Source organism: Canis lupus, chromosome 1, assembly GCF_003254725.2.
Source record: "Canis lupus dingo isolate Sandy chromosome 1, ASM325472v2, whole genome shotgun sequence".
In the NCBI taxonomy this organism is placed as follows: Eukaryota; Metazoa; Chordata; class Mammalia; order Carnivora; family Canidae; genus Canis; species Canis lupus.
In genome coordinates, this window is record NC_064243.1 from 10,174,888 (window position 1) to 10,246,976 (window position 72,089).

Below are 72,089 nucleotides of genomic sequence, written 5' to 3' on the forward strand. Positions count from 1 at the left end.
AGTGATGGAAGATGACCAAGTGAGGGTGGGAAGCAATCACAGATTTGGACTTAGCTTTGTGAATTTTGATTTGCTTTCAAGACAATCAGTTGGTACTATTAAGAAATCATTTGGTTACCTTGACCTGGCTATGTAAATGTGGGAAATTAATAATCTATGGATTGTCCTTAAAGACATAAACAAGGACAGCCCGGGTGCCTCAGTGGTTTAGCGTCGCCTTTGGCCCAGGGTGTGATCCTGGAGACCTGGGATTGAGTCCCATGTCAGGCTCCCTGCATGGAGCCTGCTTCTCCCTCTGCCTGTGTCTCTCTGCCTCTCTCTCTCTTTCTGTTTCTCAGGATAAATAAATAAAATCTTTAAAAAAAAGACATAATCATGTACAAGATTGGATAGATAGAGAGGATAGAGTAAAAGAATAGATGGTTCAGGATCTTGGAGGATTTCAGCATGTAATGGCTGCTAAAGAGGTAGAGGGGATAGGTGGAAAGTTGCCTGTGTTAGTGACTGTTCCAAGAAGAGCGAGTGCACAACAACATCAAATGCCACTGAGAGGTCAGGTAAAATGTGACCTGGAGATCTATTGGGTTTAACGACATAGTGTGATTGATGTCCTCAGAGGGAGCCTTTCAGGAAATGGCAAGAGAAGAAACCAGAAAGGATCAGAATAACAAGTGAGTGAGAGATGAGAAAAGCTGACATTAACAGCTACGCCAGGAGAGAGGATGATTCGCAGGACCACAATCGGAAGTGGAGACCTCTCACACTCTAATCTGAGAAGATGGGCTTTGTGCAGCTGCAGGTGGATTGCAAATCTTATCACTAACCAATGAAGGAGTTCCAGTGTATTGGCTTTCATTTTCAAGGAAGAGGGAATAACTTTTGCTGAGGGTAAGGAGGAAGATGTCTATAAGGGGGAGTGGGGTCCCAGTCTAGGAAAGAATGAAAAGGGCTTATTATTAGTTATAGGAGGGGATCCCTGGGTAGCTCAGTGGTTTGGCACCTGCCTTCAGCTCAGAGCGTGATCCTGGGGTCCCCGGATCAAGTCCCATGTCGAGCTCCTTGCATGGGGCCTGCCCTCTGCCTGTGTCTCTGCCTCTCTCTCTCTCTCTCTCTCTCTCTCTCTTTCTCTCTCTCTGTGTCTCATGAATAAATGAATAAAATCTTAAAAAGAAATTTATTAGTTATAGGAAAAGAAAAGGACAGTTGACCAGATATTCAAGAATGGACTGCAAGGCAGAGGTGACAGCCTGTCTTCTATCCATCTTCACTACCACTGGTCTAGCTCAAGCTACCATATGTACTCAGAACTACAGCAACGGACTCACTCTCTCCCTGCAAACTCTACGACCCCGTGCTAATTTGTTCTACTCGGTATGGTCAGAGAAATATGTGCAAAACACAAATCTGATATTCATGTTACTCTATGTTTGAAAGTCTCAATGACTTCCTAACATTATTAAGATAAAGACAAAAATCTTTAACACAGATAGTGTGATCACAAAATGTTTCATCTGGGGCACCTGGGTGGCTCAGGTGGTTAAGTGTCAGCTCAGGGCATGATCCTGGGGTCCTAGGATCGAGTCCTGCATCGGGCTCTGTGTTCAATGGGGAGTTTGCTTGTCTCTCTGTCCCTCTCCCCAGTTGTGCTCTCTCTCTCTCTCAAATAAATAATTTAAATCTTTAAAAAAATAAAATAAAATAAATTGTTCCATGAGGAGCCTTTCGAGGTTGATAAACAATTTTGTGCATATTTATACAGAAGAAGTTAGTGTAAACCAGGACAGCCCTGGGTATAATGGGACTGATTTTTATTACCCTACACATTAGACCTTACTTGTTTTTTTCTGCTTTATACATCTCCATGCTTCCTTCCACAATCACATTGTCCTAAGCTTTTCTCCTACACAGATAAACAATTCTTTCTGTTTTTCTTATATGCATGCTTCCTTCTACTGCAGGCATTAGCACTTGTTATTTCATCCACAAAAAATACATCCTTTTTCCCATTCACTGCTATGAAACAGATTCAGTGTTTTCAAAAAAAGCCCTTATCACGTACAGTAGTGCAGTGCAAGGAAGGAACAGGTGAGTTCACCTGTACAGGGACTGGGCTGCCAGTCCTAAGTACACTAGCCTATAGAAGTGACAGATTTTCATGAACATGTAAGTACCAAGATTCCTCATGTCTTCCTTGTGGCCAACGGGGAAGGACACACTCCATAATATTCAGGAAGCAAAAGTGAGAAATTTTGATAGTATATTGAAAAAAGCCATGGAATTTGTCACCTAAAACCTTTAGATTTATAAAAAACTTATAAATGGGATGAGGGAGGGATGCCTGGGTGGCTCAGTGGTTAGGTGTCTGCCTCTGGCTCAGGGCATGATCCTGGAGTCACAGGATCGAGTCCCACATCAGGCTCTCTGCGTGGAGCCTGCTTCTCCCTCTGCCTGTGTCTCTGCCTCTCTGTGTCTCTCATGAATACATAGATAAAATCTTTAAAAACAAAAATTTAAAAAATAAATGAGATGAGGGAGTAAAATATTGAAGATCTTCTGAAGAATAATATTATTTGTCTGAGATAGTAAACCATAAACCACTGAAGATCTCTTGGTTAGTTGAGATTACTTACTTTTTAAAATATATGATGTCAAGTTCAATCGATTATGGTGGTCTGATTTCCTCACTGCCTTCACAGCCCATTGTTCAGATTCCTGCTCAAAGAGTAATTGCCATTTTCTCTAAAAAGACTTCTGTAACTATTGTTCTGTATTCTTTGTCCACTTCCACAGTACCATGCAAATGTCTCATTATAATTCAGTTTTAAGTTTTATACACATTGTCCTAATATTTTATTGGAACTTTTTCTCCTACACTAGAATTTAACTCAATGACAATTAGGACCACATCTCTCTTCTTCCTATTATGTACCAATGCTTACCACAGGCCTTGGCATATGACAAGAACCCTATTAGTACTTGTTGAATAAATAAATGACTAAACATGAAAATGTACTTGGGAAAATCATTTTACGTATATTTTTGAATGACTGTTTTGATATAATGTCAAGCCATAGTGTTCTTCTAGAGTTTACTTTTGACCACATAACAAAATCATGGGAAGAAATGACCTTTATTTCTGCAACCATGACTTTAATATTACTAAAGAAAAAAAAAACCCCTAAAACAAACACAAAAAATAAATGGAATCGTAATACTGACCAAACACATAATTCCTTTCTCCTCTCACTCTTGACTCACTCCTGACTTGAGCTGCCATGCTGTTAAGTAAATCAAGTCACCTTATGGAGAAGTCAATGTGATGAGGAACTAAGACTTCTTGCCTTCCGCCAGTGAGGGACTGAAACTTCATGCCAATGGCCATGTGGATGAGCCTTCTTGAAAGCATCCCCTTAAACCTTATTCAAGTCTTCAAAAGACTGCCAACACTGACCCACTGTAATATTTAAAAAAATGCTTTCCTGAGTCAGTTTTGAGGTGCTAGCTAGAGGCCAATCAATCCCTTTCTTGAGTGGCTATGTCTACACCCCAACTGCCCCTCTTATTGGGATCTCAACACTGAAACATCATACACCCACCTGAATCACACCAAGGCCAAGTACCAGACAAACAGGGACAGCTCCAATGCCCAGAACCCAAGGAAATGATTTAAACTGGCCAATCTTAAACTTGCTAACCCTGCGTCACTCATTTTTTCTCTCCAAAAGCACAGGGAAGGCCCTTGCCCTCAGTTCTGTCTCTGTCTATCCTGTGACTCACCTGGTGCCTTCCCTGAGTGTCCCTGCATGGCATACTGTGTTCTCCCCCAGGAAGCCAGGACTGACAAAAGTCTACAACACTTTCTAGCTCTTCTCTCTTGATCTCAGTGAGGCCTCACCATACCTCACTCAGTGTAATGTGGTCAAAACACAGACATCTTGACCCCAGCCTCTTGAGAAACCCTGGCTAGAACCATCTTGTTAAACTGTTCCCAGTTGTTAATTCTCAAAAATTGTCTGAGATAAGGAATGTTTGTTTGTTTTCAACTGCCAAGTTTTGGGATAATTTGTTATGCAGCAATGGATAGCAATTTCCAAGCTAACGTTCTTCAAAATTGGCCTGATATTTGGGTTTTAACCCCTCTCTGTTAAACTAGATTCCATTTGTCTCAAGGCTAATTTTCTCCTATCTATCTCTCTCTCTCTCATATATATATTCTCCAGAAAGAGGAATATATCTGGCAAGAGAACTATGTTTCTAATTCAGATAAAATTTTATAAATGATATCTTTGGAAATGATTCATCCATACATGTGCTTCACAGATTTTTATATAATCAAAACATTTTGCCATAATTTGATTTCACCACAGTTCAATTCAATAAGAGTTAACTGAGTGAAAAGTGCCTGCCTAAAATTCTGGCTGGAACAGATGGGAATACAAAAAAAAAAAAAAAAGAGAGAGAGAGAGAGAGAGAGAGAGAGAGAAAAGAAAAAATGCACAATTTCTGATCCCAAAGACATAATAGTTTAATCAGCTAGTTCTCAAATGTTATTGGTAAACCTGATAAAAATGCAAATTCTTATGCCCCACTAAGATTCTGATTCCAAAAGGATCTCTAACAGACACAGAAATTTAGGTTTTTAAAAGGTTTCTGAAAGAATTTGGTACAAATGCAGACCAGATAATTCCTGAAATACCACTTTATCTTAAGAAGCATATAGGGATAGTTTTTAAGAGTTAATTTAATATCAGCAGAAACAAATCTAAAATATGTATCATTGGATTTATTTAAAGATAAATCACACCTTCAACAATGCAATGGCAAGGCTACAGATTTGCATTAAAAAACCTGAGTCTTTGTGAGTCTGTCTTTCTCTCACATTGAACAAATTATTTTATTTCACTGGGCCTCAGATTCTTTACCTGTAAAATGAGGGAAATGGATTAGCTATGTCCTTAAAATACTCTTAATCTTTAAAATTAAATAAATTGGGAAAGCAAGTGGCTAGATATCAGTGTACTATTTTGGTCACATTATCCTAAAGGATGATATTTTATATCCTGAATTTTTCTTCCTCAGTTTTTTAATACAGGCAGACCACAGAGAAATTGAAGGTTTGGGTCCAGACCACCCCAATAAAATGAATCAAGTGAATTTTGTGATTTCCCAGTGGATATAAAAGGTTTTTTTTTTTTTTTACATTATACTGTAGTCTATTAAGTGTGCAATAGCATGATGTCTAAAAAATGCACACGCCTTAATTAAAAATACTTTATTACTAAAAAATTGCTGAACATCATCTGAGCATTCAGCATGTCATAATCTTTTTAGTGATGGACGGTCCTCCTTGATGCTCATGGCTGCTGGCTGATTAGGGTGGTGGCTGCTGAAGTTTGGGATGGCAGTAGCAGTTTCTTAAAATAACACAGCAATGAAGTTTGGCACATCAATTAACTCTTCCTTTCACAAACAATTTCTCGGCAGCATGCAATGCTGCTTGATGGCATTTTATCCACAGGAGGCTTTCAAAATTGGGGTCAATCCTCTCAAACCCTGGCTCTGCTTTATCAACTAAGTTTACAGAACATTCTAAATCCTTTGTTGTCATTTCAACAGTCTTAAGAGCATCTTCATCATGAGTAGATTCTACCTCAAGAAACCATTTTCTTTGCTCATCCATAAGAAGCAACTCCTCATCTGTTCAAATTTTGTCACATCATTGGGCTCGCTCCACTTCTGATTCCAGTTCTCTTGCTATTCCTGCCCTATCCATGGTGATTGCCTCCACTGAAGTCTTGAACCTCCAATTTGTAAAAAAAAAAAAAAAAAAAATTGCGATTTGTGAAGCACAATAAAGCAAAGGGTAATAAAAACAGGAGTGCCTGTATACAAAATTGAGTGAATCATACATCATTCGCATGATTGTTAAAAGAATTAAGTGAGACAAATTATGTAAAGTTGCTTCTTAACCCTAGAGAGCTTTCCTTGAGTAATCCCCTAAGCTCTGCACTGAGGGACTGCCTGCCTCTTCTCACTTACCTGTCACAACTGTCCTTTGACATTAGTGATTTTCCAAACCCATTTTTACAGATGAGGACATCTGTATTCAGAAAAGTCATATAACTAGCCCAATTCCTCACAACAATTTACAATATAGCCTCAGAGCAGGACTCAAACCCAGGACTACCTCACTCAAAAGTCTAGGCTATTACAGGAAGAGAATCATTTTTTATCCTGCCTTTTTGGTGATTAACAATCACTTGATGTGCTGACTAAGAACATCAAATTTCTGATTTCAGACACTTGGGTGGCTCAGTGGTTGAGTGTCTGGCTTGAGCTCAGGTCGTGATCCTGGGTTTCTGGGATCGAGTCCCACATCGGGCTCCCTGCTACAAGTCTGCTTCTCCCTCTGCCTATGTCTCTGCCTCTTTCTCTGTGTCTCTCATGAATAAATAAATAACATCTTTAAAAAAAAAAAATCTGATTTCATCTCAGTTCCTGAATCTGCATTTCCAGCACAGGGAATTACCAAATGCCTTGGTGGCTCTTATCACCAAGGACATAGGAGAACAACACTTTTGTCCATCTTTTTTTTTATTTTTTATGTTTAAAATGATCACTAACAAGAAAGATGATTTTCATCTTGCTTTTGGGTTTGCCTGAATCCTCTGATAAAAAGCTCTGGCCCAGGGTGAGGCATGTGTCAGCGGGATGGCCCTGTTCTTTCCTCCTGAGTCTTCTCGATGGCCTGCGTGGCGGCCAGCTGCTGGGAAATGGCTCAGTCTCATCCCCAGCGGTCCCTAGATAAATAGCTGAACTACCACATTCGTTGTTTTTGAATTCCCTCATTGTCTATAGGAAATCTCTGGCTAGCTGTGCTGGAAAGTCTGGAAACAGGTCAGCAAGAGAGGATCCAGGATTCCTTTCTGCGGTAGTCAGCCAGCTTGCTTGGTGCCTGGCTGGCCTCCAGGTTTTATAACACAAGGGGTGCAGCTCTGAAAAAGTGCAAACATCCTAGAGATTTCTCACAACGTTTCGATTTTTATCCATTTTCCCAGTTCCTGAGTCGTTACTAATCTCTCCATCCTCATCAATTTAAATGTGCTTTTGAAAATAATGGGCAGCAAGTGAGATATAGAGGATCCTTCAAAGACATTTAAACCCTATGAAGTAATGATTAAAATACAGAAAACAACTGAAGTAATAATTCCTAACTATTATGCCTCTTCATTATGACTTTTCTGTGCATAAGATTAGATAAGCTCCATTTGTCTGGTAATTTTTTTTTCCCATAGAGGATCCCCCAAACAGTGCCTGGCACAGTGCACTATCGTGTGCTTAGTGAATATTTACTCAACAAGTGAAGGAAATAAAGTTTAACACATTTCTGCAGATATAAATACTCTTTTAATATATCATCAATCGTTGATAGTTCCAGACTGAGAGGGGTCATAGTAGTAGGTCACTTAAGAGAAAGAACAGCACCTTTCTCTCCCGCATTAAAATGAAAGTTGGTATCCTGGGATAGAATTGGCCTAACAAAGATAAAATCAGGAAATTAATTTTCACTGCATCCAGCTTCTAAACCCAAAGTCAAAACTTTCCCTTGTATGATCTGAATCCATCTCGCATTCATATTTTATTTAGTCTTTTTTCACGATGTTTTCAAAAATAAATAAGCCATTAAAAAAATCAGGTTATTTCACATATAAATCCAGATTTCTGGCTTTCTTTGCAAAAATCAGACTAGCTGCCCACTTGAGGCCTATATTCCACATGATGACCATTATCTTGCTGACTTGGCCCCCCTGCATTATCCGGTAAGACCGTGTGGAGCAATGGTTAGTGTTTGGCTTGTTTGAAGGATCACACAATCTCTGCTCAGTAAGTGTCTCTGTTACCACTGGCCTGAGTGCATCAACATCACCTTCAATATTATGATCACTATGTACTAACTCTGGATAGGACTATGGCTGGGGACTTCTGCTATAAATATTATAACATCTTTCTCCCTCCTCACTCCTTTCTCTGTAGGGCTCTAATCTTTGCTACTCAACATTCTAGCTACTAATCACAAGTGGTATTGAATGTCCGAAATGTGGACAGTGCCCTTAAGGGACCAAATTTTTAACTTCATTTAATTTTAGCGGATTTTAATTTAAGTAACCACACGCAGTGACAGACTGCTGTGGACAACACAGCTCTCGAACTTCACTCACAGGGACCTTTTTTTTCCTCCATCAAACAGCTCTCTGGATCTGAAACAAATTTACGTTCTATTGTAAGTGGCTGGCAATATTTTTAAAAGGTTAGCTCTCTAAGGGTAATTTGCCAGTTTTGCATGATCAAAATGGCATTTAAAAATATGAATCCCTTGCATCCCCTTCCCCACCCATCATTCTGAGGTAGGATTTCATACTGTGTATTTTTAAATAAGCTCTTCTAGGTGATTTTTATAACAAGGCAGATTTAATAAATCCTACCAAAGAAATAATTTTCCAAGGGGGATAAGGAAGAGGAGTCAGCTTGCATTATTCAAGCTGTGGACATTTTTGAACAACATATGCCGACCTCCCACCCTACCTCCTGCCATCCCACCCACCTCAACCTCTATCGCCTCTACTACCCACCTTCAAATCCACTGCTTTCTCTATGCCTCTCAGGGGAAGCATGACCCTCTGATATGTCATTTTACAGTAGATACTTTTTAGATATGAGCCTGCTCTGTTCTCTGATGATGATTGATACCCCAAACCCACAAATGTCGGCCCCTGTAGCAATGTTTGGACTACTTAACCCTGAACTTCTTTCCATCACTGTGTGAGTCATGATGTAACTCTGACCATGCTGTGCAATCATTTTTTCTTTCCTGAGACTTTGATTGGGAGTTCAAAAAGGATAATTTATTCCTGTCTGATGGTAGAATCGAGGCAATATAAGCTTGTGCTGAGGGATAGCCATATTAAGTCCTATCCCCATGACAGATCTGGTAAAGCTGATCCTCCAAAATTGAAGGATGAAGCAAAGGCTCAAAAGCAGAAAGAGAAGTCTCCTGGCCTTGGATGTGTGGAGAGAGGAACCTGACTTCATAGTGGCTTTCCAGTGAGGATGTCTACTGTGGGGAATGGCAGCTGGATCTGACCAGGTGACAGCTAAGAGGGAAGGTTACTGGCTAATATTATACAAGAACAGCTCACCACTAAACTGTTTTCTCAGGAATCTGTAGAGAATTGCAAGTTGGCCACTCACAGATCCAGGACAAACTTCTCTGCTACCTTGCATTTCATCAGTTTGCCCCCAAAACATACAAAACAAGTTCTACCCTTCCCACATTGTCTTAATTTTTCTCTCTTCCCCATCTTATACATTCTATTTACCTCATCGTCTCACGTGTGAATAAACAGTTAGCATGCAAAATAGTCAAGCCAGCCGCAGAAGAAGCTACTTACGTGTCTCTGGGCTATTACACAACACCAACTCTTACTCCAGGTGGGCACTGAGCTCCTGTTAGCCTGGGGATGTGGCAGTCCCATATTCAAATAAACCCTCAGAGACATTCCCCAGGTGTGTGGGCAAGAAAAAGATGAGAATGCATGCCTTAGAACAGTGACTCTCAAAATTCGGTGTCCACCTCAGCAGCAATTGAAAAGTACAGATTACAGGGCCATACACCCAGAGATTCTTAATCCATAGAGCTAGGACAGATTTGAAAAACTGGAATTTTAAACAGCACCCTGGGGGTGCCTGGGTGGCTCAGTGGTTGAGCGTCTGCCTTTGGCTCAGGTCATGATCCAAGGGTCCTGGGATTGAGTCCTGCATCAGGTTCCCCACAGGGAGTCTGCTTCTCCCTCTGCCTATGTCTCTGCTTCTCTCTCTCTCTGTCTCTCACGAATAAATAAATAAAATCCTTAAAAAAAGATAAACAACACCCTGGTCTTTCTGATCTACAGGGGTTTAAGAATTTTAATTTGAAAGCATTGTCCTAGAGGAAACATTTCAGATAATAATAAAGGTGCTTGGGGTGTGCATGTATGCATGTGTATGTGTCTGTGTGGTGCGAAGGGATGTGGTTTTTTAACATCAGAGGGGGGTTTCTCACAACCCTAAAGCCATATTTCCCTCTTATTGTATTGTAGTAATTGACTTACTGCCACTTGTGTCTGGAAGTCCAGCCCAGGCTCTTATTTGAGGGTGGGGGGAAAGCTGGGCTTAGGGATGTCTTGGGTCAAGCAAAGAGAAACAGATCCAGTACCTGGTAAACAGAAAGCCATGTGTGAACTAAGTGGGTAACGGCTGGCTCCGGAACTAACTGCCAAGTGGTGACAGAAAGTCCAGGGGATACTTTAAGTCTCTGTTTGAACAACTACCAATAATATGCACATGCTTTTTAGAGTCCGTGAACCAGGATGAGGTTTCTCACACTCAGTAGTATGAACATTCTGGGTTGGATAATGCTTTATTTGGGGTGAGGGACAGGGTTATTCTGTGCACTGTAGGATGTCTAAAGCATCCCTGGCCGGTCTACCCACTGGATGCCAGCAGTCCTTCATCCCCCAGGGGATCAAAAATTTCTCTGGATGTCCATTGTCAAATTTGCCCCAGGTTGAGAACCACCAGTATGAGACAGGGGGCAGGGAGAGGGGAATAGCCCCATTCAGGGCTCCCCTTGAAACGTTCACCTTGCCTAAAATTTTCTTTCACAGTAAAAGCAAAACCATATGTATGCAGATGTGGTAGTAAGGAAGCCTCCCATTTATGAACACAGGGTTTTAGTGGGCTTATGGGGAAGCTTCTTTCCTCAGAATTTGTCTGCGGTATTTTTAAATTTGTATAAATCCAGTTACAGCCATACAGACTCTTGTACAGCCAGATAAACAAACTCAGGGCAGACACAGCCACATCTTCATTAGCAACTCTGCAGGCAAATTCCCTGTCATTTTGAGATGTTTTGTATTCAAAGCAATTGCAGAAAGAGTATTTCTAGATCCTACTGCCTGCCTTAAATCTGTGCTTTTGTCTTTATTATTGGTGTGGCCTATTACTGCTGGCCAATAGTGCAATAAAATTTGCAGCTTAAGTTTGGTGTCGGTTTCTGTACAATCACAGCTGCTATCTCTCCAAACTCCGGGGAAAACACTAGTCCTAACAGTACTCATGGATCAATATAATATACATCCGGCCTTGGTGTTCAAGAAATCTGCATCTGAGCTCTCAGAGCCAAAACCATCTCCAGGAAGGGCTATGCTAGAGAAGAATAACTAAGTCATCCCCAGATGTGGATTGGGGTTCTGTGTGTGGTCAGTTTCTGAAAGCACAGCAATTGCTTCTCACATATCTTTGCCCCAATTACTAAGAGTCCACCACAATAATAAATCATGGACAAATAAGATTTCAGTAGAGGGGTTTTAGGTAGCACCTTGGCTTGTTTTGCTGCTTGTGTTTTATCTTTCTATAAGGCCAAGTAGTATTTACCTTATGTTCTAAGGCTCAGAACTTGGAATTTACCTACCTATAAGCATAAAATTCTTGCAGAAATTCTCCTTAAAATGTTGGCCAACTTCCCAGTCTTAGTTTTCATTTGAATTAAGTCACCCCCAGAAAGTTCCAACTACTGATTGTGCGGTAACAAGCTTCTCAGCACAGTTGGAGAAAGTGTTTCTGATTCTGCTCAGAACTCAGCAACCTACTTTAGACATTTATGACTTTTTCCTCTTCTGCCATAAAATGAGGGTGATAATTCATGTTCAACATTCTACACACCCTCAAGACAAAGTGCTGGGCTCTGGGTTAGGTGATGAGAATAAAAAAAAAGAAAGAAGGAAAGAAAGAAAGAAAGAAAGAAAGAAAAGAAAGAAAGAAAGAAAGAAGAAAGAAAGAAAGAAAGAAAGAAAGAAAGAAAGAAAGAAAGAAAGAAAGAAAGAAAGAAAAGAAAAGAAAAGGAAAGGAAAGGAAGGAAAGGAAGGAAAGAAGAAAGACAGGCAGGCAGCTCCTACCTTTGGGAATCTAGTCCAGAAAGCATCATCTCCTTTCTAAGTAGGGTGGCTGGGGATAGGGCTGGAAGATATTCAAATAAAGAAAACAAATTTTCATAAATTCTTTGAAATCACAAGCAAAAGCTCATGTAGATTTAAGAACATTTTATATAGTGGGAAATTCCCGGAGTGATAGACTGTACTATTCTCCACTTATATTAAAATAAGATACTGCTCCAGGATTCTGAATTTAGCAGCTGTTGGCATATGTGTCTCTTGCCACACTCATAAAGATTTTTAATGTGCAATAAAGTAACATATAGCTCATCCCTTCTATGGTTGGATGCATTATTTATAATTAACTAACTTTGTACCATCTTCATGTGTGGAAGAAGCAATAATAGGAGCTATCCATTTTTAGTTCACAGGAAACAAGACTCTATTTATTTTTCATAGTGCAATTTACCTACCACCCTTTCTGCCAATGATCTGAATTGTTTAGCTATAGTTCTTATTTATTTCAACACACTCACAACTGAGAGATGATGCCTGTTCAAAGTGAATTAGCCTGAAAGCTAACCTGAAAATACTGAGAAGTTAGGTGTATCTTGCTTCAGTGCAGGTGCATGGGGTAAAATTGAAAGGCCACCATGTCTGTACCTGATTCGTTCATAGGTAAAATGAAATGATCATACTGATGAGGATAAATCTGAAAGAAACATTGGATGGGAGTTAAGATATTGGCCTGGCAGACGTTAGAGATCATTATAATTCTCCATGATTCGCTTTGCCCTAGCATCATGAAGAACTCTGGATCTAGAGAATGAAAGAACTCCCATCCACATGTTTTGTTCTGAGAAATGGTCTGCATATTTACTCACTGTATTTACTAACACTAATTCCTAGACAACTTCCAAAGCTCTCTTTTGGAAAAAAAAAAAAAAATTACAGGAATCTCTGCATTTGGGCTCCTTTTTCCCTGAGCTCTACTCTCTCCCATTAAGGAGGCTGGAAGCCACTCTGGGTCACAGAAGGGACAGTCCAGACATTTGCAGGAAGTTCTGTCTTTGGGGTTCAGAGGACGGCCCTTGTTTCAGAATGAACCTCTGCGACCCTGCTCTATGGGAGCCCAACTGTTAAAGGTACAACTCATTTCAAACACAGATGCAGAACTTACAGAGGGGATTGAGAGACTGCTAATGACCTGAAGGAACTTTGACTATAGTACAGGAGTAAGCACAAAACAAAGGACCTAAGGGCTGGATATAGATACAAATCATAAAGTGCTGGAGTAATTCATTCTAACTTGAAAACCTAAGAGGTATTTTTAGAGGAATTTAAGCATCTGAGCAGAGATGAGGATGATAAAAGAACTTCAGTAGTCAGAAAAATCGCAACTGGTCACTGGGCAGAGGACCCATAGGGAAAAAAGGGAGATATCTTATATCTAAGATAAATTATTTGAAATTTTTTCTGCTAGTAATGGTCTACCATGTAGTCATGAAAAGAAATGATCTAAGCAAGGTTTTTAATGGACGAACCTGTCCATTTTAGCAAAATGGAATGGAATTGGAGGGGTATGAAGGTATCACCAATCCCCAACTGGGGATAGGCTTGTTTGTTGATGAGGCTTGATATTTTACCGGGTTGCTATGATTCCTAAGTTACTGTAATAGTGGAGATCAGACCTTGGGTTGGCTCACGCTGAAGCGCAATCTCAGATATCTGTGAGAAATTCCATATGTCGAATACAACAGGATTCACAACTGCTCTAGCGTTTCTGAACCGTGGAGTTGCATGCAGGTGTCATAGTAACCGAGACACACTGTCTCCTGCTTGTGGGTCTTTACCGAATTCCCGTTTTCATTTCTTTAACGAGGAAGAGATCCCTTCCCCTTGTTTGTCCCACACCGCCTCATCTTACACTGCCGGATAAATTATTTCAATCAATAAAACTGATTAGCCTTTTTGTTTTCCTCTGATCTTTAGCATCTGTGCTCCTGAAGTCATTCTCCTATTAATCTGGTATATTGACTTTGCCTTCCTAAATGACAGCGACCTCAGCCAAGCTGCCTCTCATCCCTTCTTCCTCGTCCACTGCTCCTCCTCACCTGACATCCTACAGCATTATCCCGCCTGTCGCCGCTTCTATCATTTGTAATCATGCCCGGGGACTCCTGTCTCTCTCCCACCCCCAGCCCGCCAGTCCTCTCCCCCGGTAACCAAAGGGAAGGAGGACCATCAGTAGGGGACAGTCAGTAGGGCGAGGTCTTCAGACCACTGCACTTCTACATTTCCCCGCCTCGAGGTCCGATCCCCACCGCAGCCCGGAACTCGCCGGAGACACCCACCGACTCAACTCGCTTTAGGATCCAGGGATGGGACGTTCAGCCCCGCCCCGGCCCCGCCCCCGCCCCCGCCCCCTGCCCGGCTGCCTGAGTCCCCATCTCTCTCTCTCTCTCTCTCTCTCTCCAGGAGCCCCGGCCCTAAACCCCGCCCCCGTCTCGCTCCCGCCCCGCCTCCGGCCCACGCCGCAGTCTCTCTCCCTCTCCCGGGTCCTGAGGCCCCGCCCCTGGCCCCGCCCCTGGCCCCGCCCCCCCGCCCCGCCCATCGCTCGCTTTCCCCCGCCCACATTCTCCCCGGGCCTGAGGCCCCGCCCCGGCCCCGCCCCCGGGCCGCTCCCGCCCCGCCCCCCGCCCCCGGCCCGCGCCGCAGTCTCTCTCCCCGCGTCCCCCGTCCCGAGGCCCCGCCCCGGCCCCGCCCCCGGCCCGCCCATCGCTCGCGTTCCCCCGCCCACGTCCTTCCCGGGCCTGAGGCCCCGCCCCGGCCCCGCCCCGGCCCCGCCCCGGCCCGCCCCCGCCTCGCTCCCGCCCCGCCCCCGGCCCGCGTCGCCGTCTCTCGCCCTCCCCGGGCCGCGCGGCCGGAGCTGGCACCGAGGAGCGGCGGCCGCGGCGGCATCGCGGCCTGGGGACGCCCTCGCTCCGCCGGGCTCGGCGCGCGGATCTGCGTCCCGCGGCGCGGGGCTGCCCGGAGCGCCCGGCGGTCCCCGAGGGCGGGCGTGTCCGCGCGGCGCGGGGCGCGGGGCGCGGGGCGGGGGGCGCGGGGCGCGGGGCCGCAGCCCGTGGGAGCGCGGGGGGCGCGGGGCGCGGGGAGCCCTGCGGGGGCCGGCGCGGCCCGGGCTCCCGGCCGGAGCAGTTTTCTCGAACTCTCCACCTCGTCCTCAGCGGGGCCGGCGCTGCCGGGAGACCCCGTCCACAGCGGCGCAAGGTAAGCGGACCTGGACCGGGCGGCTGAGGGGTCGTGGTGCCCGGAGCGCGGCCGGAGGGCGGGGGCGGGGGGCGGAGGATGGGGCGGCACGACCGTAGGAGGCGAACGGGGAGGGAGAAAAAATGCAACAGGCGGGGCGGTGCAGGAAACTCCGGCGTTCGTGTTTCCTGCGGAGGAGACTTGTCCTGGACTGAAACTTGGTGAGGTTCTGCGGAGCCGCGGCCGGGCAGAGGCGACGCTGCGCCGTAGCCGGGGTCTCAGCTCCCCCTGGCGGCGTCGGGCCGGGATGGACGGCGGGGCCACAGGTGAGGCCGCCGCGGGGCCCCTCGCGGAGGCACCTTGCGGCCCCGTCGGAGCTCACGGCTCGACCGGAAGCCAAGACGGCCCTTCCAGCTCCTGCCTTTTGTCCCTGAGCCCGCTGCGACCAGAACAGCCAGGGTGAGAGCGGGACTCGTCTTTCGTGTTAACTGCGCTTGAATAAAAAAAAAAAAAAAAAAAGACGCGCTGAGTGGGTAAAGCAAGCCCCAGCTAGCACAGGTGCCGCGGGGAAGTCGCCGCTAGCAGCGGCTGGTCGTCCGCCACCGGCCCCGTTATCCTCGCTGTGCATCTGCCAGAACCCCGCGAGCTGACTTGGACTGTATTGGGTAAGGGTTGTGCTCGCGTCCACTCCCAGGGTATCTGTAGCCTCAGAGAATTTCTTTTTTTCTTTCTTTTTTTTTTTTTTTTTTTTCCTCCAGAAAGGAGTGTCATGCGAAAGGAACAGAAAAGAGCCGTCAGCCTTGGTGAAAGGGGAAGTTTTCTTTCCCGGTTGGTGCTTGGTTACTTCGTGATTGGAAAAGAAGCCAACCTAGGTGGCTGAAGAGATCAGATTTTCGTAGTTGAACAGATGAAGCTGACAAAGGACGACGTGAAGATACTTTTCTCTGGGTCATCGTGGGGGATGATGATGAGTAAGTAAGCCTGAACAAGACAGATTTGCAATGAGGGCAGAGATTTTGAGTTTTTGAAATCAAGTAGGACTTTGAAACACTTGTGGAGGATGCTCTTTTCCCAAAAATGGAAGAAGAAAAAATTTTCAAAGCACAAGTGTGAAAAGTGGAAAGGGGAGAACGACCAAGTCAACTTCAAGAATTTCAGTACTTCATCAGCTCCTTTGGGCAGACGCAGGCACCAGCATCATCTGTGTGGGTGATTTTATCACCAGACATGGTTTCCTATCCTAGGAATGGTTTCTTAATTTGCATTTTTAGAGTACTTACTTTTTTTTTTTTTTTTTTTTTTAAACAATGTGTGTTTTGACTCTTCGTGTTAGATTTATGTAAAGGAAGTAAATCCCGAATTCCTAGTATATTTGACTCTACCACTGTTTGCTGTGTGATACAGAAACATTAGAGGTTTTAACGTTCCTTGAGATTTTATTGGAAGCAAAACTGTGTCAGGGACACAGATAGATGCTGTAAGTTTCTCTTTTTGGCGACCCTGCTTGCTTTGAATGAACCGAATGTCAGCTGGATTTCACAGCATGTATGATTTACAGTCTGTTTTATCAAGGCCTTAAATGTATGTCTTATCCTAGGCAGATGGGAAATACGCAGAGCACTGTGTTTGACATGTATGCCTAAGGAAGGGAACTCCCCGATGGATCATGGCGTTAATGTTTACAGGACATTTCTTATTTTTAGCTTTAGTGGTGTTTGCTTTCTCTACTTTTGAGGAATCTGTGAGCAATTACTCTGACTGGGCAGTTTTCACAGATGATATAGATCAGTTTAAGACGCAGAAAGTGCAAGATTTCAAACCCAATCACAAGCTGAAGAAAAGTATGCTTCATCCAAGTTTATATTTTGATGCTGGAGAAATCCAGGCAATGAGACAGAAGTCTCGTACAAGCCATTTGCATCTCTTTCGAGCTATCAGAAGTGCAGTAACAGTTATGCTGTCCAACCCCACATACTACCTACCTCCACCCAAGCATGCTGATTTTGCTGCCAAGTGGAATGAAATTTATGGTAACAATCTGCCTCCTTTAGCATTGTACTGTTTGTTAAGCCCAGAAGACAAAGTCGCCTTTGAGTTTATCTTGGAATATATGGACAGGATGGTTGGCTACAAAGACTGGCTAGTTGAGAATGCACCAGGGGATGAGGTTCCAGTTGGCCATTCCTTAACAGGCTTTGCCACTGCCTTTGACTTTTTATATAACTTACTAGATGATCATCGAAGACAAAAATACCTGGAAAAAATATGGGCTGTTACTGAGGAGATGTATGAGTATTCCAAGGTCCGTTCATGGGGCAAACAACTTCTCCATAATCACCAGGCGACTAACATGGTAGCATTACTCACCGGGGCTTTGGTGACTGGGGTAGATAAAGGATCCAAAGCAAATATATGGAAACAGGTTGTAGTAGATGTGATGGAAAAGACCATGTTTCTGTTGAATCACATTGTTGATGGTTCTCTGGATGAAGGCGTGGCCTATGGAAGCTACACAGCTAAATCGGTCACACAGTATGTTTTTCTAGCCCAGCGCCATTTTAATATCAACAACTTGGATAATAACTGGTTAAAAATGCACTTTTGGTTCTATTATGCCACCCTTTTACCAGGCTTCCAAAGAACCGTGGGTATAGCAGATTCCAATTATAATTGGTTTTATGGTCCAGAGAGCCAGTTGGTGTTTTTGGATAAGTTTATCTTAAAGAATGGAGCTGGGAATTGGTTAGCTCAGCAAATTAGAAGGCACCGACCTAAGGATGGACCGATGGTCCCCTCCACTGCCCAGAGGTGGAGTACTCTTCACACTGAATTCATCTGGTATGATCCCCAGCTCACCCCACAGCCTCCTGCTGAATATGGTACTGCAAAAATGCACATATTCCCTAACTGGGGTGTTGTCACTTATGGAGCTGGGTTGCCAAATACACAGACCAATACATTTGTGTCTTTTAAATCTGGGAAGCTAGGGGGGCGAGCTGTGTATGACATAGTTCACTTTCAGCCATACTCCTGGATTGATGGGTGGAGAAGCTTTAACCCAGGACATGAACATCCAGATCAGAACTCATTTACTTTTGCCCCCAATGGGCAAGTATTTGTTTCTGAAGCTCTCTATGGACCCAAGCTGAGCCACCTTAACAATGTACTGGTGTTTGCTCCATCACCCACAAGCCAGTGTAATAAGCCCTGGGAAGGTCAACTGGGAGAATGTGCACAGTGGCTCAAGTGGACCGGTGAGGAGGCTGGTGATGCAGCAGGGGAAGTCATTACTGCCTCTCAACACGGAGAAATGATATTTGTGAGTGGGGAAGCTGTGTCTGCTTACTCTTCAGCAATGAAGCTGAAAAGTGTGTATCGTGCTTTGCTTCTCTTAAATTCTCAAACGTTGCTGGTTGTTGATCACGTTGAGAGGCAAGACAATTCCCCAATAAAATCTGTCAGTGCCTTCTTTCATAATCTGGACATCGATTTTAAGTACATCCCATATAGGTTTATGAACAGGTACAATGGCGCCATGATGGATGTGTGGGATGCACACTACAGAATGTTCTGGTTTGACCATCGTGGCAATAGTCCCATTGCTAGTATACAAGAGGCAGAGCAAGCTGCTGAATTTAAGAAACGGTGGACTCAATTTGTTAATGTTACATTTCAGATGGAATCCACGATCACGAGAATTGCATATGTCTTTTATGGGCCATATGTCAATGTTTCCAGCTGCAGATTTATCGATAATTCCAATTCTGGACTTCAGATTTCTCTCAATGTCAATAATACTGAACATGTTGTTTCCATCGTAACTGACTACCATAACCTGAAGACAAGGTTCAATTACCTGGGTTTTGGCGGCTTTGCCAATGTGGCTGACCAGGGCCAGATAACCCGATTTGGTTTGGGCACTCAAGCAATAGCAAAGCCCATAAGACATGATAGGGTTATTTTCCCCTTTGGATTTAAATTTAATATAGCAGTCGGATTGATTTTGTGCATTAGCTTGGTGATTTTAACCTTTCAGTGGCGGTTTTACCTTTCTTTTAGAAAGCTAATGCGGTGGATCCTAATCCTTGTTATTGCCTTGTGGTTTATTGAGCTGCTGGATGTGTGGAGCACTTGCACTCAGCCCATCTGTGCAAAATGGGCAAGGACGGAGGCCGAGGCAAGCCTGAAGTCTTTGTCTTCCGAAGGGCACCACGTCGATCTTCCCAACGTCGTCATTACCTCACTTCCTGGTTCGGGGGCTGAAATTCTCAAACAACTTTTTTTCAACAGTAGTGATTTTCTCTACATCAGAGTTCCTACAACCTACATCGATATTCCTGAAACTGAATTTGAAATTGACTCATTTGTAGACGCCTGTGAATGGAAGGCATCTGATATCCACGGTGTGCATTTCCGTTTGCTCCGAGGCTGGTTGCAGTCCTTAGTTCAAGACACGAAACTACATTTGCAAAACATCCATCTGCATGAACCCAGTAGGGGTAAACTGGCCCAATATTTTACAGCGAATAAGGACAAGAAAAGAAAATTGAAAAGGAGAGAGTCTTTGCCAGAACAAAGAAGTAGAATGAAAGGCACCTTTGATAGAGATGCTGAATATATTAGGGCTTTGAGGAGACACCTGGTCTATTACCCAACCGCACGTCCTGTGCTCAGCTTAAGCAGCGGGAGCTGGACCTTAAAGCTTCATTTTTTTCAGGAAGTTTTAGGAGCTTCTATGAGGGCATTGTACATAGTAAGGGACCCTCGGGCATGGATTTATTCAATGCTGTACAGTAGTAAACCAAGTCTCTACTCTTTGAAAAATGTACCAGAGCACTTAGCTAAATTGTTTAAAATAGAGGGAGGTAAAGGCAAATGTAACTTAAATTCAGGCTATGCTTTCGAATATGAATCGTTGAGGAAAGAATTATCAAAATCCAAGTCAAACGCAGTCTCCCTGTTGTCTCATTTGTGGCTGGCAAACACAGCAGCAGCCCTGAGAATAAATACAGATTTGCTGCCTACCAGCTACCAGCTGATCAAGTTTGAAGATATTGTACATTTTCCTCAGAAAACCACTGAAAGGATTTTTGCCTTTCTTGGAATACCTTTGTCTCCTGCTAGTTTAAACCAAATATTGTTTGCCACCTCCACAAACCTTTTCTATCTTCCCTACGAAGGGGAGATATCACCAACTAATACTAATGTTTGGAAACAAAACCTGCCTAGAGATGAAATTAAATTGATTGAGAACATCTGCTGGACACTGATGGAGCGTCTAGGATATCCAAAGTTTATGGACTAAATGCTGCAGGTCAGCAGAGATTTGCACTAATACTTTGCAACCCGGTTTGTGGATGTGAATTAACGAGAGTTTGTTTATTCTTGTACTATGTGTGTGTGTGTGTGTGCGTGTGCGCGTGTGTTCAGTTTGTTACTTGCACAGAGATTATTTTAAAAATAGGCACCATATTCGGTCTAGCAGGATTTATTTTTACATCACCGCTATCCCTGCCTTTGTTTCTGAATTTTTTTTTTTTTTTTCCTGCCGAAATGTTCCTACTACAGAGGCATAGATGAAGTTACGTGATGGTGGTCGGGGGAGGTAGGAAGATTTTACAGGTTTTCGTCTAGCCGTCTGCCTCGTCTGTAACTGTGCTGATCTATCTTGGAACCTCAAACACTGCTAAAGGCCTTTCAATTGCTGCTTTGCCCAAGCATCTCTTCCTTTCAAGATGGACTACAAAAGTTCCTTATCTTTTTTAAAGGATCTTCTAACACATTTATCTTGCACCAAAAAAAAAAAAAAAAAAAATTGTATTTTTTTTTTTTAACTGTATATAATGTTCAGTGTTATCACTGGGGAAATGGTGAAAGCTCCTATCAGAACTATAGGATTCCTTCTGGAAAAAATACAGATGGAAACACAGAATGAACATTTTTTTTTTTGAGGTCAGCAGTAGTGATCTCAAAAGCCTCCTTAAAGTTTTTTACTTAGAAGTAATAAAGAGTCAGTCTTTGAACAATCTGGGTGCCAAGGGCTGGTAGAGTATTTTAGACTTGCCTGTCTGTTTAAAACTCTCTTTTCTCTTTCTTGCCTCCTTGAAGCTACAGCTGTTCCCATCACACCACTTGCACCGCACCATGTCCTTTCTGTCACTGTCATGCAGAACAGTCCGTTGTTACTAATTGTTGAAGTCCCGACATTGGTGGGGATTTTTTTCCCTGATGATTAATTTTGCATTAAAGCCTGACACTTAGAATCAAATTTCTTTTTGTGGAATTATCACTGCATGACTCAGAGAAAGCAATGCCACTGCTGCCAGTGTTTTTTTAGACTGGAAACAGAGTTGGAAAACTGCCTGACTTATCCTGCATCCCTTTGAATGAGTTTACAGACTGCCAGTGTCTGCAAAAGTTGAAGGCAAATGGGAGATGATGTCAGAGGCATCTGTTTCCTTTACCATCTGCATCTTATTATAAATGTAGTCGTCATAAAATGTGGTTCATTTTATTTTGGTAAGCTCTGAAATCAAAATGCCGTGCCATTATAAGCCAGTGCAGTAATTACAATGCATTGGATAAATACCATTACGCAGTGTCGAGACCTGATGAAAATCTCTGTACAGATTGCAGTCTTCCTGACGTTTCAGACTAGTTTCCTCAAGCTCTCGAACACTTGGGAGTCTGTCATTCTGACCTAGATAAAAGTGGTTCTTTCTCAGTAGTTTGTTATGTCAAAATGTGCCTCCAGAGTGATAAAGCTGTGGATATGTTACATTCCAGCTAAACCTAACGTGGCTGTCATTTCTCTTCCACTATAGCATGAATGCAGATCGCTCATGTTCCCCTACATCTCCTTCCTTCCCACTGCTCTCCCTTTCTCTTCACAATGTCAAAATTAATGCAATCGTATTGTATTAATATAGGTTGAGAGGGCAGCTGAAGACCCGAATCTACAGTTATTCTCAAGGAAGGTTATTCTACCTATCTCAGGGTTATCAACAACCATGTAAAAATTGCTCCATGGATGGGAACACTGTTTCCATTATTGGTCATAGTGTCGGTGTTTGCTTTCAATTCCCAGGATGTGTGATCTCAAATCAGATCAAATAAGAAGGCTTTGGGTTGGCAGTAATAGCAGATCTGCTCAAGGTAAGAATTACAAATGTGTGCAGAATCTGTACCACTGCCTTTTAACTTTGCAGAAACACCCCCACGGGGAAGGAGGGAACCAGGTTGAGTATGGGGAGGAATCCGAGGAGAGGTGGGGAAAACAATAAAGAATAGCTGTGTGAATGATGCGGGGGCATGTTATTGATAGCTAAAGAAAGGGACAGATTTACCAAAATGTTCTTCACTGTGTGTCCTTTCACCCCCACACAGCAATGCTAAGGTGAGTCTCCCTGGCACTGTCCTTGCCCACCTGCACCCCAAGGGAAAGTTTGCTGGAAGAGACCTCTATTTACAGATTTCCCACATGAGGAATGTGATGGGTGAGGGATGACCCAGCCATTGGATCTGCACGCAAATGTTCATGCTTGGGACCCCTTGCCTTATACTAATGCCTGAGTTGACTGGCACCCAGAATATCCAGGTCCTGCATCCTTAGGGTGTTAGATCCAGAAAAATTCAAAAAGTCTCCACACTTAATTTTATTCTTACCATCTTGAAAATAATTAAAGGGATGATTGTCACTATGTGACACTTCTGTTTTTTAATTTTTTTTTTTTTTTTTTTTATGATAGTCACACACACACACACAGAGAGGCAGAGACATAGGCAGAGGGAGAAGCAGGCTCCATGTACTGGGAGCCCGACGTGGGATTCGATCCTGGGTCTCCAGGATCGCGCCCTGGGCCTTTAGCAGGTGCTAAACCGCTGCGCCACCCAGGGATCCCACTATGTGACACTTTTAAAGGAAACACCTGTCCTCTGTGTAATTAACCCCTTTCTATATTAATGTCCTCAGACTTAGAACTAATTGGGATAAAAACTGTTATTAAAATAATAGAATTTAAGTCTTGAAATTAAAAAAAAAAAGACTTTACTCATGAGTAACAAATGCAGTGGTAATAATATATATGGTTCTCAAAAGTTAGAAATAATGCAAATGACTCACTTCGGATGAAAGAATAAGACCATATCCAGAACTGAGTTTACTGTAATGAATTCTGGAGAGAATAGGAAGTAGGAGACTCTTCAGGAAAAGCAAGATGAATTGATGAGTATGCCTAAATTTAATTGATAGAAACCTAAAGTGGCACAAGTTTTAAGCAAATAACAAGAATATGTACATATTAGGTAAGTACCTGTTAATAAAGGTTTTAAATTAAAAAAAAAAAACCCACATACATATTAGATCTAGACCCGAAATATTAAACCTTTGGTTGGCTGTCTTTTTAAACCAACGGAGAGTTAGTAAATATCTGGCAAGAATGGGGTGTTAAAACTCCCAGGCATGGCAGAGGACTTCCAAGAAACCTTCAGCAAATGTATTCAAAGAAGAAGCTGCCCTCCACCCACACTAGTGCATCTTAAACATTTTCCTTTTGTGGAAGTGTTGCATACTTTGATTAACATTGTTTATCAGCACTTTCCGGTGCATCATCAAAGATCCTAGCCATTCTTGATATGTAAAGTATATCCAATTATGTGTGAGTAGACATTAGCAATGGTTTTAAAATCACTACATTTGATTGGCTTGATTAACTGATGATAATTAGAAAAATATTCGCTGATTAATTTAGGAAAAAAAATGTAAGTAGAAGGCAATATGTAATACCATTTCCAGAGGTAAGGATGCCTAATATAGAAGATATCAAGGAATTTAACATGTGGACTATTTACTGCTTATTTAAATGTGGCTAAAGTGTGCCTAATATATATAAAATATCTGCTAAGGCAGTTTTTTCCATTACTTGATCAGTGTCATTCCCTTCATGTTGGCAGAAAAATTCAAATAATATCCTAAGAACTAAATGAATTTTTGCACAAAGGATGATAGGAACGCCAAGCAATAGATTCTAACATTCTCTAACTTGTAGATGCTTGAGCTATAATTTACATGAGCTTTTGTTACATTTATTTCAAGTAACGTGTACATATTTAATTAATTCTGTTTCCAAAGATAGGTTCAGCTAAGGCTTCCAAACGATAGAGGGTTTCATTTTTTGTGTTTGTTTTGTTTTTCACACTTACCCAATTATTCAGTGAAGAAAAGATAGACTGAGATCATAAACTAGCGTATTGGAACTATGTGTATAACAAGACTCCACTACGAGTAAATGAAAAGCTAAAGGCAACTTGGCTATGGTCGGGATAATTTTCTAATAACTCTCTTTAGATCTTTGGGTGACTGCGAGGATTTTATGTGGAGCTGAGAAGGCAGGGACTTGAAACGGGGCACATTGAATATTGAAATTCAGCCTCAGAATTTCAGCCACAAAACTTGTACCTTTCAGTGATGGTACTTAATCCCAGCTCTATCTCTGACTTTGACTCATTGCATTCTTTATACATCACCCCAGTTACTAAATGGCAAGAGCATCCCTGTACTATGCACCTGTGCTCTACATTTGTCCCTGCTGCTATTGGTAAGATCTTCATGCTGCATATGTTACTCATGAAAAAGATTACCTGAGACATTTTGAGTTTGGTGCACAGGACTGGCATGGAACTTTTTATTTTTTATTTTATTTTTTTAAAGAAGGGTCTTTAGCGAATGAATCTCTGATGTGCTCCTCATTGAGCCATAGGATTTTAGGTCTCCTAAAATCCTCACAACAACTTTACATGGTACTTCTTTTACAAATAAATTTGAAACCCTTATTATCTCTATAGGAAATATGTTTTTTTTGCAAGGGAATTTTTTTTAAATTTTTATTTATTTATTTATGATAGTCACAGAGAGAGAGAGAGAGGCAGAGACACAGGCACAGGCAGAAGAAGCAGGCCCCATGCACCGGGAGCCCGACGTGGGATTCGACCCCGGGTCTCCAGGATCGCGCCCTGGGCCAAAGGCAGGCGCTAAACTGCTGCGCCACCCAGGGATCCCAGGGGAATTTTTAGTGGATATACAGTTTATCAGTTCATTTATTCACTATACCTTTTGGGTATCTTCTGGATCCTTTTTTTTTTTTTTTTTTTAATCTTCTGGATCCTGACCAGTGTGAGGGAAGAACAGAAAAATCAGTTGACTATGTCCCTGCTGTGTGAGGAATTGGCAGTCTTTACAGACTTCAAAGCTAATAGGAATTCACCAAGAAGTCGACAAGGGGGAACATGCCAGGTAGTGATGACCACCAGAGGAAAGACACTAAACAGTTGTTTTTCAGTAGATCTGGTTTCTTTATTTCTGAAACGGTGGTTGTGAGGAAAGGAGTCATTTACTGAGAGGAAGTTATGACTGGTAAACTTGGATGAAGATCACCACTTTTTTTTTTTTTTTTTTTTTCTAAATTAGATTTTGGCTCTGGCCGTCCTAGGACATCCCATCAATGAGTAGCTTTTCCAAAAGACCAGTGTCAATAGAACAAAACCAGCACTCGCTCTTTCCCCATTCCCACTCACTCAACCAACACAATTCACAACAAAGAAATTTGGCTGTAGGTGAGTATCAAGAGATACTCTGAAAAGAATGTGTGAATGAGGTCTGACTGGTGTGTGTGTGCAGATCATTCTAGTAATGGCAGTAAGAAGGATAACACCATGTTCTTCATCCAGAGTCCAACTGGCCAATAGCATCTTTTCCTGTTGCTCCTCTCCCAGTGCTTCCAGACCCACATTGCTAGGTACAGCTATCAATACTGGGAATGCAAAAGTGAACAAAACCTGTGGCGCTGACAGTCTAGTGGGGATTAGAAAGAAACACATTCTTATTTTGCATTTCACAATGTTTCTAGTTCAAAGGAGTCTACAGCAAATGGGAGTGCATACTTGTGGCAAATCTGTGACTAACAATCTAATATACTCAAGTGGAATTCATTTAAGGAAAAAAAAATCTGGTCTTTCCTACGTCATGTAAATAATACCAGCAGGAAGGGAGGAAAAGAGAAAGAAGGAAGGAAGGAAAGGAGGGAGCAAGGAAGGAAGGAATGAATGAACTTAGAGCACAGAAAGTAAAGTACACAGGAGAATACTCCTATAACAATTGTGTTAATTCTATGAACTATTTAAAAATCTCTTTGAAATCTTATTGTAGTTAAACCTTGAGAAAAATGATAAAGAATAATTTGAGCAAACCTTTTTCATAATACACTGCAATTACCCTTTCTGTTTTATTTCTTTAAACTATTTTTGTATTGTGCACTCTTAAGATCAAATGTAATTTTTTGAAGTATATTAGCTAACACTGATGTTGAATTTTACTTATATGTTTCAGGTTTTCAAATGTCAGAGATATGTGATGTTTTACCTTATGTCATCTTCCTCTCTCTTTGGGATATACACATTGTTCTTAATGGTTTAAGGAAGCAAACTTTCACACACATGCATCACCTGCGCTGCTCTTCATTCATATTATTTTTTCTTTTCGGAAACGGATTGAGCTCCCAGTCACTGTCACTTGCCTCACTTAGGATGTGAGCACTAGAAACTCTTCAATCCCTGCATTAAAATCTGGCACCCCTCTGTACACAATGCATAACACACTTCTTACTTATTGCATGATGCAAATCATGCTCTAAACCCTTATTGTACTACAGTGAAAGAATATTGCCCATTTTTTCTGGTATTTATTTATTATTTTAATTATGTATTCATTTATTCCTTCACTTTGCTCCAAAAGATTAATTTTATTGTAGATTGGTTTAAAGTACATGAGATTTTAAAATATGGCTATTTTAACTATATTACGCCTTTTTAATCTGATGCTTAATGTCATATTTCACAAAACTTTGAAGGGGAGATTTATTCATGTGTAAAAGAACACAATATGACCAACAAGTGATGAAATTGCTTTCGTAAGATACCTATACAAAGATAAGTGAATATAAAGAATGCAGTTAATAAAAGTCAGGTGTTTTTACTTTTCATTATCAGACATTAACCTGAGCTCTGTGGCTATTTCAATGCTAACAGTGCACAGCATGCTTACAGTGGGTTTTTGAGCACCAACAAACTTGTGGTTACTTCTCCAGATTTACTAAAATAAACTGAATTGCACACACATTCAATTTGTCTTCTACCCACCACTAATTATAAAACTATCAAAAAAATGCCATTGTGGAACACATGAGTAGAAAGGTACCTGCTTGTGCGCACACGTGCCCACTTGGCAGAGTTGCATTACCATAGGAGGCCTACGGTCTTCTCTGAATAACTAGCAGACAACTCCTGGGGGTCTTCCACAGGCTGTTTGTACCTTCCCCCCATTTCCTTGCTTAATTTGAAGGAGGCCATTTCTGTTAAAATGTTACATTTATATAACACTTTTATATATTATATGAGCTTTGAAATTAGAAAAAAAAAAAAAAACCTGAATACAACAAACCCTAGGTCAGTAAGTACTGACCAGCTGTGAGGTTTGGGGCAACTTTCCTAATTTTAAGTCTCCATTACCCCTCTGTAAAACTTCCCTAGAGTCGATGCATGGATTAAATAAAACCACATGTAAAAAATCATGGAACAGTACTTGTTTCCTCTTTGTGATCACCTACAACTCTCTGGTCTTTTATATTTTAGTTTAGTATTTAAATTATCCTCTATTTTACCATAGTATTGGACATATCAATTGAGTCAAAGGAACATAAAATCACACTTATACAATTAATGTATTAATTGAAAGCAGTGCTTTATGTTCCCATTTCAAGAAAAAAAAAATATTGCAACTTTCACTTAGTTCAGCTTCCATGTCTTTGTCCTTTCCAGAGCCACGGGTCTTTTGCTGTTTTCTTTTTTTTTTTTTTTTTCCAGAGCATATCATATACTGAGTTTCATTGAGATAGAGACCATTTTGAATTTAATTGTGATGCTATGGAAATCGTATTTCATATCACAAGTGCCATTTGTGTAACACTAAGCATAACTTTATGCCCATACCTTCATTCAACAGATACTTAATTGTGATCTTCTGTATTGTAACCATTGCATTTTTTCTATTTTATTTTTTCCACTTACTATGAAGTGAGCATGAAAGCTGAGGTATTTAAGACTATGTGGGAATATCACTCCAAACAAAGATTGCATCAATATATACAATTATTTGATCTGTGAAGAATATTTTTCTGTTAAATCACATGTCATTTGCACATATTCTTCGGCTGGGGTAAAATTCTACAGTTTCTTATCCTATAGTTGATTCTTGGTAAGTTTGGATGCTTTCTGACTTCCATGGCTCTATATGGGGACCCAAGAGTAAATTCCAGAGCCTCTAGCCAGAAACTCAGCCTTCCAACAACGAGTGCAAAAGAGAATGCCCGTCTGTATTGGGTCCAACTGCTGCAGACCTATGGTAGTAGGATTCATACCATTGATAGAAATTCCGTTCCCTGATGATTTTCCTTTGGCATTGCTCTCTACATTCTTACTAGGTGTGGTTCACTATATATATTAGAAATTACTACTGTGTTGATACTTTTTTCCTTTGTTAGATATTTTTCTTTTAATTTGAGAAGTGGGGAGAGAGAGAGAGAGAGAGAGAGAGAGAGAGAATATGCACATGAGTGGTAGGGAGGGGGAGAAGCAGACTCCTTGCTCAGCAAGGAGCCCCACGTGCAGCTCGATCCCAGGACCCGGGAATCATGACCTGAGTGGAAGGCAGACGTTTAACCAATTGAGCCACCCAGGTGCCCCTATTATGCTGATTCTTGCACATGCCAACTCTACTTCCCTCACTTATCAACCTGTAGATATTATGGGTATTCAAAATAGGTTACAGTAAAATGTTGACATTGAAAAGTTGTGTTGACCCTATCTGGGAAGTCAGAAGCCCTCTTCTATGATATTGATAAGTTTCTGTGGTCAGAGGTGGAACTTAAGAGTGAGAATTTATATACTCACATATTCTACATTATGGTACAAAGCATATTTGAGGGATGCCTGGGTGGCTTAGTAGTTGAGCGTCTGCCTTTGGCTGAGGGCCTGAACCCGGGGCCTGGGATCAAGTCCTCCATGGGGCTCCCTGTGGGGAGCCTGCTTCTCCTCCTGCCTATGTCTCTGCCTCTTTCTCTCTCTCTGTGTCTCTCATGAACAAATAAATAAAATCTTTTTTAAAAAAGCATGTTTGATACAAAAGAAATTAATAGAATGAATAAAAGTATGACTGTCACCCACAATTTATGCTAGAGGCTAAGCCTTCCATCTGATCTTCCATTATCACATCCTGCTGCTCCGGACAGTGATCCCAGAGGGGACATCTATCCTGAGTTTCTGTTTACTATTTCCTTGCTTTCTTTATAGCTCCACATATGTGTCTGTCCTTGTCAACATAGTGTATACTTTTGCATGGTTTCAAACATTATGTACACAGGAACATACTACATATATTTTTATGCAACTTGCTTTTCTTTCCTCAAAATCTAGTGTGTCTACTGCATTTTGATGTTCGTAGGTGAAGACCACTTATTTCCAACATGGTGGTGTCCCATTATCTGAATATGCCATTATCTAAACATGCCATACTTTATCTTCTATCTTGCTCGACCTCGGAAATATCCACACATTGCGTGTAAAAATTGTGTATGTTCTGTAATGCACCTGTGTAAGAATATTGTTACTGTGTTTTGTTTGTACCCCACTGCCACTCCAACCTTCTTCCTGGTGTTGTGTGTGTGTGTGTTTAGGACTGAAAGAACATCCTCAACTATTTTAGATGATGCCAAGTTAGTATTTTTCTAGATGATCCTTACAAACTGACACTCTAGCCATTATAAGAAAGTTTCCATTGCTTTATATTTTCTCCTATATTTGACATTTTCACACCTTTTAAATATTTTCCTGTCTGATACAATGAAAAGGAGTCACATTTTTCTTTTCTGGATGTGGAAAGATGAAGCTGGGATTGAAAGGTGTCACATTTTTGTTTTGTTTGCAGTCCTTTGATTATTAATGACATATAGCACATGCACCCTGGTGTGTGTGTGGGTACACACATATATAGTACTCCTTTCTATTTCCATTTATGTTTCTTCTCTTGTGAAATGAAATCCATGCTCATGTCTTCCATCCATTTTTCTATCGAGTTCATTCTTTTTTCTTACTGATTCATTGGAGTTTACCATATATTAATAATACTAATCCTTTTTTGGTTGTATGTATTGTGAATAGCTTTTCTGTTTATAGTCTCATGATCCTTGTTCTATAACTTTTGGGATGTGTTTTGATACACAGATGTTCTTCGTATGAATGTAAGTGAATATGTCAGTGTTTTTTCCTTTATTATTTATACCCTTTTTGCATTGTATTAAAGAATCTTCTCTAGGGTCTTAGCAAAGAAAATGTTCTCCCCAGTTTTATTCTGAGGATTTTTAATGTTTAATCATTGTCTATTGCTGCAAAACAATATTACCACAAATATAATGGCTTAAAACAATACATTTACTATCTCAGTTTCTGTGCTGTGGGTCAGGGATCCAGGCATGGCTTACCTGGCTCTTCCCTCAGGGCCCCTCACAGAACTGTAAGCAAGGTGCTGTCTAGGACGGGGCTCTCACTCGAAACTCACCCTGAGAAGCTGGCGTCTGAGCCCACACTGGTCTTGGCAGGAATCAGTTTCTTGTGGGTTGTTGGACTAAAAGCCTCAGTGCTTTTCTGGCTGTTGGCTGGAGATCATCCTCAGTCATTTACCATATGGGGTTATCCATATGTCAGTTTCCTTCACAAAAGACAGGATGAGAGAGAATCAGTAGAAAATGTGCTAACCATGTAGCATATTCGTGGAAGCAACACCTAATCAAGTTTGGTTAGAAACCAAATCACAGGTCCCACCCACAGCCAAGGAAAAGGGCATGGATACCAGGAGCTGTAATAATTGGGAGACATTTTAGAATCCATTTGCCACAGATTTTGTCTTTTATATTTAAATATTTAATCTGCTTCCATTAATCGTTGTGTTTATTCTGAGGGGTTTTTTCCACCCTGTATGAGTAAACTGCTGTCCTAGACTGAAAAGATTGAAACACTTTTTTTTTTTTTTTTCCCACACCATCTTTCCATACCATCCCTACCACATATCAGGTCCTTATGTTTTGTGTGAGTCTATTTCTGAGTTCTCTACTTCATTCTGCGGCAAATTTGATTATGCCAATGATAATACCACACTGTCTTAATTACTATTGTCTTTTTGTTAGCCTGAAATCTGGCAAGACAAGTCTTTTTATTTTCTCTTCCCTCCACATGCATTTTAGAATTAATTTGCACAGTTCCTCAAAACAAACAAGAACAATACATGTTAATTGTAAATGCATTACATCAGTTTTGGAGAATTCACCTCTTAATTAGTCCCTATCCAGGAGCAGATATTTCTCCTTTATGTAATACTACATTTGTTAATCTTTTGATAGATTTCAGTCTGAGCACTTTATATATTGTTACTGCAGTGGATGATATTTGTTTGTAATTATCAATTATAACTGATATTAGTACGTAGAAAATGCAGTTGATTTTTATGTATTTCTATTGTATCAGGGACATTATTAAATCTTATTACTAATTTAATAATTTATCTGTAAATTCTTTCAAAATTCTTACATAGAGTGTTGCATAATGTGTAATTATAACATCTGATAACTTTTTAATGTCATTAGTGCATTTGTTGGGGTTCCTATAAAATACTAAAAGGATGTTAGTCATAGTGAATATTCGTGTACTGTTCCTAATGTGAATGGAGTGGTTTTGCATTTCACCAGTGAGCAAATGGATGCTGTGTGTGTTCGGTGGATTCACCTTATCACTGTGTGGTATTCCCTTCTGTTCCTATTTCGAGAACTGACCTTTTATCATCAGTGCATGATTGAGATTTATTCAATGATTTTGGCATTTATTTTGATAGCCATATGTTTCTTTGCCTTTATCTATTAATGTAGTACAATACGTGAACATTTTTTTTTCTTATGAGATTAAACCAAACTTGATTTGCAAGGATAAACCCAGCTTGGGAATGATTTGTTATATTTCTATATGTTGCTGGATTGAGTTTGTTAATATTTAATTTAGGATGTTGGCATCAGCACTTGTAATTGTGATTTTTCTCATACTATTCTTATCTAATTTTGAAGTCAACTTACTTGTCACATAAAATAAATTGAGGACATTCTATTTTTGTATTCTCTGGAAGAGTTTGTGTAAGATTGAAATGATCTAATATGAAGAATATTAGGACTCATTTGTAAAAACCACCTGGTCATTGTGTTTTATTTGTATAAACATTTTGACCGTGTATACAATTGTATTGATGGTTTTAGGCTTGTTTTATTGAGGTCATGTGTTTATTTTGAAGCCTATTTTGGACAAAAGAATTTGTCTATTTAATGTTCACATATATTGACCTAAATTTGCTCAAAATGCATTCTGCTGTCTCTAATTATCCAACCACACAAATTTTTTCCATCCCTAGTAAGTGTGCCTTATTTCTTTTTGTTCCTTTATCAGGGTTTGCCCTTTATTTAAGCCTTTTCAAAGACTAACTTTTGGCTGTTTTTGTTCCTCTTACTATTTTATATTTATCTGATATTGCATAATTTTGGCTCTTGATCTTACATATTCCCTTCAAACTATTTTAGTTATTTTCTCTAATTTGTTGTTTTGTTATGCTTTGTATGTTTAATTATATGCCTTCCCTTTTTTTGTCAATGCCCAACACCCCAAAACCACTGGGAACAAAGGGGGTTTATTGTTTATTACAATAAAAGGGATCGATATAGTACACCTTTGCCCTAAGTTAGCTGTTGTTGGGAAGTGGGGTAATTCAATGATTGGGTGTCTGAATAAATCTTATCTAGAAAGGGGGAAAATTAGAGGCTAAATCTATAATTGGTTAAGAAGTAGCTGTCACTCCTATTATTAGAAGAGAGGGATGTGTAGAGTATTCTGTGGTTTGGAAAATAGTCATGTTTTCTCTGTCTCCAAACACGGTTATGGAGTGGTCTTGTTTGTGTCTTGATCCATCTCAGTCACAGAGTTGCTCTGTTCTTTGAAATAATTTATGATCAGTGGAGGACAGCAGACTGATGGCAACAGGCCAGCTTCTGGATGTTAAGAACTGTTTTTTTTTTTTTATCCTCATTTAAAAATATTTATTCTTTTCATTATGTTAATCCAAGGCTACCAGTTTACCTGGAAAGTCATGTTGGTTGTAGTCACACATTTTAATGTGTAGTTTTAACCTTATCCTTTCTAAGTGTTTTCTCAATCCCCTGTGATCTCTTATACGACCATGTGTTTTCTTATATTTATAGAGTTTCTCTATAAAAACTGTCACTTTTTATCTTCAGTACATTGCAGTCAGAAAGTATGAACTGAATGGCACCAATTTTGTCAAATGTAAGGCTCTCTGCCTGGATATGGATTGATATCTGGTAATTTTTTTTTCTGGTTAATTTTTATAAAAATGCTATATGGGTTATATAAAATTAGTGGATATTCTCCACTTGTTGGGTAAGGTGTTCTGAAAATCTGCTGGCTATCATGTGACAATTTTCTTATTCAAACACATGTATCCATATGAGTTTTTCCCAATCTTTCAACTACTATTAAAGCTTTATGTCATTAAAGGCATATGCATGTTATATTTAGTATTTATTATAAATTTTGTAAATAGAGCCTTAATGAGACTCTCTTTTCTAGCATTGCTTTTGACTTAAACAATGCTTTTTGGATGATACTAGATTACAAACTTCCCCTTTGTTTATATTAGCCTATCATGTAATTTTTTAAAAGATTTTATTTATTTATTCATGAGAGACAGAGAGAGAGAGAGAGAGAGAGAGGCAGAGATACAGGCAGAGGGAGAAGCAGGCTCCATGCAAGGAGCCTGATGTGGGACTCCATCCCAGGTCTCCAGGGTCGGTCCTGGGCTGAAGGCAGCGCTAAACCGCTGAGCCACAAAAGCTACCCTTTATCATGTAGTTTTTATCTTGATGTTTTAAAACATTTTTGGCCTTTATTTATGTATTTATGTTTGTAGATTTTGAAAGAGAGCGTGGAGGGAAGGGTGGAGGGAGAAGAAGAGAGAGAATCTTAGACGAGCTCCATGCCCACACCCCAGGCAGGGCTTATCTCAGGGTCCTGAGATCATGACCTAAGCTGAAACCAAGAGTCAGATGCTTAACTGACTAAGCCACCCAGGCCCACCAGAATTATACTTTTAAAATACATCTTGTAAACAGAATGTAATTGGTATTTATTTCTTTCTAAAATCATTATTTTTGTTATTTGAAGTGTTTGATTTCATTGTGATTATTCATATGCTTGGATTTACTTATAATAATTAGTATGTACTTTATACCTCTATTTACTATATTCCTTTTTAATTTTCTTCTTTCTTGAATTATTTTGAAATAATTGTTCCTCTCCTCCCTTTTACTGGTTTGGAAGCAATGCATCCCATTTCTGTTATTTTGAGGGTTATAGAAAAATGAAAAGTAAATATTACTATTTTGTATACCCAGTATTTGTTTATACTTATCCATAATTTACTTTTTTTTCTATTCCATCTTTCAAAGTTTTTCATCTGTATCTTTTTTTTTCTATTTAAGTATATTTTAATATTTTCTCAATTTTTGTTGGCCTAAAATTTGTCTTCTTTTGTCACTCACTCTCATGGGTTTGTTGTGGGTACAGTTCTAGGTTAACAGCACTTTGAATCCATTGTCCCACTTAGTTATTTGGCTACTTCTGTTTTCTTTGTGACATAGGTAGCAAGATTGATGGCTGAGAATGAAATGGGGGAAGAAGTATTGCAGGTTGGAGGTGAGTAGTCATCTAGGAGATGAGAGTGTCAGGAGGGCAGGAGGGAAAGTGTTGCGCCATTGCCTGAAGCTCTCAGGGCCTCCTTGACGGGAATGGCTCTGCATTTAGACTCAGTTTCTCCCAGCCTTCTTCAGCTCACCCATGCAAGTGGCAGAAAGCTTCATTGACCAGAAAATGGCAGCTTCACTGTGAGGTAACAGGATAAAAGAATGTGAGGTGAGGGGTATGGGGGAGATGGATTGTAGGGGGACTTATGAAGAAATGAGATATAGGACACAATTAAAAGGACCCTAGATTCTGGTGGCACCAGAGATTTTTGTCAGGGACACAGTCACTGGTAAGGTAGGAAGCAATGCTTTAAGAGTGAGATCCTTGGTACTGAGATTATTGAGACATTGAAATTACTGCTTATAATAAAATCTAGGGCACCTTCAAACCAGGCATGAGGAGAGTAAAAGAGAGCATAGCCAGCACTTTAATGAAGTTCAAAGAACAAAGGCCTTCTGGAGTTAGTCAAGTTATAGTGGGGACAAAAGAGGAAAAGGCATGTGCAGAGGAGACATGGAGAATAAGGAGGATTTTATTACTGGTTGAGTTCCTGAGTGCACAGCACAAAGTTTTCAGGAGCTGGAGAAGGGTCGGAAATAGTTTTGAATAGTGTCCCTTGGTTTTACAGTGTAACCAAAGAGGAAAAATGTCATAGTCCTGGGATTGTTGGAGTAAATAGCAGCAAATAGGTATTAAGGGCATAACGAATTTGATTATGATGGTCTCAAGGCAGATGATGATAAGGGACCTGTGAGGTTAGGGGTGGAAGCTGGGAAATAGTCTGGTGCAGATACCAGAAAACAGGGGCTTACTATATACAGATTTCTTTTCCTCCTGTATAATAGACATTTGTAGAGAATGCAACAGCTGGTGAATGTAATCCTGAGGTAATCGGGGACAGTTTCTTTCACCATAGCATGCCACGTCACCATCTTTAGCAGGTGCATTTTCAAGATGGCATCATGAGCCAAGAAGGGTAGGAGAGCTCAGTTCAGAAAAGAAGATAAACATCCCCCCTGATGTCTTCATCCTAAAAGGTCTTTACAAAAAGAGCCTTGCATCCAACAGCTTCCACTTTTCTGAGCTGTAATTTTGGTAGAAAATAACAATTTCTGGAATTACTTGGGAAAATTTAAAAACATAGCAGCGCAGAGGCTTTAACCTCCCCAGGTTCATTTTCCCTTGGCCTGGAATGATTTGAGGTATCTATATTTTACAAAATTCTCTCCCTCCAGGGGATTCCACTGTGTAGCCAAGGATTGAGATCTACTGAATTAAGCAGATAATTACAGTTATAATTACAGCTGTTTCTTCTTTATCACGGGAGTCATATTTTATAAGCTTAATACAAACACTGAATTAGTGGATACCACCCCATTACTCCTAGGGAAAACACAGGATTATGTTCCTTTGGGCCTCTGGTCACTACATTTTTACCAACCAATCAACCCATAACCTTGTTTTATGTATATTTCTGTTTAAAGACACCTTATTTAACATGTATCAATAATTCATTATCACGTTGAACTCATAGCCAACAGCTCTGAAACTGATGCCTGGACAGAGCTGCTCTGAACTCATTTTCTCTGTGAGGTACATCACAGCCTTCTTGTGTCGAGAAGCAGCGCTTCTTTCATCCTGCTTCCAAATTCTAAATGGCAAAATCACCAACCCAAAGCCCCGCAAATGTGAAAACTCTGGCACAAAACCGACCCTGAAGAGCACACTCATTTACAGGAGGGGAGCTGAGACAAGGCATGGCTCCACTCTGTTGAGCCTCAGCTGGGCACGGGGGAGGCAGGCTGACTCAGATTCTTGGCCCCTCTGTGCTTATCCACCTAGGACACGTGTCATTATTGTTGATTTGGGGGCTACCAAGGAAGTTTTGGGGATGAGGCAAGTTTGCCAAGACAATCTACAAATGCCAAGGATCGACTGTATGTCAAGTTCATTTCTCTCCTAATCTGACTCTCTGATCTTTCAGGGATCTCTGCCTTGAAAAATAGCTTCGGTGGCCACCCCGCATCTGTGCACCTGAGTGGTCCTGCCTCACTTGAACTTGACCAGAGATTCTGGCTGCCTCTGTGTTTCTAGAACTCAGGAACATGTTTGGCTCTATCTTACCCTTTTCTTCATTTTCAGCTCTTTTTATGAGTAGTACTCTTTATTCTTAAGGAGGCACTGAGAGGGGAGTTCTGATTTTTTTTTTTAAATGTATTCTTTAAAGAAAATTTTGAAAATGTAGAAAAATTTGAAGAACACTGAACCCCGCCCCCCCTCTGAGAAATAGCTGTTATTCACATTTAACCATGGCCTTTTACTTTCAGGTTTATAAAGATAAAGTGTTCTGAACTGGTACCTAACTTGAATCCAGTTTTCAATTAATGAAGTAAATGTAGGCCCAGTAATATTAGTTCTCAATATTGACCTAATTGCTAATTTCTTTAGGTATATTTCAAGTTTATCGTTTCCCATGGCTTCTTTTTTTTTAAGATTTTATTTATTTATTCATGAAAGACACAGAGAGAGAGGCAGAGACACAGGCAGAGGGAGAAGCAGGCTCCATGCAGGGAACCACTCTGGTGCCCCTCTCCCGGGCTTTCTAAAGTCATTGGTGTCAGGGCATCCAATTCAGTAATTAGAGGGTGAAGCATGTTGTGCATGATAGGAACCAATCTTATTTTTCACCCAAGTGCCCTAAAATATGTTTCAGATGCATTAATGATAGCAGTGTAAACACAGGCATTTCAAATGACAAAGAGGAAAGAATTGTTCCTATAATATGGGCGAAGAGGGCAGGACTAACTAATCATGATATCAAAGACAAAAAGCAGATAAAAGACCAAGAGATCTGCAGGAATATTTTTAAATCTCAAACATGATTTCACTAGAAGCAAGTAAAGATTTAAATTCTTTCATGTAGAAAAAGACTTGTTATCTGTAGGCAAAAAATGAGGATTGCAACTTTAAAAGACAGAGAGGTTAAAAATGATAAAACATTGCATAAAGCACATAATATGTTTCACCAATTCTGAGTACAAATTCTTTTTCTTTTCTTTTCTTTTCTTTTCTTTTCTTTTCTTTTCTTTTCTTTTTTCTTTTCTTTCTTTCTTTTCTTTTCTTTTCTTCTTTTCTTTCTTTTCTTTTTCTTTTTTTTTTAAAGATTTTATTTATTTATTCATGAGAATACACAGAGAGGAGAGAGAGAGAGGCAGAGACACAGGCAGAGGGAGAAGCAGGCTCCATGCACCGAGAGCCCGACGTGGGATTCGATCCCGGGTCTCCAGGATCGCGCCCTGGGCCAAAGGCAGGCACCAAACCGCTGCGCCACCCAGGGATCCCTTCTTTTCTTTTTCTTTTCTTTTCTTTTTCTTTTCTTTTCTTTCTTTTCTTTTTCTTTTTTCTTTTTCTTTTCTTTTCTTTTCTTTCTTTTCTTTTTTCTCTTTCTTTCTTTCTTTCTTTCATTCATTCATATCTTAAACTTTGAATTATTTCCCCTTAGGGCCTCTCCTCCCACTACTAAATAAATGGGGGAAAAAAGAAATACAAGAAAAAAAAAGTCTTATAGTTCCTTGGGATTTAATCAAAAGGTTTCAGGACTACTTCCAAGCATAAAATGAAGAAAGAGGTATAATCCCATGTGGCCAAAACTTTCCCTGCTTCTCACCAGTATAAAGTGTCATTGTAGATGACTGGTCCTGCTCAGCTCAACAAACGACACTTGTCTACAGGGATGTGCTTACTGTTTCTGTGCAGTTCATATTTGCTGACCCATGCACAAAAAGCCAGTTCATGTTATCTTTCTTTCTTTCTTTCTTTCTTTTTTTTTTTTTCTTAATTATATTTTCAAAAGCACAACCTACTGGACCACTGCTGTTGGGTCTGAAAAGCTGCCTACATTAGGTACATATTATGCAGAAACCTTCTCAACCCCGGAAAAAAAAAAAAAAATGCACTTCTGTGGAGCCTGACCAGCCTAAAATCCCCTCTCTAGGTAATCTCATTTCTGGTATTTTCTTGTCCTTTTCTGCTCACACAGTAGTTTTGGGGGTCATGCTGAACCAAATATCAAGGTCTCTCTACTTTCAAGTTTTGAGAAAGAAGGATTGGTATAGGTCACTGCGTTTTCACAAATGTCCTGGATCCTTCCATAGAGAAATCAGCAGTCATCATAGTGACTAGCTTGCTGTCCCAAACCACAAGTGAGAGACTTACTTCTCTCAACTCACAGAAGTTTCCTTGTTTCAGGCAAATAGGCACCAGTTTGTGCTAACACTATGGTTGTGTTAAAACTGTGTTTCTTTTATTTCTTGATATATACAGTCTTGGAATAGAATGCATCTTCTGCCTGGATAAAGAGAAACTCAGAAAGTCAAAAAATACAGCTGACCAAGAAATATTGACACCATCAATGCCATTATTAATTATATAAATTCAAATTAAGAAGGAATTAATATTATATCATAGTTTATAGTGCATCAAAAAGAACACTAAATTTTGGTGTATATAGCAAAAAGTAAATCATTGGCTACTGCTTTGGTAATATAAGTGTATATTCTTTATTAAAAGCAACTTGGAAAAAATAAAAATAAAAATAAATAAAAGCAACTTGGCTGTTTGCCAGATATTTTAAAGATCTCTTTCACCACCACATGTTTCCTTTTGGCCCAGAATTCCCATTTCAAGCATCTTATTCCATAGGAAAACAAAAAAGAAGCAAATATGAAAGATGTATATATAAGGATATTCATTACAAGTACCCTTTATTATATCATGACATTGAAACTTCCTAAAGGGGCAAGAAAAATCAATGAAGATATATAGTAGCTTATAAGATAAATCCTTGTGATACTTTTTTATTAATTGTGGAACAACTATAAAAAATTATTTTAATATTGGGTAAATTTATATTTATATATTAGACTGAACTATGTCAAATGATCATTTTAATAGGTCAACAATGATTAAATATAAGTAATTTTAAATTATTCAATCTAATGTTTATTTCCATTTATGTATGACTTATCTATACAGTCATTTTATACACACACACTTCTGGGTTTTTATGGGTTTTATGTTACCACTGGTTACCTTTGGGTATTGATATTTCAGATGAGTTTTTTTATTTTTCTTTATGCTTATCTGCACTGTTATTAGAATAATTGCTTTATAATAATGGAAGAAATTAATTAAGAACTTAAAGAAAAAAAAAAAACATCAAAATAATCCCCCCCCCAGAATGTATTCTCAGAGGATTAAATGTAAAATTTAGAAACTGAGTTAAAATAGCTATTAAGCAAATGAATAATTGTTCATTCCCAAAAGTTATGAAAACAACTTGAAATCGGACTTTTTGCCCCAAAACAATAAATTATTTTAAAAATAGATGACTTTGTTTTTTAAATAAAATAAGTGCTTTTACATACTGCTGCTGTTCACAGAATTTCCATGAATAATGAAAGGCAATAGATATTAAAAGCCTAAAAAATATGAATAGACTTTCATTCAACACTTCCAGCTCAAATTAAGTTCCCGATAAATCTACTTCATTAATTTAAAACATAATTCAGAGGACATAATTTAAAGCTTAATTAGACTTATTTTGTGAAGTCCTCTTTTTCTGTGTGAAGTTCCCTTTTTATAATTTATGGAAATAAGAATATACTTAATTTCTTATTTCTTTTTTGATTTTCTTTCCTTCTTCTTCCTCTTTTCCTTTAATGACCATTTATGAAATAACAACTATGACTAGGTAAAGTGAAAGATTCATAAGGGCATGATTCAGATTATTCCAGGAAACAGCTAAAAAAATAAAATGGCCAGAGAAAACCCACCCCAATTTCTAGCCTTTCTAATGGTCAATAGTAAGCAGAGTAAGCAGTCAGCACCAAACTTTGAAAATGAACTGCTGACTGTTGTTTTAAGGTATTGTGAATGAAAAAATAAGAGATAAAAAATATTGTTGTAAACCACATAACTCCTGATTTATTGTTTGGTATTCTGTTCTTAGGGTAGGATTCACCACCTAGTGTCCTAGCTTTCATCTTAGACCAGATGGTGATGACAATGAATGTGATGGTGGTAAATTGTCTTAAGAGACACTTTTTAATTCTGAGTATTCTTTGTCACTCCTGCTTTTGAGAGGAGTATACCACAGCCGACTCAGACATGGCTGGGAATAAATGTAGGCCCTTAGAATTTTTTATTCTTTCATTATTAATTATTATTTAATAGCATAGTTAGAAGTGTGTGTTTAGTTTTCAAGTATTTAGAAATTTCCTTTCTTTCATTATAATTTTTATCATTGTGGGTAAATGAGATGCTTAGTATCATTTCAAGCCTAGAATATGGTCTATCTTGAAAACTATTTTATGAACTTGGAAGGAAGGAATATGCTGAAACTGTTAGGTGAAATATTTTATAATTGTCAATTAGGTCAAGTTTGCTCATATAATGCATATTCTTACTATTCCCTTCAACCTGAAGGACTTCTTGAAAACTTACCATATTCCAGAACTGCCGAGAAAGCATTCTATCTCTCTTTCTCTCTCTCGTTGGAAAATATTGTCATTTTCCATTAATTTTTACAAGATATTTTGAAAGAAATTTTGAAATGTATCATCTGGTTTCTTTTGATTTTGATGAAAGGTCATATCAATCCTTCATGCAATTGTCCCCATGTACTTTTAAAGTGTTTTTTTTTTTTTAATCTGTACTTTGAAATTTTTCTTTCAGCTTGTTTGTAAACAGTTTTTTATGATTTGCCTGTGGGTTACTTTCTTTGTATTTATTCTGCTTTGTATTTATTCTTTAAATCTATAAATATATACCTTTCATCAAACTGAGAGAAATTTTGTGTGCTGATTCTTCAGATATATTTTCCCTCCTATTCTAAGATTAAAATCACAGTGGTGTTTAACTCTTTACTTTAAAAGGTTAGTTTGGCTAAACTGAGACTTCAAATTCTGCCTCCCTTTTGTCAACAGCAGTTGAAATATGCCTTCAGTTCTCATGGCCTTATCTGGTGTGCCCAAGGCTGTTGTGTGCCATCCTAGTTTCTGGATCTGCCAGAAATTTGGCCAGAGTTTATATACAGATTTTGATCTTGCTCTCCCATAGTTTTCTTTTCTGCACTTCTCTCTCTTTCTCATTTCAGTTGTAGGCATGATATTTGTCTTCTCATTCATCAAAAGAGTAAGCATGCAGTTTTCTGGCTAAGTCTTAGACACTGAATGTAAGGCTAACTTTCTTAGAGCTACATAGGGGTTTCCAAAGATAAAATAAAAATGTTTGTGGGATCCCTGGGTGGCGCAGCGGTTTGGCGCCTGCCTTTGGCCCAGGGCGCAATCCTGGAGACCCGGGATGGAATCCCACGTTGGGCTCCCGGTGCATGGAGCCTGCTTCTCCCTCTGCCTGTGTCTCTGCCTCTCTCTCTCTCTCTCTCTGTGACTATCATAAATAAATAAAAATTAAAAAAAAAAGAATTTATTAAAAAAACATGTTTGTTTTCTTCAGTTGATTGATGAGTACATGTTTATTCACATTTTCATTTATATTATTTTGTGTATATTTATGAATTTGTGTATCTTAGGGCTTAACTTTATCAGGTTAGGAGTTTTTAATTTCTAGACAACAGTAAATAATAGTGTTCAACTGGAGAAATAATTTTAGAATTGGAAGAAATCTCTGTGATCACCTAGTCTGGCTATACAAAAAATAATACCCAGGTAACATAGGTGATCTTTCCAAGTGGTACATTGTCATGTGTAAAATTGGTATGTAAAATCATCCTTAAAATTACCCAAATACTTTCTATTAAACAAAAATACACAAATGTCCAAAGTGGTCTTAAATGTATTTTAAAATGATAGGTATTCATTGTGAATTGGAAGGTTACAAATCTACAATTTATAGTTAAACTAGGATAAAAGAGTGGTTGTCTTTTGAAATATATTTTTATTCTCACTAACACCAAACTAGATTTGAAATGATTCCTTACCATCATTTTTCAAGTGTCTTAAAACAATGGGGTTATCTTGCTAGCAGTGCCCTCTGGATATTATTCATCAGTTTTCCATTTGACTGCACTCCTTGTGATTCTTCAATAACCTTGAAATAAAACTCATATCACAAGATACACTCCTTACTAGCTTCTTCCAGAGAAAATCTGCAATAAAAGAAAATAATTTGGAAGATTTTTGGTATGTTAATAATATGTAATCACAGTTTATAGAGACTATTCAGCATGGAGACCCAGACCAATTCAAACGGACTCCACTTACACAAACATCTTTGGTATTCTCTCACTTTCAGTAAAGAACTTGGACAATTAATGCAAAAAGAGGATAAATCCCAGATTTCATCATTAACTTTGCCACTTTTGTTCCTAGTTCTTTATTATCTTCCATAGAAAAGATAGAGTAACTTCCAAATTAAATAATTTAGAGGATTCATAATGTATCCATCCTCTCCTGAGCACAGATCATTACTGACTAAATATTATTTTACCCAAGTTTTTCAGTAAAGACAAACCTAGGTTACTTGCTATTATAACTATGATATCTCTCATAGTCATTGAAATATTATTTTATAAGGCATTGTTACTTTCAAATATTAACAGGAGATGGATTGAACTTCTGCAACTAGCAATAAAAGTATTAATATCCTTTTTAATCGAATTAAATTGGTTTTATTCTAAAAGTTCATGGAAGACTATCGTAACTTTTGGTAGCAGCTGCAATGCCAAAAACAGGTGTTCTGGATCTGGCTCCAGCTTTGACTCTGCCAACAGGGCTGCCCCCAGCTTCTCTTTCAGGGAATTCAGCTCCTTCTTACACAGGGCAGTGTTAAGATGTCAGGCCACTTAGGACAAGATGACCAATACACAGATTTGTGTATTTGTGTCCAGACAGATTTGTGTCCAGAACCTCTACAACAGTGCATTACACATCAGTCCTCAAGGCAGATGGTGACATAGACCATTCCTGACTTCAGTCCCTCTCACAAGAAGAGCAACTAGCAACAATCCATAAGAAGATACCATTATGAAAATATCAGAGCCTGGAGATGAAGCTGAAGCACCTCTCTGGACTTCCAGAGACTGAGAAGGAAAGTATTAGTAGTATGTAAGAGGAGAGGCTACATACATTCTGATTACATCACCATCCCCAAGGCTGGCACCTTGCCACACCAAGTGAGGCTCCCTAGGCCTGTGGGTTGTCCTCTAGGAAAAGAGAGCCCAAGGTACATATCCAGCTTCCTCACATTTGGGCTGCTTCCCCGGAGGCCCACTCGGGTCTTGCCTCATAGAGATCACTGAAGAATCTGTGGGATTCAATAAATGGGAATCAGAGAGAGACACAGAGGAAGGGTGGGACTTAAGAGAAAGCAGTATTCAGACCATGGTGGACCACATTTCTGCTTGTAGTAGTACCAGCCAGTGACTTTGCCCACCTCTTGATTTCAGTAGAAATCAGTAACAGGAAAAAGCTGGAAAATTCACAAATACATGGAAATTAAACAACACAATACCAAAATACTAAATGATCAAAGAAGAAATTTTAAGAAGGATATAAAATATATCTTGAGACAACGAAATGGAACACAACAAACACTTAGTAAAGGCATCAAAAACTATTGTAAGAGGAAGGATTATAGCTATAAGTGACTATATTAAGAAAAAAGAAAGATCCCAAGTAAGCAACATCTCAAGGAACTAGAAAAAGAAGAACAAATTAAGCCCATATTTAGTAGATGGAAGCAAATAATAAATATTTGTATACATGAGAGAATAGGAAACAATAGAAAAGATTAACAATGCTAAGTTACTAGTATACTGATACTAATACTGTCTTTGAAAGGTAAGCAAAATTGACAAACTTTTAGCTGAAACTACCAAGAAAAAAGACAGGACTCAAATAAATAAAGCAGATATAAAAGAAAAGAAATCACAATCGATGTCACAGAAATGCAAAGGATTATAAGAGACACTACTGTGAACAAAGACACACCAATGAATTGGTCAACCTAGAAGAAATAGATATATTTTTAAAAATATACAACCTACTTCATGAAGAAATGTAAAATCTGAATAGACTGATAATAGGTAAGAATATTTAATTAATAATCAAAAAGCTCCCGATAAAGAAAAGCCTGAGATCAAATGGTTTCACTGGTGAATTCCATTAAACATTTAAAGAAGAATTAATACTGGTCCTTCTCAAACTCTTCCAAAAAACAGAAGAGGGAACATTCCCAAACTCATTTGACCAGACCAGCGTAACTCTGATACCACAGTCAGATAAGGACATTATAAGAAAAGAAAATCTATACCCTGAATATAGATGAAAACAATTCTCAACAATTACTGGTAAACCTAACTCAATAGCATATTAAAAGGATCACACACCATGATCAATTGGATTCATCCTTGGGACACAGGGATGGTTAAATATGCAAAATATCAATAAATAGACATACCACAATAATAGTATGAATAAAAATCATATGATTATCTCAATAGATACAGTAAAAGTCTTTGACAAAATTTAATTTCTTTCCTGATAAAAACTCTGAATAAATTGGGTATGGAAAGAATGTACATCAACATAAGAAAGTCTTTATAGGGCAGCCCAGGTGGCTCAGCAGTTTAGTGCTGCCTTCAGCCTAGGGCCTGATCCTGGGGACCTGGGATCGAGTCCCACGTCAGGCTCCCTGCATGGAGCCTGCTTCTCCCTCTGCCTGTGTCTCTGTCTCTGTCTCTCTCTCTCGGTGTCTCTCTCATGAATAAATAAATAAGATTTTTTTTTTTAAAGAAAGTCTTTATAGACAAGGCAGCAACTAACATTGTACACAATGGTGAGAGATTGAAAGCTTTACTTCAAAGAGTAAGAACAAGACCACTCCTGTTCATCATAGTACTAGTCAGAAGTCACACAAAAATAAGAAGTAAAAGGAAGGAGTAAAGTTGTCTCTGTAGATGACATGATTTTACATATAGAAAACCTTAAAGACTCCAGTAAAAACTGTTGGAGATAATCAATAAATTTAGTAACATTGCAGGATATAAAATTAACATACAGAAATCTGTTGCATTTCTATACACTAACAAATTTCTGAAAAAAGAAATAAAATGATTCCCTCACAATAACAATGAAGATGATAAAATACTTAGGACTAAATTTAAACCAAGGAAAGATCTGTACACTGAAAACTATAAAACATTCAAAGAAATTGAAGGAGACATACATAAATGCTAAGATTTATCATGTTCATGGATTGGAAGAATTAATATTGCTGAAATGTCCATACTACCCATTCTCAGTCATACCTCAATAAACCTGGGCAAAAAATAAACATAGAATGTGTAAATTATTAAAAAGGCAATGAAAGCTTCAAGGAAATAAATATGTTATCTCTCATGAGACTAGTTAGAATGATCTGATTACTTTGAAATCTTGTCTTTATCCTGGCTTGAGTTCACTTTCTGTACAAGCCAAGTAAGCTCTGGTTTTTTTCAGCCTGTTTACAGATAGCAGCTATAAACTCCAGAGAACTAAAATAAATGGTAAGTAAATAAGCACACAACCACTGGAAGACACTGGAGGACGGTCCAAAGGTGGCAGAACTTTCAAGGAAATTCCTCATTGGTAGAAGGGAATGGTCCTGGTGAATTGGTTGTTCTCACCACTTCTAGCCAGATGGCAGGCCTCACCTGTACTGCACATGGCCACTACAAGGCCAAGAGAAAACTTCACTGGAAAGTGACCAAAGAAACTGGGAAAGGGAATTGTAAGAGATTGGGGCACAATTTCTATGTATGAACTCTGCCTACATATCTGGCCAACCCTAAACACAGATGCTAAGGACAGTGTCTTAGTAGTATACATGAAGACACAACAGATGAACAAAGTAGACCTGCTACTCAGAAGTCCGACTTTCAATCTGAGAACAACCAAATTAATTACTTAATAAGCACAAACAAAACAGAACGTTTCTTAGGGGTAAAATAATAGAATCCCAGATTCCCAAGAAATAATTTTCCCAAGGTACATGATACAAGATGGAGATGGAAGCTATATTCAGTACTAAAGATGATTATTTGAGACTATGAGAAGATCCAGGTTTTGGAATTATGAGACCAGTATTTTAAAGATTTTTTTTTTTTATTTGAGAAAGAGAGAGAGAGCACAAGTGCATGCATGAGAGTAGGGGGGTACAGAGGAAGGAGACAAGCAGACTCCTCACTGAGCATGGAGCCCAATGGGAGGCTTGAACCAAGGACCCTGAGCCAAAATCAAGAATCTGCTGCTTGACTGACTAGCCACCCAGGCACCACCCCAAGACCAGATTTTAAAGCAGCTTTTTCCAATCATGTTTTGGGTCATAAAGGAATATTATTCTGCAATATCTGAAAAATAGAAAATTTCAATCAATAAATAAAACTTAACAAAAAGTAGTATTTGAAATTTAAAAAGACAAAATTGTCTAATGTTGTTATGGTAGAATGAAGATAGCAAGAGATGTGAACCTGAAGACAGATACACAGAAAGGATTGAAAAACTACACATTTTATTAGTAATATTTAGAGGCAATGACATACACATATTTGGAGTTCCAGAGGAAAAAGAAGGAAGAATGGAACTGAAAAGATATTAGAAAAATCATCACTGAAATTTTCTCAACTTTATTGTAAGTTAAATTTTTATTCAATGACTTTAGAAAACCTCAAGCAAGTTAATAAGGAAGAAAACTATGACTAGACCTACTATAGCCAAAACGCTGTAAATAAAAGAGAAAGATAACATCTAAAATCAGTGAGAAGAAAATACCACTGCATATCAATGAGACAATATTTCAAAGGATTCATGGCTTCAAAAATAATGGATTTTAGAGAATATTGGGCCAATATCTTTATAGTGATGAATGAAAAAAAAAAAAAAGACACACAAAAACAAAAAACCCAAACTGTCAACCAAGAAGTCTATAAACCCTTTCTAGCCTGACGGTTGTCTCAGGAAAAAAGAATAGTTGTCTCACAGTTGTCTCAGGAAAAAAGAAATAAAGATACTGTGTCAGAAACAAAACCTGAGAAAATTCTCATCAACCCATTTGAGCTACAAGAAATGCTAAAGGCTGTACTTTAGGTTGAAAATCAATGAAATGGATGGAAACATATACCCAAGAAAGTTTGAAAACCATCAAAAATATTGTTTCCTTTGCCACATCTACTGCAAGAATGAAGATAATTCTCAGCAATCAGACTGTCGACATTCCAGAAAATGTCAACATCACTCTGAAGGGGCACACTGTTATTGTGAAGGACTCCAGAGGGACTTTAATCACATAAGCAATGAACTCGTCAGACTCCTTGGAAAGAAAAAGAAGATGCTCCTGAGTTGACAAATGGTGGGAAATAGAAAAGAACTGGCTACTGTCCACACTGCCTGTAGTCACGTGCAGAACATGGCCAAGGGCGGTACACTGGGTTTCCGTTACATGAGGAGGTCTGTGTTTGCTCACTTCCCCATCAACATTGTTATTCAGAAGAATGGCTCTCTCTTACTGAAATCTGAAATTTCTTGGGTGAAAAATACATCCGCAGGGCTTGGATGAGGCCAGCTGTTGCTTGTCCAGTATCTCAAGCCCAGAAAGATAAGTTAATTCTTGAAGGAAATGACATTGGACTTGTAGCAAACCCAGCTGCTTTGATTCAAAAGTCACAACAGTAAAAAACAAGAATATCAGAAAATTTTCAGATGGTAGCTGTTTCTGAAAAAGGAATAGTTCACTGGCTGATGAATAAGATCAAGTTGTCCAGCTACAGAAAAGAACAAGATGCCAGATGATTTTTTAGACTTATCTGTGATATTTCAAAGATGCAATAAAAGCTGTATTGATTTGGGACTTCTTCTTTTAAAAAAGTATAAATACATAAAAGAAACTGCAATTGCATTTGCCTTTTTAATCTACTGGAATTCATATATTATAAAATAAAAATTTGATATATTTAACTGCATACAACTAAAAATAAAAGTAATTGCATAGCAAAAACCGCCTAAACAAAAGAAAAATGGAAGATGAGAATATAAATCACTATATCATTTATAAAAGATCAATACCCCAGTAATAGGGAACTTATAAAATTGTGAGGAAAATCTATTAAAAAACCCTACCCTCCATAACAATGGATAAAAACCTAGATAATTTATTGAAAACATTTAAAAGGGATTTGAAAATGTGGAAATAGGGGATCCCTGGGTGGCTCAGCGGTTTGGCGCCTGCCTTTGGCCCAGAGCATGATCCTGGAGTCCCGGGAACGAGTCCCTCATCGGGCTCCCTGCATGGAGCCTGCTTCTCCCTCTGCCTGTGTCTCTGCCTCTCTCTCTCTCTCTCTCTCTCTCTCTCTCTCTCTCTGTGTCTATCATGAATAAATGAATAAATATTAAAAAAAAGAAAATGTGGAAATACATTCAAAATCACTCATAATCAAAAGCTGCACACAAAAGCTAGCATACTTGTCAGAATGGCAAAAATTAAGAAGTATAATAACATGCCCTGCACATGCACAAAGCCACCATCTACCCCACTTTCCGAATTTGGGGCAACCTTTCAGAGGTGGAGGTCAATTTAGGGCAGTTTGAACCACCACATCTGAATAAAGGACAAAATATGGATATAAAAACGCAGTGTGAAGCTATTATATCCACATTTGGGAAATGGGGAAATGAAGTCATGGGAGAGGATTACTTGGGGTTTCCTACTGTGGCCCCCAAATTTCTTCAAAGCCCTGTAAGAGAAGTAAATGTCATATATCTGCATTTCATAATATAACAGATGTTTCATAGATTTTGAATTATTAGTAGTACTAACATAGTCGAGACATTCCTCTGAAAAAGAAAAATCGGTTATATGGAACAGCCAAGAAACATAGCAGGTGCGTGGCTTCACTCCCCTCCGGTTGCAACGCACACTCACGAGGCTGCGCACCTGTGCCAAGTGTCCTCAGTAGGATTCCTGTTTTGTTCCCTGACAGAGAGGGGAAAGGAAAAGGAAGAGAGGAGGTGGAGGGTCCAAGAGGCAAGAATGGAGAACCGAGCTCAGGTGTGTTGAAGGCTGACCCACCTTCAGTGTGTGGAAGAGGATGGGGCACCAAGCTGTCACTCTCGCCGTCCTCCTGGAGAGCAGCCGACATCCAGAGTCAGCCTGTCATCTGTCGAGCATCATGTTCGCCCAGACAGGCTCTCCTCTGTGCCCCAAACATGCTGCCCCGCTGTCCTCTTGCACCTGGAACCCCCATGGCCCTTCTTGATGGGAAGAAGGCCGCTGAAGGTCTGGGACACACCTGCGGCCCCAGGCCAGGAGGTTCAGGACTTGAACAAATTGAGAGCTGATTGGGATGGGAAGGAATATCCTTTATATCCCACAAAGGCAGAAATAAAAATATAGTTTGAAGGTTTTCTTTGAGCCAGGAGAGTAGTGATATAGAATACCCATTAACCTTCTATTTTGCAAATCTGGTCTTTCTCTTAGAAGTTTTCAAACCCTGTGCTGCTAATCACAATGTCCATGTAAGTCCAATTTAAATATATAGGGCTTTGTTGTTGGTTTTATTTTTTAAGGTTTCCCTTTTTTTTTCTGAAATAACACCACCAAGTTTTGAAAAGTACCAGACTTCCATTACATTACTATAAAACTTTGTCTGGGTTTCTACACAGTATACCAGATGGCCAAAACCATTTTTTTTCTCCTAATTTTATTTCTAATGCTTTAGTTATCACTCCCGGCTTGCTGCCATCTACAAATCTTAGAGCCATGCCCTTATCTGTCTTCCTCCCGGTTATTAATTAAATTTTTAACAAGACAGGGCTCATTGCCAACTCACTGTGGGACTTCTCTAAAGACTACTCCACTTTGTAGTTTGATATTTATTAACATTCTTTGGGCTTCTAGCTACAAGTTGCTTTTCTTCTTTTTCCCCTGTGAAAAACTATTAATCTTTCTATGGCTTTTTTTCCCTTATCTTTAATATGGAATGGCTTTTACACTAGTATTTCTCAAGCCATCTGTGGTATGGGACAGTTTGCTTTTCATTTTCCAACGGTCCATGATCTACATTTTTGTAAAATGCAATGAGATACGAAATTAAAAAAAAATAAGGTTGCTAGAAAAATGAACTATAAAAGAGAAATGAAACAATTTTATTTTTAGACCTAACAGATATAAAAGCACATTCCAATAATTAGACTAAACACGCAATAGGAAAAAAAGAGGATTGCAAAAAACAATGCCTATCATTCACTGAAATCATGGATGGAGGCAATTAGTATTGGGAATATTACAGTTGTATCTTTTTGTTGTTCTCCAACCTTGATCAAAGACTCTGAGTGAAGTTGCACTCTCCATACTAAACTCCCATGAACACATTTTAAATCAGTTTCATGTATATCAATAATGTTTTTTAATGTGATAGAAGAACTTACATTTTGCTTGTTGATTTTATCTAATTTAGATTGGAAAAATGACAATGTCACTCATAGAAGTTAATGTCTATCTTAACCTCTGTCTTTTTATTTCATAGCACTCAAAGGAGAGAAGTCAGTTTTAGAAAGGTACCCAGAAAGGACTGAAAAAAAAAAAAAAGAATTTGAGATAAATCAATAATCTCACATAATTTGTTTTTATGTAACATAAAGTGATTTTGTATTTTTTTGAAAGAGTGAGAGAGAGTACCCATGGGTATAGGGGGTAAAGGGGAGGGGCAGTGGGGTGGGAGAGAGAGAATCTCTGATGCTCATCGACTGAGCCACCTAGACACCCCAGCGATTTTGTATTGTTAATTTTTTTTTATTTTTTTATTTATTTATGATAGTCACAGAGAGAGAGAGAGAGAGAGAGAGGCAGAGACACAGGCTGAGGGAGGAGCAGGCTCCATGCAGGGAGCCCAACGTGGGATTCGATCCCGGGTCTCCAGGATCGCGCCCTGGGCCAAAGGCAGGCGCCAAACCGCTGCGCCACCCAGGGATCCCATGTATTGTTAAAATTTATCTTCAATCCTTCAGTAGTGAGTTCCAAATATTAGTCTTGTATATTTTAAATTAGAATTCAATAAAAGAAATGAATTTTATGTTTTTCTAATGTGTGAAAATAACATTCAAAATATCCTATTAAATTTGGGTTTGGTGATCATTTTTCACAAATTTGCAGAATCAAGATTTATTGAAGTAAGTGTGTGTGTATCTGTGTGTGTGTGTGTGTGTGTGTGTGTGTGCGTTTCCTTCCAGGCATGGAAATATTAAGGTGATTTTAAAAATTCAAAAATTCTGGTACAGGGCAAAACTGTGTTTGGTGCCCTGATCAGTTGGCGATATTGAACAGGGGATTCAAAAGTAAAATAGCATCCTTATTATATTATCTTAACCAATTGACAATATGACTATCTGCAAGGAAAAATTATTCTTGTATTTCTATGCAGACATTTAGGTTGAATCTCTCACAAACATATCATTAATTTTCTCGGTCTGTTTCTGCACTTAAAAGAGATAATCTCCAGGGTGCTGGCTGTCACAGAGCTGAGTCACTAATGTATTTAGACTTCACGCTAGGAGGAACTATTTCACATCTGGTATTAAAAAGTGTTCATGTTTCTTGCTTCTTTTGACAGTGCTTGGTAGAAGTTGTTAAACCATAATGTTTATTTAAACATTTTTTAAAGATGTGCTCAAATTGCTTTTATTTTCATGTAGTTTATTCATAAAATCATTTCATGCTGAAAACCAGAGGCTACATGAATTATACAAATTAGCCATGTATAAATTGTTGCCACTTGAATTTAAATCTTTTAATATGTGATAAGATAGGAAGATTATAATTGCATAAATCATTAAAAAATCATGCCTTAAATAATAGAAAATTTCTGCTTATGAATGGCTGTTGATTCTGGCCAATATTTATTAAGCATCTAAGCAGAACTAGGTACTTCCTTTTCTGTGCTTTCATAGAATTTTGATCATACATGTATGTAGAAGGTTATTATCACTCCCGTAACGTGTGACCATAAATTTGGTGTCTTAACACCGACTTACTGTCTTTTTCAATTATTTAGAAGTATGAAATGAGTCTCACTGGGCTAAAATAAAGGTGGTAGCTCTTTGTCATTCTGGAAGGTCTAGGGGAGAATCTGTTTTCTTGTATTTCCAGGCTTCTAGAGGCCTCCCATATTATTCTTTGGCTCATATCCCCACTTCTTCATCTTCAAAGCCATAAACATTGGGTTATGTCTTTTTTTCCCTGCCATCTCTCTACTTCTCCCTCTGTCAGCCTTTTCCACTTTTAAGGATCCTTGTGAGGAGAGATCTCACCTCTTCTGCCTTCTCTTGGTAATAGTTAATAATCTTATCTGCACGTCCACAGCTTGACATTTTTTTTCTGGTTGATTTGTCCTAAACTTGGATAGAATCTTCCCTCAATATTCTTGTGCACCGTTAATGAAGGATCATAATGTAATGTAATATTTTCTTGACTTTTTGGGTTTACTTCAGGAGAATTTTTGCATGGTACAGAGTACTTAGCAATAAGTTGAAAATGAATAAGAGATGCTTTTTTGGCCCCCAGCTGTTGTCTCCTGACAGAAAACTTCTTCTATCTTCCTTCTTCCTGGGTGCCAGAGAACTCAAAATTCCAGTCTCTTTTGCATGCCAAACAGAAGGCAACATCAGCTAACTTCAGAACTGACACTGCACATCAGGATCAGCAGAGAAAATAATTTATAATGTCATTTTATATTAATTAATTTAGATATTGGCGCTATGAAAATAATCATGAAACACACAGTCTCTATCCTCTAAGAAGCAAATTTTGAAATTTATATTCTATTTACTGTTTAAGGATTTTTATAGTTATTGAGCACTCATCTACCTAGTTTCTGAATAATATGAGGCAGTCAAATATTCATAGTATGATAGGACACAGATAAAAAGAAACTAATATATTTATCAAACATTATTTTTTAGCAGGGTGGTTTTTCTTCTAAGAGAAAAATTTATGCATGAAAAACTACTAACCTCAATCATTTGAGTTATAGATTACCATTGTTTCATTAGAGTGACACATCATAAAAATTCTTCAGTTTAGCTTTAAATTCAACTTAATATCTCATTCTATCCATTTCCTTTATATTGTAATTATATTCCCTCAGATACTTTAAATTGTATTTTCAGCCATAATCTATATTATAATTGCATTGAATTGTTTATGGATGCAGTATTACTTAGGTGCAACCAGACAATATTTTTTTTTTAATTATTTACTCAAAAAAATTATTTACTCAACAGAAAGAGCACAAGCAGAGGGAGCAGTAGGCAGAGGGAGTTGGAGAAGCAGGCTCTCCGCTGAACAGAGAGCCCACTGTGGGTCTCGATCCCAGGACCCTGCAGATGCAGGGTCCCAGTTCCTGCTTAACCAACTGAGCCACCCAGACTCCCAAAAATTCTTTGATATTTTCATCTTATCTAAGTAGTTTTGCACACTTGAGGTCTCTTTCCAGCTCTGTGGATCACAGCACTAAAGTTATGCTCATGGTATAATTATGTGCATGATGTTTTGCATACATTAGATGACTTAAGCTCCATATGTTCAGTCAAGTATATATTGTTATTCTGTTTTCGAAAACTAGGAAAGTGTCCCCGAAAACCTAACTAACTTATACCATGTCATAAAGCCAATGGATGCTAGGCAGGGATAGAAGGCCAAGTTGATCTGGTACAAAATTAAGATCCTCCCCAGTACAACATGGGGCTTTGTTCTTTTAATACACATCATTGAAATATTGATTGAGATGCTATGGCTTAGGCCCATATTTTCAGGAAGACAGAAAAAATTCATCATCTGGTGGGAGGCTACATGGATACAGGAGGAGCTATAATACCATAATGGCTCTCAGTGCGGAAAGGCTGTGGTTAAGCAGAATGATGCAATTCGTGTCAGTGTGGATAATATTTGAAATGCACTGTGTAGAGGAAAGATCTGGATCTTAGGATTTAGGCATTCCTAAAATGCAATATTTGGTTTATTTATTTGGAGTATGACTTGGGGAAGTTACGTAACTACTCTGAGCTATCCTTCCCTCATCTATAAAGTTAGAATACTGGGATCTACTACTCAGTTTTATTGTAAGCAAGACTCACACAAAGGACACTTTAAATATGTGGGTGTCAGTTTCCATGTGTTTGAAAATATGTACTTTTACAATTTAATGAAGTCCACAAATTATCTTTTTCAATATGTACATTTATTTTTTTTCCTGTGCACTTCAATAAAACAACTGCTGTTATACTATTTTTTAAACATAATTTTGCCAGTTCTAGTTCTTTTAGGAAAAAATGGCAGGTTCCGTGTACACGTATTTGGGGAAATTATGAAGGAGAGCCAGTCTAAGTCACTTAGAAAGTAAAAATATAAAATGTCAAGTTAAAGCTTAAGATTTTTTTTTTTTTTTTATTTTTTTTTTTTAAGCTTAAGATTTTTTTAAAAAAGATTTTATTTATTCATGAGACACACACAGAAAGAGGCAGAGACATAGAGAGACAAGCAGGGTCCATGCAGGAAGCCCAATGTGGGACTCAATCCTGGAACTCTGGGATCACACCGTGAGCCAAAAGCAGATGCTCATCCGCTGAGCCACCCCAGAGTCACTATTAAAGCTTAATATTATTAATTTTAAGGACAGAATACTTTACTTCTTTTCAAGACTTAGTCTTTATTCAAGGACCAAGTCATTTTTGGACATCCAACATACCCATTCTCTCTTTCTTTTCCATAAATACATTTTTTTTTTCTGATTGGTTCTCTTTCTGAATATCTAAAAATTTAGTGTAGGTCAATGCGCATTTAGGTAATACAATGTATTTGTATTTTATTTTTTAATGTGTGCTTATTTCCTTTTCCCTCTCTTCAAGGCAAGTGCGTAAAAGCATGGCAATTTTCCTCTAGGATAATAATGATCATGGAGCAGGACAGTTTTGATGGACAGAGAAAATAACTTATTTCATGCCAGCTGTATTTATGTAAACATGCAACTTATGGTCCACTTTCCCCACCTAATCCGCTCATTGGTTGTGGTTTCTATTGCTCCTCCAAACTTTTTTTCCAGAAAGGAGCACCATCTGGTAGCACCCAACAGTAAAATCAAACTTCGTAGAGCACATGCAGAAAGCATTCCCTTATACTCCCTCCTCCTAGTCAACATCTACTTTCCTCTGCTCTTTGGGAGTGACATTTTGAAGGGAAAAGTGGAAACCATAGTAGTAATTTGAACTAGGTTAAGCAATTTTGATGCTTGATGAAGGCATCTGTAATGAGGATTTCAAATCACCAGTATAATCAGTGTTTGCTTATGTTAAAATTCTATGTCTTAGGCACTGAATTTATAGTTCCTGAAAGTTATTTTTTGTGTTTATTATTTTTGTTTTGTTTTGTTTTGTTTTGTTTTTCATGAGCTCAGTAAGTGCCTCTGGTGTACTGGTTGTAGTGAATTAAATTTTGGCCAAGGTTTGTACTGCATTACATTTCTGAAGAAGTTGAGTCTTCTGAGCTATTGGAATTTGTTTGTTTATAAGTTTAGGAATACTCTTTAGCATGAGTAGTCACATACATCATCAGATATCTAGTATATAACCACAAGTCAAAGTGCTAGCCTTTTTACAATGAAATAAATACATTATAATTCTCTTAACTCATATCTGGTAACTCTTAAAATTATAATTGTATTTCTCTTGAAATCTAACTATTACTTTTCTGGATTCTTAACTTTTCTACATTTGTGGTTGAGCAAATCAAATAAAAATCACATATAGTAATAATTTATTAAGGATTAGACTCTTTTGTAAAGGTTTACTTTTTTGAGACTTTAAGACAATTAAATTTCTAGAGTTGAAGAGATGCATATTTGTGCATCTGCCTCTGCTCTAGAGTTGTTTAACTTACTAGTAAGAGTTTGGGGTCAGTTTATATATATATTATATATATATATATATTAAATGAAATTTATAAATTTATACATAATAATATAAATAATTTATATTTAAATATAAAATATATATTAATTTTCATATATATATTAATTTTCATGTATATATATGAAATTGGTGGCCAGATGCTCAGCAATTCTATTTCTTTTCTCCAATCAGACCACAGATCCCAGCATCCTCAATTTCCTTTAGAATAAAGTGTGAGCAATGTGACTTGTGACTGGGTGGGTTTTGGACTATTAAGTATAGAGAGAAATAGTTACCTGACCCCTAAAATGGCCTGTTTTCTCTCTCCCTCTTTTCTTATCCTTGTAACTGTAAGTGAAGAACTTCAAAATGGCAGATCCACAAAATGGAAAAAATACCAAATCCCTGTCCCTTGGGGAGAGCTACAGACTTGCACCCGTCTGTGGCACAAGCTAGAGAAACGACTGATCTGGAGGAGTGTTTGTCACAACAGCTCGTGTTACTGACACTGTTTGGTACCACAGACGTATTCTTGGGTTTAGTTTCTTCTGAATGTTGAGACCACTGGGTGATTGCTTGTGGTCGGGTGATTATTATCAGCAAAATGGCAGAGAAGAAATATCTGCTGATGTGATGAGTATTGAATCTACCTACTTCTGACATAATTAATGTCTTTCTAAGGACTCCTGAGGAGGTCACAACTCAACAAGTAGGCAGGCAACCTTCTCAAATAATGATGAGAGAGATTCTTTTTAAATTATAGAAATAAGTAAAAAATCTCTCCTTAGAAACACTAGACATAATATACTGGTGTGTCAGGTAATTGTAGAGAGTTAACAACACTGTCAAAAAGTAAGTATTATTAAAATTCTGTTAGTCAAATGAGAAGTTAGTCTAGCATTGGAGGTAGTCCAAGCCTAAGAGAAGTTGAGCCCCTCTCTGGCAACTCATTCCTTAGGGTAGCTTTATTCATCCTAATCAATGATGAATTTTTTCCATGGTACACGTTTTCTACCTTGAATTCATACCTGAGTTTTCCCAGGTGCTTGCTTGTTAATCTTTTCTTTTCGAAATATGTTACATATTTTTATATCAAAACATGTATAACATAAACATACATTATATATTTTAAGCCATAAAATAGCAAATATGTGTAGCCACCCCCTAGAATGAAATATAGGATGCTGTAGTATGTTTGATGCCTCATTACACCACCACTCTAAAACACACACATACTGACCATTAAAGATATAAACATTATCTTGATTTGTGCTAAATTTTTCCTCTTTTTTCTTTAATTATTTTATTTTACTTTATCTTATTTTATTTTCTCCATTTTTCCACATATGCATTTTTATTAATAATGAGGAATATATCACTTCCTATTTCATAAGATTACTTTGAGGACTGTGACTTTTATAATGCCCTTAAAATTAGCTTCTGTAAGCCTTATACAAGAATTACTTGCAATTTTGTCGTTGTTGATCTTATTATTACTATTATTTAACATGTTTCCCTGTGGACTGTATGGAATTTTCAAGGGCATATATATAGGCATGCAATATCTGGATTGTAGGACATTAAACATATTCAACTATACCAGAAAATACAAGACTGTTTATCCAAAGTACATGTAGTAATTTGTATTCTCATCAGCAACAAAGTATGTCTTAAAGATCATGTCTTGTTCCATTTCCTCACAATACCTGATATTGCTAGACTTTTTTGTATTTGCCAAACTGAAGAATATTGAATTAATCTCATTATGTGTTTAATTTGGACTTTCCTGATGAGATATTTAACCATCTTTCCTTTCATGTGTTCATGGGTTGTCTGGGTTTAGTCTTTTGTGAAGAACCTCTTTAAGACAATGGACAATTTTGTTGTCTTATTACTATTGAGGTATGAAAGTGCCTTATATATCTTGTATATGAACCTCGTGTCAGTTTAAGGATTACAAATAACTTCTCTGAGTTTTTGTCTAGTGTTTTCATACTATTTATGGTGATATTTCATAAACACAAAATTTTGAATTTCAGTACAGTTTACTTGATCATTCCTTTTTATACTTTCCATGTTTTGTATAAAAAAAAGTACTTTACTAATCTATTGCATTTTTAATATTTTAGAAATAGATACAAACAGAAGGGGGAATCACATGAGGAAAATTAATTATATGATGTAATAAGTAATATATTTTCAATAGTCATAATAATACATAATTTAACCACATACACTTTTGTATTATTATTATTGGATTTTCTTATAGGAGAATACACTATTCTAATGGCTTACAGTAATTGCCACCCTTAGATACATTGTTCTAGCATATTTTCATCCTAATATTGCAAGCAAAGGTAAGAAATAGGAAATTGTGGTGGGTGGTGAGGGAAGTGTTGCAGATAATAAAAATGCACATTTTCACAAAAGAATTTTTGTTAAGGTTTCAATAGTTTTTCTAATGTATCTTACTTAGCGGACAATTTGGGTCAATAAAAACCTGGTCAGCTAATTAAAAATAAACTCAACTTAATTGACCATGTAAGTGTGGTTTAGTTCTGTGCTCTCTATTCTATTCCATTGATCTGTGTATGACCTGTATATCAAGACATAACTGTTGTGCTTGCTTTTCATGAGAGCTTTGGGAATTAACTTTTACTTCGAGTTTTATAAATTCCTCAATGTTAAGAGTTTTGACCTCTTTGGATTTTCAGCCAAGACTAGATGCCTAAAATGACAAAACACTACAAGGAAAGAGTCTTGTAATTTGCTGGCAGTTGTTCAGAATATAATACAAGAGATAAGACACAAAAGTACATTCTATGAGGAGCCACTGAAGTGATCACTTTTCAGATGTTGCTAAGTGGCCTGAGAGACATAATAGGAGTTTCAAAAGAAAGGGAAAAAAGAAGAAATATTCACCTGCATCCAGGAAGTAACTTGCCGAGTGATGCATCAATTTGGGAATGCAGCAGAAAAAAAAAAAATGATTCAATCTTTGGAACTCTAAGAAAAGTACAGATTATTTAGTACAGGCATTTCCTTTCAATCTCCTGTTATAAAAGCTCAAAAGTATATTTTATTAACACAAATATATTCTTCTATATTACAAACACAATCCATATAGCATAAAATTAGTATTCAGACTTGTATAGTGCTTTACATGTTAATCTACATGACAGAGTCCATTTATTTCCTACAACTTCTGAATTTATGTCAAGGCTTACTTTACATTTTTGACAGTTTTATTCATATATTTCTTTCAGCTTCATTTTTCACAGATTTCCATTTGATTATATTATTAAATCTACTTCTTGGGAATGGCTAATTATTTTTTAACATGTAATGATTTCTTCCTTGAACTTTATTTGCATTTACCTGATATGATTTGCCTATGATGTTCCTTCTGCATCTTAGTGTCACTTGGTTTAAGGAGTCTCATGAATGAGGATTTGGTTTGACCCCATCAGGGTCAGAGTTTCTTGTTTGTCCCTGTTGTTTGATTAGATGGTTTATTTTATTTACAACCATGGTTATAACTGGACTATTTGTCACAGGTTTGTAACCTACAGTTTCTTTCTTTATGTTTCCTACGGTTTTGTCCTTTGATGTAGACACTTTCTTTCCATTACATTTTGTGTCCTCAGTGTTTCAGAGGGTATATATTCTGTTTCAAATTCTACTGTGGTTGTCTTTTACGTTTTCAAAGTGATTCTTTTTTATTATTTATCAATTATCTGCTTCAAAAGTGAGATTATTCCAGCCATCTGTGATAACAGTGTAGTACTTAACTTCTAAAAAATTCTTCAAAAGCAACATTCCTCTCATTTCTCCATCCTGTCACCATAATTTCAAATATGAAATCTTGATTATTGTTTTTGAATTATTATTTGAACAGTATGTATTTTTACAGAAAAAAAAATGACACTTTATGATGTTTAGAAATCCTATTTTCCTGGAGCTGTTTTCAATCACACCTATTTTAATTGATTTCAAAGCCCACCATATGTCCATTTGATAAGAACATACTTTTAAGTATTTTTTAAAGGATGAAAACATCAACGGTGTGTTTTGTGATCCCTCTTATGTCTAAATCCTTAAAAATCACAAAACCCATCATTCACTTTCACATAAGAATAATCTATTGGCTGCTTAAAACTTTTCTTAGGTCATATTTTTCATGCAATTCAGGAGTTTTCTTAATTTTGTATCAACCAACTGATTTCTTATTTGCTAACTTCCTACTCAACATCCCTTGACTTCTTTTTCCCCAATTTTAGTGAGACAATTTTGTATTCAAAATTATTTGCTTTTTCTATACATTGGTCTGGGTTTCTGCAGGAAAACAAGTATAAGTCACAAAAGGATTAACTAAAGAAATAAAGGAACTACTTACAAAGAGTTAAGGGAAATTGGTGAGAGAAACGGATGGGACCAGAAGGGGTAGTGATAGCCACAGATCTCAGTGGGAGCTGACACTGCAGGATAGACACTTGACATGAGCGGTGGCCTTGGCAGGAAGAACTCATCACTGCCAGACTGGGGCCCACCCAGGAGAAATGAGTATCCCAGTCTCTCAGTTTCCTGCTGGTACTTGCCACTGACCATCTGACAGGTGCCAAGAGGCCAATACGGTCATTGTGGTCATGTGAGATAGTTCTTATGAATGAAGCAGAAATATCAGGAGAGGGACCCCCGGGTGGTTCAGTGGTTGAGCGTCTGCTTTGGCTTAGGGCGTGATCCCAGAGTCCTGGGATTGAGTCCCACATCGGGCCCCTTGTGGAGAGCCTGCTTCTCCCTCTACCTATGTCTCTGCCCCTCTCTCTGTGTGTCTCTCATTAATAAATAAAATCTTAAAAAAAGAAATATCAAGAGAAAATATTTTCCTCTGTTGTTAGATGGCACCTATGATGCTCCTTGTGAACCAAGGTTCCTGGAAAGAATATTGTGCAACTAACTGTACCAGCCCTGGTGACCATATTTGAATTTTTTTATCTGAGGAAAAACAAACTGGAACTTTATATTTCATAATCCTTGCTATTCTACATCACTAACACATGATGATTCTCCTAACCCTCTGTTTCTGATCTTTGAAAAAGTTTTTCTCATTTCCACTATTTGACTTCTATTTTTCATCCTTTAAAAAGAAAACCAGTTACTAACCAAACTCTTTTTTTATACACTCTTTTAAACTACCCTTTAAACTCTCTCCAATTTTTTAAACTCTCTGTTTTACCATTTAACCGTGGATTAAGTTAATCTTCCCAAAACACCATTTCTACCATAGTATCTCCCTGACAAAAATGCTCAGTAATGATTCTTGTCCTATAGAATTAATTACAATGACCTTTAGGGACTTATATTATTTGATTCTGACCTACCTTACTTGTTAGACCTTATCCCTTCACAATTCCTATGGGTATTTGATATTCTAACACAGCCATTTTAATGCCAAGCACATTCTGATATATTATAAGGAAGAGAAAATTTGGTTTTGCCAGGGAATGAATATGTATATTATAAAATATAATTTTATATTTTATAAAATTATAAAGAATTATAAAAATAAAAGAAATTATAAAGATAAAAATAAATTATTTTTAAAATTAAAATAAAGATTTTATTATTTATTTATTTATTTATTTATTTATTTATTCATGAGAGACACAGAGAGAGAAGCAGAGACACAGGCAGAGGAAAAAGCAGATTCCCTGCAGGGAGCCTGATGTAGGACTTGATCCCAGGACCCCAGGATCATACCCTGAGCCAAAGGCAGATGCTCAACCGGTGAGCCACTCAGGTGTCCCTAAATAGCTGTATTTATATTCCTTTCTATCCTTTTTGAGTTGCCAGGAGAAAAGACACATTGTCACTCTACTCAAATACACCCTGAGTCTTACACACCAATTTACCTCCTTTCCTTTAGGGACACCACTGATGAACAGAGTGAGTACCCATTGACATGGCTCTTTCTTTTTTTTTTTTTTTTTAATATATTTTTTAATTTTTTTATTTATTTATGATAGTTACAGAGAGAGAGAGAGGCAGAGACACAGGCAGAGGGAGAAGCAGGCTCCATGCACCGGGAGCCCGATGTGGGATTCGATCCCGGGTCTCCAGGATCGCGCCCTGGGCCAAAGGCAGGCGCTAAACCGCTGCGCCACCCAGGGATCCCGACATGGCTCTTTCAACTGTTAAAATGCTGAAATAATTCCAAGCCTGTGCTTTAAAAGACAATAGCATTAACTTGTAGTAAGCTGGAAAATGAATGAAATAAACTCTTAAATGAACACACATTTTGTGGCAATAGATGTGGGTGTCACAGGGATCCCATAAAGGTCCTCTGTCATATCTGTATCAGGGTGTGTGTTCTGTTCTGCATTACAAGAGTTTGTGGGGTCACTCTATGAGAAGTATTGCTTTGGTGCTCATTCTTTAGGGGCACTGCTTCAGGGGAACCGTCAGTGTATTTTCTATTCACAAGGCAGGTCACTGTTCCCACTTCCAAATTGTCGAAATTTAAATGTTTTTCTGATACAATGTGGCAATTCTTGTGTAAATACAATTTATACATTCTTATGAATATGTAAATTCAAGATATCCAATAAGATATTAAAAAGTAGAACAAAATAAAGAAACTAAATAAAGTTTGGATAAGATTATGAGCATTTCTTTAAAGTATCATAAAAATAAATTTTTTGATAAATTTTTTGAATCTATGGAAGAACAGAAACTGTGTTTATTTTTATTTAACACCTGTGCTCAAAATAGACAATAACCAAAATAATATATGAAACTGTATTGTTAGTATTGAAGATAAATGTTTCAATATGAAATATTCATATGAAAACCTTATGACATTTCTATAGACCTCTATGACTTACATATTGAATATTACACACTGGGTATGAGCTAGTAGAGGATTACCTATGGGATGCAGATGGTAGGCTGAGAAGTGTTACGGGATTTTGTAAGATCTGTCAGGTAATCAGATGTAATCATGACTTACCTGCTTCTCATTATCTAGAAAAGAAATCCTCATTCTCTGAGCATATGAATGTTTCAAGTAATCCATATTTTCTGATTTGCTGTTTTGTTGCAATCTGTTATGCTAATGCTCTTTTAATTAATAATACATTTGGTAGATTAGTAATGGAATTTGGGTGAAAGAGGAATGAAAAACTTCATAACTGGGTCTTTTGTAATTATAAAATTAACATCTTCATAAAAGCAAAAAGATTAAATGAATTTTGTGGGAAGCAAAAGTCTGCTGTAATGGGAGAAGTTAGTGTGAAATAAGGATCAAAATGTCTTTTTCATACACAATTATGCATTAAATCTCCGAATAATCTCCTTTTGGCAGAGTCTTTTTGACCCAACTGTATCAAATAGTAACATAAACATGCCTGGGGCACAAGTCTGGGTTCTCCCATATGTAGCATGTGTACCTAGTCTATCAACAAATGGTCCCTTTGCCCTGGTCTTAATACCTCTCCTTTTGTTGCTCAATATATTCAGTTCATTTTGTACATTTTCCTTATTATCCTACTGTAACCATTTACTACATTAACCTCTAAGAAAATAGTACCATTTATAATCTGTATCATTACTATTTGCATTTAATCCCATAATACATTTTATTTTTAAACTGATCTTTATATATGTATGTTAGAAGGTAAACTGAGGCATATCAAAATTTTTGAGTAGTTTTTTTAGCAAACACTGAAATAGGCAGCACCAAATGGAAAATGAAGAGGGGCGCTCTAGGGACCAGAGCCAGAAGGGGAGGTTTTTCACAGAAATGAACTGAAGCAAAGTAAGAACACTACCTAACTGGCATAGCTTAGGCCTTTGCCTTATTTGGGAAAGACTAGCTGGGTGTTTGGGATTGGTTATTCTTAATGTTTATTTTCTTTTTTGGAGAGCTTTGACTCTGGTGGCTTAGGTTTCGGTTTGCTTAGGTGGCCCAATCAGAGCCAGGCCAGTCTCCTGGCTTCCTTGTTTAGTTACCTTAAGTTACATATTGTATTTTTCCAAATACATTCTAAAATCTTTGAGGGTACAAATAAATAAATAAAAAAACAAACAAAATAAATCCTTGAGGGTCTTTAACTGGTTCGTAGCTTTCAACAATTCAGGTCATTGTAATTTTTAATTTAACATTTTTTAAAAAGATTTTATTTATTTGACAGAGAGAGACAGCACAAGCAGGGCGAGTGAGCAGAGGGAGAAGGCAGCTTTGCTGAGCAGAGAGCCCACTTATGGCCCATGGCCCTGGGTGAGGGTGGGGAGGGGGCTGGATCCCAAAACTCTGGGATGACGACCTGAGCCCAAGGCAGAGGCTCAACCCACTGAGCCACCCAGGCACTCCTTTAATTTAGTATTCTTGCCCTCACTGAACTGTTTATTCATAGCACATGTTTTGACAAAACAATATGCATCCATAGAGATAATAAAAAATTATTAACAATCATTTATATATATGTGTGGTGTGTTTGTGTGTGTGTGTATACAAAGTGTAATAGATTCTGTACTTGTAAATCATGCATACACGATGTGCTTACATTTGTACTTTTACATATTATAGAATGTTGATCCCACTTAAAATGAGTAATCATATACTTTGCTGCAGATACATTGATGCACTTGATTGCAGGGAACTACCTTAAACCTTCTTGGGCTTATAACACAATAAAAATATGTGCTTTGGATTATATTACTAAGGATGAAACATTTGCACTTCTGAAGTCAATCTGACTGCAAGGTATTTGGATGAGGATTATAAACCTGTATCCAGTCATTAGTGCAAGGATACTACTGTTAATCTCATTTATATGGCTTTATGTGTTGCTTACAAAAGAGGCCTGCTACTCCTCTTTTCTCTTCTTTCTCCCCTCTATCTCTCCATTCCTCCTATCTGTCTCAAAGGATTCTGTTGTGCAGTAGAAAGTAATGCATGATTAGATATTGGATTGCAGAGCAAATTCAGTTATAAAAGTTAACATCTATATATAGTTTTAAGATAATAAAAGTAGTACAAGGAATGTAGTGGTCAAAAGCACTGGAACTTATGAATAATTAAACAATTACAGGCATCTGTATTTAATTATACAAGTTGCTGCCTGATTTTTACTCAAATGGGTGTTAATGAGTAATCGATTAATGAAATGTTGGAAAACTACTATTTAAAACATAATTGAGGACATTATTTCTTTTATGGGAAAAGTTCCAAAGAAATTATGTATTAAAATATTAGATTATATAAAGTGTAAATATACATAGTTTCTATATGGAATTCATTTACTCATTCTACAAATTTGAAGGGAACACCTACTACGTGGGAGAAGTTGTAAATACCTGGGATATATTAGTAATCAGACAAAATTTCTTCCTTTACTCTAGAAGATTGGGAAATTAGCAATAGACCATGTAAGTAAATTATGTCGTGTGTTAATAGATGATGAAAACCAAGGTCAGAGTGTTTACAAGCAAAGGTATGGGATTTGCTTCAAGTTTAAATAATGAATGCCATACCAATGTCATTCAGAGACAGAGGCCAATGAATTGTTTCCAACATACACCAATAATCATCAATGAGAAATGCAGAAAATGAGGTACACATTTTTTCTCCTGGTTTCATTCAATATTCATGAATAAAGAAAAACATTGGTTTTAAATTTAAATCTCTCTAAACTTGGCTGAGTACTACAGGCTATTACTTTGAGAGTAAATTCCATTCTAAAGAAAATTCAAGTTAGGAAAAGCCTTAAAGACATCATCATCATCATTTCTAGGTGAGCCAAGCAAATGCCAGACTGACTGACATTCAGGGAAGGTTTAAACTCCTCTCTTTCACTAATATTTTCATATTAGCTAGTTACATAAGACCAAATAATCCCTCCCACAAGGTGTAGAAATTTAAAAGTAACTGAGTAATATTATCTCAGCTGGAAGAGATCTTTAAAAGGAGCCATCCCAGACCAGAAAATTAAATCACTTGTTGGCTCTCACTTCTCAGGCTCACTCTCTGACCAGTACTTGCCCAGAGAGAAATGGGTGTGAAGAAAAGAGATGCACCCTTCTCTGCCTTCTCATGTCTCCTCTGTCCATTCCGTTCTTTGTTTTGACTGGACCTCCTCTTCATTTGTCCAGCTCACCCTCATCTTTCACCCCCTTAATATTCTCTCTTCTGATACTTTTTCAAATTTAGTATTTTATGTTTGCCACCTCTTCTCTTTAGTTAATCCTCAAATAGTAAAGGAGTAAAATAATGAGAGAGAAGAGGAAACCAGACATAATTTAATGTTAATGTTCTAGTACTGGGCAAGGCCATGGCTTCAGATATTCAACATATTAATTTTAAGAACAAAAAAGAGAAGAAGGGAGTGAAAGGAGGAAGAGAAAGACAGAAAAGGAAAGAAGGAAGGAAGGAAGGAAGGAAGGAAGGAAGGAAGGAAGGAAGGAAGGAAGGAAGGAAGGAAGGAAGGGCCATGTGAGGACTAATGACAGTTTGTCATAAAACAAGAATTGTTATTGTCAATAATAATATGTATCCAAGGTAATTTATAAGAAGGAAGGAGAAAAGGATGAAGAAGAGAAAGAGGAAGAAACTAGTCTGTTGAAACACAAGACTAATTTTATCTTAAGAAATGGGCAGCAACAACATGGTTATTGATATTGAGTGATCAATAGCAATGTTGAAGTTCAGTAGGAAATATATCACGGTTAGAACTAAAGATGTTGGGTTGATTTAACTTGAAAGTTTTCACTGTTTTCTCATATTGGTATGCAAATCTAGTGGGCAATTACAGGAAGTAGCTATGGAGTTTTACAAAGCAGTAGAATAAATTTGAAAAGCTTTCAAAATCTCTTTGCCAACTGAATCAAAGAGCTTTAATCATTTTTCTTAACTGCAATACAGAACAAATCATTCTGTCAATTGAAATGACTCTCATACCATTTCTGCTTAATTATGGCATAAGCCCAGTAGACTGGACTTACTAAAGTCTTGCTTTTTCGTGTTTTTCTTAATAAAAACTATTAGTATTTGCATTAACCATCAATGAATTTAATATATTAAATGTATTCCACATTATCCAAATATTTTGTGTCTTGGCAATCACTTTCAGAATCTCCATCAAGCAATCATGCTCACCAGAGGATACAAGGTGAAGCAATACCTCTCTGTTTATTTTGCACCATTTATCATCATCAGTTTAATGCAGAACCTTATAAATGATAGATTATGTATCTCGTTTTTAATTGCCTAATTTCACAATACAAAGTTTTAATATCCCTTAGGTTTTGCAGTTTATACTAAGTTTCTTGCATAAAGCTTTTTAATCATCTCTAAATTCTCTCTGATTTTCTTTAATCATGTAGATGAAAGAATGAATACACATTAAGTTTATCAGTTACCTATTGACCTCAAGAAAGTTAAAGTGGTTAAACTTAACAGTCTGACTAAAGACAGAATATTTAGAATTTGAAAAACTATTAGAGCTTTTTAAATGTATATATTTGGTTTAAATATATTTTTTATTATTTTACTATTTTTAATTTCAGAAAGGAACATGTCAAGAAATCTATAAATGCATTATGGTTCCAAGAGTTCTGTTAATTAAAAATATATGTTGGGCAGCCCCGGTGGCGCAGCGGTTTAGCGCTGCCTGCAGCCCGGGGTGTGATCCTGGGGACCCGGGGTCGAGTCCCACGTCGGGCTCCCTGCATGGAGCCTGCTTCTCCCTCTGCCTGTGTCTCTGCCTCTCTCTCGCTCTCTCTGAATAAATAAATAAATTTTAAAAATAAAAAATAAAATAAATAAAAAATATATTTGATGGTGAAACTTATTGACCTGATCATTTGAGCCAAGATGAGCAAAGACAGGACACTGTGTCTTGAACTTTCCACAATAAAAAAAGGGAAGCATACTATATGATAGGCTTCTTTGAGTTCTGGAGACTTCATGTTTCACATTTATTTAGATGTGTGCCTGACCTACATGATGGGTGATGTGAAAGGCTGCCGGCTTTCAGCGGAACAAGACCCGGATATACTCCACGGCAGGGCTACACAGTAGCTTGGACCAGATGGTATATACCCCATGTTACTGACACTATCAATCATGGGGAAAGATGCCACACATAGTAAGACCCAATGGAATAAATCACAGCATGGATCATGAGAGTTTTGATTTAGAACGTGCCATCCACAATAGAGTTGAGTACCTTTTGAAAGAAAAAAAATAGTTCTTGCCATGTTGCTGGGCCTGGGAAGAATCAAAGATTTTTGGCCATGTGGCATACTTCAAATTTTAAAATATATTACTGAGTTTTATTAAAGGACAAAATAAATCACAAACCATATCAAAGATATTTAAAGGCATTTTCCATAGAAGAAAAAGAGAAACAATCTCTTTTACATTTCTTTAACCTTTATTTTATAGGTAATCATGATTGCAGTCAGTGGTTTCTGAGCCTTTATATCTGAGCTGCTCATATTTCCATGAAGCCCTACAGTGAATGTCACAATTCAATTTTTAACATGCATTGATGGTCATGAATGTATAATTGATACCATTGAAATGGTGACCCTTCTGCTCCTTCAAAGCTCTTTCTTGTTATAAAACATGTAGAAGGATATTATAGTTTATTAGCAATCATTTTCTACTTTAAAAATTTAACACTATCTAGAGGAAATTTCATGTGAAACTAGTAGCAGTGAAATCCTTCCACAAGGATAACTAAACTTTCTTTCATTATAATTGCCTTTTATTTCCCTACGCTTAAAAATCATGATCAGCAAACTATACCAGGAGAAAACTTTAGCATACATTAAAATAGCATCTGCCATTTAAGTATTTAAACTATCAAATTTGATAGGAAGTAATTAAACAATTTTCTTTTCCCAGTGACATTTTGGTTCTCTGTAAAACTTGTACATTCTTCCTTGTGAGGACTTCATTTTGTTCCCACAAAAACAACTTTAAAAAGTCTAACACAAGGCCAGAGGCAAAGTTTTATTTGGTAACTTAGGAGTCCACCTAGATAAGGGTTATAAAAAGGATAAGAAAAATCCATTTTAGGGCAAATAATGGACTTTGAAGAATCTCACATCGATCCGCAGGCTTCAGGACACAGCCAGGTGCTCTGATGAGTTAAAAGATCTGGTAGGTAATTAGAAGTTAAGGGATTTCCATTTACTAAAAATATAGTCTTTGATATGGATGGAAGATTTCTATATCCTAAGTCCCTAGAATCAGATCTGGTCTATGGAGCACTCGATCTATGAGTGTTAATATATTTTTAAAAATTTAGAAAAACAAGCTCTTGGGCACCTGGGTGGCTCAGTCGATTAAGCATCTGTCGTCAGCTCAGGTCATGATTCTGGGTTCCTGGCATCAAGCATCATGCTCTCCACTCAGTGGGGAATTTGCTGCTCCCTCTACCTCTGCCTGCCAGTTCCCCTGTTGTGCTCTCTCACTCTGTCAAATAAATAAATAAAATCTTAAAAAAAAAAAGAAAAACAAATTCATTCTTCCCATCCTCAGAGATGATTCTAGTAATTTCACTCTCCTGAGCTATTGCTAGGCACCAATATTAAAAAATAGCATAGTTAAGTTTTATTAACTTCACAAATAATACTTTTAAGTTAAGAAACAAAGAAACAATTGGTTCTCAGTTTTGTACTCGTTCACATATCTCCTTTTCCTTTTAAATGTTTGATATACCATGGTCATTACTATGTATAAAATTGATATTCTTAGAAATCGTTTCTACTACGTATTGTTTATTTCACTTAAAAAAGTTTTCATCCCTTTGAGTTCCTTGTTGGAGTGCTGGAGGGGTCAAGCTACTAGGTCCACAAAACAACTTTTCTGAATCCTGAGTTGGCATTGAAGAATGTAATTGTCCACATAGATAATCCAGAAGCTACAAAAGAGATGCAATTAACTTTAGGAGCTGTAATATATGGTTTCTTGATGTCATCATAACGGTCATTGCTACAGCCCAAGAATCAGTGTATTCCCTTTATGCAGAACAAGAATGGTTGTTAACGCAGAAATATTATTGGCAAAGTTAGTGAAACTTTATATTATTTTTAATACTGGCACCTCAAATAGCTCAGTAAAGTGAAATTACTATAGTGATTTTCTCTAGTAAGGCTTACACCTAAGGAAGGAATTTTTAGTAATAATGTGAAAAAAAGGCAAAGTCAGAGGTATATAATCTTAAAACACAGTAAAGAGGAAATGTATGACTAAAGGTATGTATATATATATATTTTACTGTACAGCAAACGAGAGTGCAGCATAGAGGAGAATACTTTTCCAGTGGTTTTAGGGGAACCTCTATATGGTACTCCTATGCATTTTCCAAATATCTTGTGTTAGTAGTTCATTTCTATGCACACCGATTGCTTCTAAACTTCTCCAAACAAGTTTAAGATGTGGAGTAGGTGCAACTTCCAATTCTTGTTGGATGTGTGGTTGAGAAATAGGTATCCAAGGAACAACTTCTCATTATTTAACTTCTGTATTGGAGACAGGAGTCATTGATAAGGTCTTTTCCAGCAGGTTTGAAGGTAATCTCTCTTTGGTGGTTTCTCCAGGATATTGGTTCATCTGGTCTTAGGTAATGTGAGGGGCTGGTTCGGTGATTTTTGAGGAAAAGCAACCTCTACCTGTTAATACTAGGACCAATTATATTTGATTATCCCTCTACAATGATTAATAAGATCAAAATTTAAGTTATTGGAATCCAATATGACTGGCAATATTTCTATTGCAGGGGCCTGCTTTTGACTGACTTATGAATAGATGATCAATCTATGAACACCCAAAAGGCAAGGCCACAGGGTCACATGAGTTAAGGGTAGCAATTTAGGCCATGGAAATTCAATAGTATCTGATCAGTTAGCTAAT

At 38.0% G+C, this 72,089-nt stretch overlaps 1 protein-coding gene, 1 long non-coding RNA gene and 1 pseudogene across 3 annotated transcripts in view; 2 read left to right on the top strand and 1 right to left on the bottom strand.

Annotated features, from left to right (window-relative positions):
- The first annotated feature begins 15,098 nt into the window (after positions 1-15,098).
- Positions 15,099-27,841, top strand: DSEL (dermatan sulfate epimerase like). Of its 2 annotated transcripts, XM_035702666.2 has the most exons (3): positions 15,099-15,239; positions 15,977-20,532; positions 20,787-27,841. In XM_035702666.2, the coding sequence occupies exon 2, from the start codon at positions 16,885-16,887 to the stop codon at positions 20,521-20,523; it is 3,639 nt and encodes a 1,212-aa protein (XP_035558559.1). In that variant the 5' UTR covers positions 15,099-15,239; positions 15,977-16,884; the 3' UTR covers positions 20,524-20,532; positions 20,787-27,841. The 2 variants fall into 2 exon arrangements, with proteins under 2 accessions (XP_035558559.1, XP_025277845.1); XM_025422060.3 differs by having other exon boundaries at positions 15,977-27,841.
- Positions 27,842-48,411: 20,570 nt separating this feature from the next.
- Positions 48,412-48,948, top strand: LOC112645655 (60S ribosomal protein L9-like; annotated as a pseudogene).
- A 22,511-nt stretch (positions 48,949-71,459) lies between these two features.
- The window catches only part of LOC112643798 (uncharacterized), a 21,535-nt gene continuing 20,905 nt past the window's right edge, over positions 71,460-72,089 (bottom strand). Inside the window, exon 4 of the long non-coding RNA XR_007411767.1 lies at positions 71,460-71,857. This is a non-coding gene — a long non-coding RNA (uncharacterized LOC112643798). The remainder of the gene's footprint in view (positions 71,858-72,089) is intronic.

Excerpts from the sequence above, each read along its gene's own strand:
- DSEL (XM_025422060.3), top strand. The coding sequence starts at position 16,885 with ATGGCGTTAATGTTTACAGGACATTTCTTATTTTTAGCTTTAGTGGTG.